The sequence below is a fragment of the Zosterops lateralis genome, assembly GCF_965231275.1.
Source record: "Zosterops lateralis genome assembly, chromosome: 3".
Lineage (NCBI taxonomy): Eukaryota > Metazoa > Chordata > Aves > Passeriformes > Zosteropidae > Zosterops > Zosterops lateralis.
Window position 1 is genome coordinate 16,660,802 of NC_139764.1, and position 71,824 is coordinate 16,732,625.

Sequence of the window (71,824 nt, forward strand, 5' to 3'; positions counted from 1 at the left end):
CCAGCTGCCCATGCAGAAAAGGCACAGTTCAGATGCACATGAACACACTCCAGACTCCTGTTAAATACAGAAATACACTGCAGGTGCACAGTCAGCCAGTCCAACAGTTCACTGTTACTCCCAGGATACTCCACACATCTTCCCCAGCCCCCTTCTGGTACTGACTGCATTGACCAAGTCACTCTACAGTCAACTAGACAAACCAGCTGAAAAAGCACCCAAGCCAAATGGAACTGTTTTAAGTGGATAAACTCATGATCTGATCCAAAGAGCAAAGCTGGAGTCAGGAGTAAGCACAAGAGTCCCTTTTCAGCACTGCCACACACCCTAGACAGTGTCAAGTGAAGCATGAAACTGAACCCTGAAGATTCACCCATCATGTTTGGCAGAGTCCATCCATCCACACCACACTCAGTTTATATTTATCCCAGTCCCTTCCAGCTCAACTGCTACTCCTTGGGTTTTCTCCATAGTTAGCTGTGTGTTAAGCACGGACAGCTCTTAATTCCACATTAACTGCATTCCTAAATTTAGAGCTTCTAGGAAGCAAGGAAGGGCTCCATAAAATGGATTGCCAGCAAGACACATACTTAAACTGTTGAGCAAAGGTATTTTAAATCAGCCAACCCACACAAGTCTCTTATTTTATCCTGTCCTCCTTGGAGCTTTGTAGTCATCATCGATATCCATTTTAAAAAACCTTCCAAACAATTGCTTTTAGTAATCAAAGTTTTAAAAGACTTCTGGAGAACTCCACAATCATGTCTGAGGGAAGGTGAATATAAGGTTCCTTATCTATAGGGAAAAAGAGATGATTTTTAAGACTGTGAAGTGGCTATGGCCTAAATTTTTTATCTATACAATAAAATATTTTCAGTACCTCCTTGACTGCTCTACTGGGTCACTGGTTCAGCTCTGACAAAAAGAAAAATCAGCTTTTTACTACACTTAGATGTCCAGTAGACTGAAGTGTTTAAGGCATTGTTATAGGCTCTTTCTAAGCTCAGCAAGACTTTTCTCTCAAAATTCACAGAATGCTGCTCTTATCTTATCTAAGATCCTTGGATCAGGAGGCTGAAGCTAAGTGCAAACCTCATTAACATGCAACCAAGCTGTCCTTAATTTTGACAGCATCACTTGGAGGCGGGCAAGCAAGAGATAAAGACTTTATCCTAAAAGCAAGTAAGATCACCAAAGAAATGCTTCCTATTTCTCAGCTGACAACCAGCAGAGCAGAGCAGCTTTCTGAAGTGCAGACCTGGGATGACTGCTGACTGAAATGCAGCAATCTGTGATTTCAATAGTGAGTCTGAGCAGCTGCTGTTTGGCAGAGTTCCTTGGAGTACAAACAACTTGGGAACTATCAGGGGTCACTAAGATAGGCTTGTTTCCTGGTGACACAAAACAGCAACTGGCTTAAAGATTCACAGGGAGAGAGGGTAACTGCAACACTATATTATATGCCTTGCAAGTAAAGCACGTAACACTCAGTGTTCCTCTGATTTAAGAAGAGGTTTTGTCTCAGTCACTTTCTCTGCTCAGGAGGTGAAAACACCAAGGCTCTGGGCAAGTCTGCTTTTGCTTAGCATCTCAGCTTGTGTCCTTGGAGGCACCTGTGTGTGTGAAGCAAGAGCAGCTCCCATAGTGCTGGACACAGAACTACAGCAGTCAAGCAGAGAGAACTACCAGTTCTTAGGCTTTACTCAACTCAGAACTGCTTTGAGAGCTGGCAGGGCTCCTAAATTCCCCCCCTCTACCCTCTATTTCCCCCCCCTGCTGTCTTGGTTTGCACAGTGCAGACACCTGAGTACACCTGCACTGCCACAAAAGGAACAGACTGTTCAGAGAAGATGCTGTTAGGAACTAAAAGGACATGTGTGTAAATATGCTGACCAAGGACACAGCAAGCACTTTAGGCAAACAGAAAGACAACAAGCCAGAAAAGAAATGAAGCTAATCCGAAGGCAAGATGCCTCCATACTGTGTTGTATGAGATCTCTCCTTCTCTATATGCATACACACACACTGAATGTCACTCAAAAGATATTTTAGGAATGCAATAAAATTTCTTCAAATCCAATAAATTCTTTCAGTTAGTTGGTGGGGTTTTTAACTAAAGTTGTGGTATCAGTAAATAAAATAATTCCTAAAAGTTTATGCTTATGTTTAAAAAAACAATTGAATTTGCTTCTAGACCTGTGCAATTCCTGTACATTTTCACAGGATTTAAGTCAAAATATATCCCCTATCGAATACAAAAACTTCAGCTATATTAAGGCATATCAATCCTTGGGTAAAATGAGGGCATATCCAAGGAAACAAAAAAGTAGGAAAGGAAGTCTAAGATTCCATGAATACCCATGATGAGTGCAACTTTGGGAATCACTTCTGAAATACATCTGAATGACCTTAGCAGGAGATTACACTCCAAATTCCAGGGGAAGGTAGAATCTGACAGCGGACATTCCTTCCCTGCCCTGCACTCAGTTCCACATTGCCTGGAGCAAGGGATCAGCCAGGAATCCAGAAATGACACTTTCTGGTATGCCTGAGCACATGTTCACAGGAATGTCAGTAGCAAGAACTTCCGAGAGTAACCGGCTACACCATCAGTGGAGAAGTCAGGTCAAATTATAGAGCCTAAGCACCAAAAACTATTGTCTTAATGCTGAACTGCACATCTTATCAGCACCCTCAGTCATCTTCATTCAATCACCACCTCCTGCTCAGCCCAACAATTTATCCAAGCTAGATGAAAGCATATCTCAATGATTAGGAACAGATCATGACGTAGATCTGCACAAGCCCTTCTTGTTGTTTGAGTTCTTAGCAGCTGTCTCAGGACCACTATGTAGCCACTGAATATTTTCTTTCTTCTGCCAGTAAGTGAAACAGATCTGAATTGTCTCCCATTATCAGTGTGCAGCTATGCATAGTAATCAAGTTACTGCTTTGTTTACTGAGAAACACTAAGGAGATTTAAGTTGGGTCCTATCTTAGAAGTGCTTTCCAAATTCTTTGTTGTGCATCTTCAAGTACAGGCACCAGAAACTGAATTCAATGCAACTGAATTCAAACAAGAATAACCTCCCTGCTTCCACTAATAGTCAAGGATCACATTCACTGCTGATAGCTCCAATAGTAGCTGTCTTTAAACTTCTCCTCACTTCTCTTAAGTATTTTAAGACATTGTTTGCAATAAAATCCCTGGTTTCTGTTTGACAAGTGTATTTCCCAGTGTATTAGGAATAAAAATACACCATGTTAGAAAACAAAACACACAGAAAAAAAAACCTCACTACAAACCCATCAAAACATAACACTGCTTACATAAAAGGAGAATTTACTAATAGGTCCAGGGCCTTTCCTGATCAGCACACACATATAACTAACCTGCAAATGAGTCAGCATGAGAAACTCTTCAAAGTTTGTTAGAAATGCAGGTATTTGTACAGCAAGCCACCTTCCTATGCAAGCTAATTTCCAATAAGCAGCAATTGCAATTTTCCTCCCCCTGCAATCTCCCACACCTAACAGGCAGATTCTCAGGCTTCAATTATTATTTGCTTGGCTTTAAAACTGATACAAGTTCTTGGAGCTCTAGAGGCCTCTCAGATCAGGTGGGCAGATGTGCTTAAAGAAGGAAGACTTTTTTCATCTGTAGTAGGGTTAATCTCACCAGCTCACAGACAATTAAGCCTCAGGCCAGAGCAAAGCTTTCCCTGGATAAGGCTGGGTTTTTGCCTGCTAGGCTTCTCATAAGTTTAGCTACGCACTCTGAACATCACATTACATAAGAGAAAAGTTTGTTTCCCCAGAGTGGAAATATCTTGTGATTTCTGAGTTGTTTTGGAAAGGCACCATCAAAGGTTTCCACCAACATATTGGTCAATAACAGCATGAAACACACATTCATTATGCAGGAAAAAAAAAATTTGTTTGACCTCTTAGTCTCTTTTTTTTTTTTTTTTCTGCATTTAAATACAGAGTTTTTTGCGGTAAAGAGAGTGATCTATGGCTTTAATGAAAAAACGCAACTGACCACAAGGAGTTCAGATCCTCAGTCTGACAGAGAGCACACACAGCAGCAGGTCAATCACCTCTTTCTGGACCATTTAACTAGATGTACTACAGGTACATGTATGCACACACAGCTGCATGTACATACACACACCCCAAAGTACAGGCATGGAACCACAAAAGTGGGTCAGAAACCACCACTTTCCTCAGTCAGCTTGAAAGCACTGGCACTTTGTGTCTCCTTCTCAAAAGGAAAATCATTTAAGAAGGATGCTGCTAAACTTTTCACCAATTTTATGTCTTCTGTTTCAACCTTGCATTCCAATTATTTTTTCTAGTTAGGATTACAGCCTGATCAAGATATGACATTTAGCATCATCACTTCTCCTTTTTTCCTTTTTTTCATAGTCTCAAGCCAAGAGGAACTACTATGGGAAAACACAGCAAAAATTTCTTCACCCTGCTATGCAAAAGAAGCCTCAGCCTACAGCAATTCATTATCATATTTTCTGTACTTGAAGAAGCAAAATCTGTAAACTCCAGTCAGCTCTAGAATGAAACCAGATTCAAGAAATAACAGCATCATGGGAATTTGCTGAGGAAATAATAAAAACTTCTGCTTCAACGGGAGGGATGTAAGAAGTGCCATCCTTCTTCCTCCTCACTCAAGTGGGTCCTGCTTTCCTGCAGAGTGATATAAGCAGAGACTATTTATGAAGACCAGGTGAAGGTCATGTTATGTGATCTACTGCCTGTGAGTCTGGATACAGTTCAGCCTTTTATACCACAAAGGAAGTGTGAAAATTATGTATGAAGCAGTGTATTTCCAAAATTATTCTGGACTCATATCTAGAATAGGCAAAATTCTATTTAAAGTTATCTTGTAACATTAACAATTAAGCTTCACAAGTTGGTCAAAGAATACATAAGTGTACAAAGTTTTGGTATAAAGGACTCCTTTTAAAAAATAAAGCTGTTAATTTGCGAGTTGTCATTCATTTTAACTTCCCTCTTAAAAGAGCAAATAAAAAAAAAAACCCAACAAAATTAAAAGCTCCAGTAACACAGATGCGTGAAAATTTAAAAATAACACAGTAATATCTTCCATATCATCTGAGAGACAGTGATTATTCCCACCTGTAAAACTCTGCCTCTTGCAAGACTCCCCAGACAGAAACCCCTCAACCACTCTTCTCCCTCTGCAGTGACAGTGACAAGTGAACTGCAATTTTTTTTAATTTCAGCTGTATGCATTAGGTAGTGCTGATGAATTGTATTAACATATATACATCAGCCAGATACTGGAACTTGCTATTAAAATGTCAGGAAAAGAATCTCTGGATATTCCTGCCAATTCCTTCACATTAAAAGATAGACACTTGGTATTACATTCATTTCTGTATAACCAGTCAAAGTGAAGTGTTTCCCCAATGTCCTGTAAACATGACATTAGAACCTATGTGTGCTTCAAAAAACATGGAAAGTACCAGCCAACAAACTCTTAGTGTCCCCTGCTATTGTAGTTTGTGGAGCCTGCCTAAACAGGTTTGTAAACAGAAGTCAGAGATCTAGTAGAAGTTCTTATAGAAAGAGCACAACTCCAAATTTGAACAGCTGCCTCTGCTGAGTCAAGTTCAAATTTAACCTAGATGATTTCAAAAGCCACAAACTGGCATCTGAGATTTTTTTAGGAGAAGGTTATAATAAAAAGTCTTCAAAAAAATTTATAAAAAAAAAGTGTCCAAGAAAAACTGCAATACCAACTGAGCACTCCTGGGACTCAAAAGCGCGAGTAGGCAGTTCTCTGCTGCTGCTGCTGGGATGGAGCCTGTCCTTGCTGCTGCTGCAGACGGACCTGCTGAGAGTATGGATCCTCCAGAGACTTCACAAAAATCGTTGTTTTAGGCCCAGTTTTCCAGACAATACCATTTGAATCTATCACAGAGGACTCCACTGTGATGTTGTGGGTGCCAAGGATCACAAAGTTGAGCAGGAACTGAGTGCTGAAGTAGTCGTTGTGCGGTTCCACCCTCTGCTCCATTTCATTGGTCATGTTGTCAATAGGAATCTGAGAACACAGATGGAAGGTTATAACACCATTTTACATAAACCTTCCAAAAATAAGCTTTCAGCTCTCCATTTGAAGGAGAGAGGAGAAAAAAGGAAAAAATCTGTCCTCAATTCTCCTAAACCAATACATGTGCATGCTTGAGACAGCTTGACAAGCTAACAAGTCATTTTCTACCTGAGGTTCTGCTTTTAAACAAAGTAATGGGAGTCTAACGTCACACACTTCCTACTCCTGTTCTTTTACAAGCCACTGACTTTCTCCTATTCCTCTTAAAAACCCCAAACAACAAAACAAACAAAAACCTGACCCCGAAATCCACCAAAACAGGCCTTCCACTAAGCATCACGTTAGCAGAACCTAAACCTCAGGCATGCAATCTTTGATAAAAGGGTTGACTTGAATTTAATGTGTCTCCTCAGATGCTATTTGATTTGGACAGTCTGTCCTCACAATTTCCACAAACAAAATAAAAGAACCTTAAAATGACTATAAAAAATTTTCAGAGACTATGTGGTAGAGAATAATCTATTCCTCTTTTTTTTTTTTTTTTTTCCCTGTGGAGTTTTGTATGACATATAGCTAGGCTGAGTTTTCCTCATCTCAGGCAGACTCCTAATGACTTGTTCTGAACATCACAAAGCCTCTTTGTTTGGAAGAAGAGCTGTTAAAAAAAGGTATTGACATATTGCAGACTTTAAAATCCCAGATCCCCTCCACACATTATGCTTGGCTCTGGCCCCCAGTGCTTGAATGTCAACTGGCAGGAGTGAAGGGATTACAGAACCACCCATTCATCTCATCCTGGAAATTCTGCTACCCAGAGTCAAACAAAAGAACAGCAAAACACAGCAAAAAAGCTTAAGACTCCTCCTGACTCTATTCTATCCACACCTTATAATCTTGTCCAGATTTGCTCTGCAGCACTGAAGAGACATTCAGACAGACGGACTGGATTTTACGGAAAAGGCCGGGTTTAGATCCATGCTGAACCACTCCTTCCACCTTGAGGGCCAACTGCTGGTTGTTCTGTACTGCTATAGGCTCTGCTGGGTTCCTTGGAGATGGGGATAGAGCAAGCTGGAACACAAGCAAATAGATCAAAATGTAATTATGAGCTTCCAGAAAAGCAAACAAAATTCAAGGATGAAAAAGGACACCTTCTTATAGAAAATTTCCAAGGAGAGGTTGGGTAAGAAAATCAGCAAATGGAAACATAGGCATTATCAGAGACTCATTACTATATTAATTAATAAACACCATCAGCAATACCAGATATTATCTTTGTATCAGTTTCATTTACTTCACTTCTTCAAAAGATGTGGAAAAAAAAATCTTCCACAGCATAGTCACAAGTAGATGGAACTGAACAAACAAGCAAAATGCAGTAAGTATTAAAAAACTTAAGGCTTTCACTTTTCCCAGAAAAAAGGAGCACTTGAGTAAAACAAAAAACCCCACAACCACAGTCATACATAGTCATTCTTAGTCAGTGAGCGGATATATATGACAATTTTCTTCCAAGATACTGAGAACATTGCTTTTTAAAGGAAAAGGACAAAAAACCAATACAAATCTATAAAAGCTGCCCTCCCAGGACCAGAATAATTCAGCTTTGCAGACTCAGAATCCACAAAAATTCCAGCTACATTTTATCTTTAAGGCTTTGCAATCAAAGAACTGAATCCCACTTGCCTAAGTGACAGTCTAGTGGTTCAGAACAATTATATATACACATTATTCAAGTTATTCCTAACAGATTAACCTAAATGCTATTTGAGTTATGTATCTTCACTAAAAATGCTGAAGCTTTGCGCCTTCAGTAGGGCTTTTCTCATGAAAGGCTCTGTAAAGAAAAATTTGAGGTCCTATTTGAGCAGTACATACCTTAATGCTTGTAGACTGCAGCTTTTGGAAAAAGTACCTTTGAAATGAAAGGGGCACCTTCAACAAGGCAATGACAGCATTGCACAGACAAGCTGTATGCTGCAAGAAACAAGAGACAAAACAACTGAGAAAAAGTATAATTCATGACAGAGGAAAAAGACATGTACTTGAGGTACTGAAACAGCAGGAATTTCCATTTTAAATCCAAGAATATATTAATACAGACATAGAATTACAGCCACTAAGACGACAGTGACTACATTCAGCCTCTCTGTTTATGTTCTGCCCCTTATTGAAGGAGGTATTCTGCCCTGGAAAAAACAAGGAGGCCAAGCAAAAGAAAAATACAAATCTTTCCAGTCCTAGTGTTAGAGTTGGCAGAGCAGGAACTGCTTAAAACACTCAAAAAAAAAAAAAAAACAAAAAAAACAAAACAAAAAAAAAAAAAAACCAACCCCACACCAAAACCAAAAACAAAACAAAACAACAACAACAACAAAAAAAACAAAAAAACCAAAAAACTCTTAAAAAAAAATTCCCCTCCAAGCAAAAAGACTAGCATCTACCACAACTTAATGCAATAATTAAGTTTTAAGTCTCTTGTCTACTCTTTCTTTCCCTGCTGCACCATGCCTCTGGCTCAGATGCCTTGGTGTGGAGCCAGCCACAACTAAGTTTACAGGGTTTACCTTTGCTGTGGTTTACATGATTTACTTTTATCCTACTTGGAATTGGTAAGGACTGTTGGATTTAGAAACAGGGCAAACAGCTGCCAGCCATGACAAACAAACTACCTTGCTCCCACTACCGTGCACTTCAGCTTTATGATGCTCATGAGCAGTGAGAGACAAACCCAGCAGCCCTGTAAAGGAGGGCGTTATCAGCTCACTGTTTGCGCCCAGCACACTCCACACTGTGCTCTCTGATGACCTGCACTGATAAGAGAAATGCTACACTCACAAAGCACAGAGTTCACCACCACTAGCTAAGGGATCAAAGCCAGGCTCCTGTGTGGGAGCGGGAGAATTCCTTCACGGCAAGAACATGAACAAAAGGAATGCGCTCCAGTGTTTGAATGTGAGTGTGGTGAGGGGTCTGACAGAGACCTGACAGTTACCTTATCAGCATCTCCTGTGCTCTTCTAAAAAGAATTTTAAAAAGATTTTTAAAGGATTATTTTAAAAGACTTTTTTTTTTAAGATTATTTTTAATCAGACCAGTGGTGAGGTCACAGACGTCCTCGCAAAATGGTTCTTGAAGTATTTTTAAACAAGTGTGTCTTTGTAGAGACCATTTGTGTCAGGAATGTTAAGTAACTGAGAATGCTTCCCAATTTCTTGCCAGCCATAGATATATGGAGTTCTGGGGTTTTGGCCCCTTTCTCTATACAATATACATTTAAAACTGCTACTTGCCAAGTAAGACACAGGAGCATACTTCCTGTTGAGGGATTCCACTTCCTCTAGCACATGATTAAATACAGACATCATTCTTCTTTCATATTCACTTTCAACATGAGCTGTTCCATTTGAACTATATTCCTGGAAACTAAAAAAAAAGAGAAACTTTTCATTATGTCTAACTCACCTTCTTCATCATAACCTGGAAGGCACGCTACAAACAGATGTGATACGACATTACAACATAAAATCCATTAAGAAATGTCTTTCAAACTGTTTACTCTGGTTTTTAAATTATTTTTCCATTATAACACTTGCCCTTTACATTTAAATCTTTCTTAACTACCACTTATTCACCACTTCTTGTCTCCACTCTCTCAGCTGAAGTAGTGGCAGGTCTAACAGACTCAGCATACTTATTTCCCCTGACTTTTACTTAACCCTGCAGTGTTTGTAACAGTCATGAAAGTCTCGCAACACAAAGCAAGAAAGCCAGTCAGAATTAAAACTAAATCTCAAAGTTTATAATCTCCTCCTTTGAATAGAATTCTATCTCACAGACACCCAGCCTCATACAAATTTGACTTAATACATGTTCTAAGCAATGCTTAATTCATAATGAGTATTACTTAAGTCACTTAGGACGTTCACTTTTATTACCAGCTATAAGATCTCTGAGAGATTTCATCCTCAGTACTTTCCATTGAATTTCAGCCTTGGAGTTTTAAACAGTGATTCAATTCATCAGTACTTCAATACTGTTTTTTAGCGGATTTAAGTTTACTTAAGAAAAAGAGCCAGAGGTGATGGCTTTACTTTAAAAATTGAACTAATTTAGTGCAGGTCTTTTCACAACTTTGGGAATAGGATAGTTTGGAAGCTAAGGTGACTTTCAAGTGCAAGCAACAGGTATGGGATCTAACACACAACGACAAATTAAAATAAGTGGCTAAAGGAGAGATTAAAAGTTCAAGTCTTTATTTAAGGTAAGTCCAGTATAGTGCTCTCAAGAGCAGAATCAGTATGAAACGAAGAACCCAAAAGAGAGTCCCCAGTCTGCCAGGTACAGCACAACAACAACAGATCCTCAAGTCTGCCCAGAATATAATTAGAAAGGTCTACTGAGAAACTTTCTGAACATTCCTTGAATTCCTAGGTTTAAAGCTTCAAGGATTTATTAATAAGAAAAGGAGTATGCAGTGAACTATCAAACCTACCTTGCAGATTCTGGATCCAAGATCAGAGCTTCTATTGCATGGGAAATCAAGAGGCAGCTCTGCTGTTGTCTGATATTAATGCTAAGGAGTTAAAAGACTTTCAAAGTTGGCACCTAAAGCAAGAAATGCAGTGTATTTAGTGGCACTTTTCCTTACTTCTGTGAAGTAATCCTGCAGTCATTACTCATTTAGCGAGCAAAGAGCAAGAACTGTGAAAATACCAAGTTATAGGCTGCTTCAATTTTTGTGTCATAACTTGTTTATCAAGTAATTCCAAACAACAATATGGTAATGATTATTTTCATATAGGTTTTAAGCAATTGGAAGCTGATTTTTATGTTATTAACTTTCAAAATTACTTTGTGACAGTCTTCACAGAAAAGAGGATTCTTATGCTTTGTGCTGTCCATATGAGAAGGAAAGTAGACAAACTCTAGGATTTTTTAAAGGATACAGTTCTACATTCCTTAGAGTGGCTGAGTCTGCATCAAAAGATGACTGGTACAGATCCCCATACCGGGTAGCCAAGTTTCGGAATTCCTCCATCGAGTGTTTCATCTGCAGAGACAATGTTACTAGGCAAAAACACAGAGCAAAGCAAACCAAACAAAACCCCACGCTTCCAGAAAACCACTACACTGTAACATACAACACTGAAGGAACAAGGTGGCATATTGGAGAAAAATTTATAAAGTTCTTGCTTCTTCACTTGGATAAAGATTATCAAAGTGACAGACTGTTATCCATGCATTAAACTGGTATTTTTCCTGCACCAACAAAATATCCTTGGGTTAAAAACAAAGTGAAAGAAAAAAATCCCCATCAACAACCTCCTCCATCCCCTACTGGTCAATCAAACTGCTCTGTCTTTCAATGACCACCCACTGGTTCCTTCTTGCAGACTACATGGATTTAGAAGCAAACCTCCTTAGTGTACCAAGGCAGTTGCCAACTCTCAGCAAAAGGAATTGCAGAATCATCCTCAGGAATATATATTCTTCCTTTGAGTACTCACAGTGACTGAGCAAGGTGTGAAAAGCAAGGTGTGAAAAGGTTTCAAAGCAAGGTGTGAAAAGCCTTGCTGCAAGTTTGAGTGTACCAAGGGACTTGCTACATGCATATCCTTGGAAGCTGTGTGCATGACTGGAGGAGAACACACACGTGGCACACACAGCTTCAAAACACAGCCTGCTACAGGCAGGTGTTTTCAGAGCTACAGGCGAAAACCAAAGTCCACAATTCAAAAAAAAAACCCCACTTCACAACTACTTTTCATTTCTTTTGTTAAATACGTTTGCTGAGAAGCAAAATTCCTGCCAGAGTCACAAACATAACTGCACAAGAGTGGAAGGGGAGCACATGCCTGGTTGGAGATGCGTCCACACCTCTGGAGATCATTTCCTGATGTCATAGCAATCGTTGTGGCAATAGCTGGGGGTGGACTTGTTTTTAGGCTGTTGCAGGTACAAATAAGTTGAGAAAAAGCTTGCAGAAGGTCAATCCTGAGTTTCACAAAACCACACTGAAAGCTCAGAGGATTAAGTGGCGTACTAGCAGCCTGAAACACAGTAACAGGAATGTTGGCAAACTAGGTCAAAAGCAGAAATTATAAAATTACACTGTAGTGTCACTGAACAGTCTCATCAGAAAACTGAATCCTTAAGTTCAATTCTAAAAGCTGTGCTTTTAAAGACTACATTTAACAGGTTTGCTCAGTTTCAACCATACTATATATACATGGCAGAGTAGTTACACAATTACTAAGTTGTATTCCAAGCATGTCACTCTTGTAACAAATATGACTTAAGCTGTTAAAATACTGTTAGGGCACCTATTTCCTCTTTTTCCGAGGCCAAGCCACTAGGCTTCAAATGACATTAGGCCAGAGAGTCTTCACCATAAGAAAAAGTACACTGAATTGGATAGCAAACAAGAAACACAAGGACTGAAAAAGTGATGCTCTGCATCAGCCAGAAGAGAAAGAATTGGCAGAGAAAGAAAGAAGTTACCCACAGTGAGGGGAAGGGGTGATTTTTTTGGAACTGTGAAATGGATGGGAACATTATGGAGGCACTGAACCTTGCATTTGATAAGGGAAAAGACACGGTCTAGAGCTAAATAAGAACAGTAAAAAACTAATTCCAGGAAGGCAGACAAGCTGCTATTGTTCAGAAAATATAGTTCTATGAAGCTTTGCTCCCTAAGAGCTTATCTGACTTGTAGAAGCATCTGTGACAGCTTAGGACACCCAGGAGGGGGTAAACTGCACTACTCAACGTTTGATACTAATTAAGCCAAAAATCCACTACTTATTTTTCTTGAACTGTTGGATTTTTAGAAGAACAAGCCCCCTCCAGAAACAAAGCATTGAGACTTTCTCTTAGAATCATGCCTATCTTCCCCAGTACTTCTTATTCCTCACCAAATCACTTCTCAAAGCAAGAAGTTATAATCTACCCCAAAACCTTGCTAAGAACCATTTCTTTGCTGGCAGAAAACCAGCTAAGTGGTTTCTCACAAAGCATCACATCATCTGAGAACTGGACCACTGTTGACTAAAGTGAGCAAACATCAGCCCATTGTAACCAGTTTAAACGGCTGAATTAGATTTCAACTGAAAAAATAAGACTATTTCATATTTAAACCATTAAGTCTCTCTTATCTCTCTGCTTTTCCTCCTCCAAGGGCACAAAAAATCCCTTTTGAACTGGAATTGTTCAGTTTATTTTGCAAGGATGGTTTCAGAAAACCCTCTGTGGAAGAGAGTACACTCCACTGTAATTACTCTACAGAAAGTACATGCTTTTAAAGAGTAAAGTACTCATATCAGAAAATCCAGACATTTTTAGTAGTACAAATTGGACTTGATTCTTGTAATGGAAATACAAACTTGTCTCATTAATAATGCAATTTACCTTATCTGCCATGGGCAATAAATGAGTTACAATTCATTTTGAAAGCGACAGAAATATTTCTTTGGCACAGCCAAGTTCTTCACACACCACCACTTGCTATCAACGTATTTGGAATTGGTGCTACTTAATCAATGGCTGTGTAAGTGCTTTGCTCAAGTTTTGTATTTTTTTGTATTTTCTTTAGATCACCAGCAGTGAAAAAAAACCCCAATTCTTCCAATGAGACACATGATCTCTGCCAGAAAGAGCAGGACCCATTTAAAACCTTTGCTAACTCTACAACCAAGCACACAGCAAGACAGATGGGGACTGGGGTCAATATGACAAGCCCCTGTTCTCTCGGAGGGAGAACCTCTTGCCCAAAAAGCAGAGGGACTTCTTTCCTTCAAGTGCACTAACTCTCATGAAAGAACACTCTGCAGTGCAAGACAGAGTTTTATGTATATCAAGGAGGAATTGAGAAATTTTCCGACAAGGCACTGTCTGAATATTTCATCGTTGCTAAACTAGGCTGGCTGAACATCTGCAAGAGATTTACTGACACTGTGTTTTCCAGCTCGAGTGGAGCAGCTACACAAGACTCATCACATGCACCACTGGTCTGTGGTACCAGCAGTGCTGAGTCATGCTCTGCACTGAAACAGCAGCAACAGGAAAGCTCAAGTCAGAGGGAAGAGAGCAAAAGCCTTCAGCAGCAAGGCTGTCACATGCATTTTATGGCACTTTACTCCCTTTGGAGAAGCTGAGCTCTAGAGACTCTAGAGAGCAGTGAGTGGCTCCTTTTACAGCTGATACACTCAAGCATGGCTGGGAAATTGTCCAGAGTGATGCAACAAGTCAGCAACAACCAGCAGTAAAACCCAATTTCCTCCCCTCTAACCTACAAAACCTGTAGTTACTCCTCTGGACCACAATCATCCATAAGGAGGGCACTGCACCCAGAAAAGCACCTCATGCAACAGGAACTGAAGTCAGCAGAGGAGATGAAGACAGGAATCCTTCAACAGAGAAAGCACCCCAAACTCCAAGGAAGGGGCAGTTAAATTACTGGATCACAGTATGACGTATTTAAGCAAGTTATTTTCCTGCCTGTATTAAATATTAACATCTAATTAGATGAGGTCCTCCTCTCAATGTCTTCTCGATGTTAGAGAAATCTTGAAGTGTTGAATTAAAAGTCTTATTCACTCAGCCAACAATTAAAGACAAACACTTCAGCAATGATGGGTCTTTCAGAGGACAAAAGTAGAAATTTATGTCCTTTCAGCATATTCAGGGACATTTTATTAATAAATAGTAATATCTGAACTTTATGTCTGAATTGTCATGACCCTAACTGTCGAGGAACTAAAACAACAAAGCAGCTTCACTGAGAAGGCATACAGAAAACTGCATGTAAAGATTTCTTCATGGAAATTAAAATATGAAAGAGAGTATTGTGTGAAGCTGGATCATCTTTGCTTAAGAAGCGACTTTACAGTAGGAACTGAAGGTCCCTGATCTTTTTTTTTTTTTTTTTTTTTTTTTTTTTTTTTTTTTATGTTCACAGACATTACACAGCTTCTTGGTATTTTTACCACTTGAGAGAAGCAGAAGGTATTTGCATAAAAGCAGGTACCAGTTGGATTTAATGAAACAGAGTTGTCTTCCCTCTTCTTACTAGCTTGCTGTTAGGATTCCATGAGATCACATTGTCAAATAGAAAGCAACATGAACTCAGCAGGAGAGAGGAAGACAATTGAATCCTTCTCTATTTTTCAAGAAGACAGCAGCCAATTTAGGCCAATTCCCAGGCTTGACTATTACAATAGCTTTTATTCAGCCAAAGCAAGGAGTGGAAAATTATAAGTATTGTCACTTTAATTAAACAAGATCTGTCACATTTCATATGATCTGATCAAGGCAGGAAATGAGGGGTGGAGGGAGAAGAAAAAGCAAAGAGAAATCTATCTAATCACACTTGGCTGAGTTACAGGATCTTTTCTCTCGAGACTCAGCGTGTTACAACTGAGATGCCTGCAGAGGAGAACCAGAGTCTGGCAGATGCCAGGCATATTTAAGAACTTCTCAGAGAGTTAAGAACAGAACCCAGAGAGCCATGCTGCAGAAACATCCCCACTAGGGCAGTGTGCTGACCGTCAGTGATGCTATCCCTTTGTGGTAGGATTTCAAGGCTTCGGCGATGCAGGAGAGCGCGGAGCTGTAGTTGTCCTCCTGCAGCCCTGTCAGGCACTGCTCTGCATGGGAGAACTCCTTCAGGCTGTTCAGCCAGAAGTAGAAGTGCTCTGAAGCCACCTGAGTCAGCAGGCTTTGGTACAGTTCTCTGGCCATGTCATGGTTGCCCTGTAATGACAAGAATGTTTCTGAAAGAAGGCTGGGGATTTCTACAAAACTTACACAAATAAGAAAACAGGAACATCTCCAGAACTACTCCCAGCTTAAAAACAGAAATAGTGAAACTTTTTCGAATTATTTGATTGTGGCAATCCCAATAATAAATAAAAAGCACAAGTGCTTACTTTAAAGAAATACCAGCCTGTAAAAAAGTATATTATTTATTTACATACGATAATTCAATAAGATGAGAAAAAACTATGGAAATTTATCTCAGCATCTCATACTAGGGTTTCTGTGTAATTCTAACCCCAACTGTGAATTGACTGAAGGGAAAAGGGGAAGAGTATATTTTTCTTCCTTTTTTCACATTGAAGAAAGAGAACCATACATCACATTCTGAAGAGCAGTCAGACAATACAGATTAGGTATGTGCTCAAGAAAGTGCCAGGACATCACTTCCTTCCTTCTCAAATACTTCAAAAGGACAAGTGAAAAAAACATTTTGATGGGATGAGTGTCCCAAATGTTATATATCTGAATCTGCATTCCAGGGAATTAGGAGAGAATCGGGAGAGAAAGTGATTTTTATTTTTTCCCCCCATTCACTTCCTCCTCCCAAGTCCTACAACTTTCTTTATTCCCTTATCCAATTCAAAGAAATCCCTGGCATTCCTTCAATCACAGCAAACCATTTTTCTCCAGGTATTTTCACTTACCATCCTGGAAGCCTGCCTGGCTATCCTGTAGGCTGTCCATCCATTGGAGGCATTCTCAAGTTGCTGTTTGATAACAGTTTTGATTTCTGTGGACAAAGCTTTCTGACTGGAAACAAATATCACTGTGGCAAGAGAAACCTAGCAGAGAGTGGAGGAGTGATGAATAAAGTTATATTTCAGTAACTAAAGAAGAAAAAAAATTCTGTTTTATTTTGGGCTGAAAACTACATAGAAGATTACATATACATATTTTAACTGCAAAACTTCTCAGTCATCTCTTTCAAATAGTTACAGCAACCCAAGTATTTCTTGTAGATAAAAGTAACTTTCATTTAAAGCAGCTCTACTCTGCCTTTTAGCTAGGATATTTCAAATGCTCCAAATAAATTAACAGAAAGCTCGTAATTTCTTTTTTAAAATTCAAATTCTTTTCCAAGTAGATGTGATGAAAGCATTTTTCTCTCTTACAGTGTATTAAGTCATTTGCCTTAGAGCACCCTATATAAATGGAGCTAGCTGCCATTTGGCCTTTAACCACTATTTAGAGATACCCCAGTAATTTCAATAGCCAGGTCTGCCTAAGCAGTGCCATCTGCTGGAAAATCTCATGAAATACACTGCATAGTACAGCTCCATCTAGGAGGTATTTCTACACTGAACATACGGAGTCAGAAGTTAAAACAAAATTGAAAATAGTGGCTACAGACTGGCACATCAACCTGGACACATAACAAATGTCTTAGCTGCCATTTAAAATGCAATCCATCCACAGCTGTTTATACAGACTTTATCCATCAAGGGAGGTCTTACCAAGAGTTCCTGCTTTTTATCTGTGGCAGATTGTCCAATTAATTTATAGAGGTCCATCAGGTCTCCCAGCATCCCATCTGCCAGGACAGGCAGCTGCATGGCAATGGCTGCCAGGCAGTGGCACATGAGGATCCTGGCATTGTCCTGGGCACTGTGCAGCTGTGCCAGCAGGGACTCCACCACGGACTGGCTCAGGTGAGGGCGGCACTTCACCAGCTTCACCATGCAAGTCAGCGTGATCTGCAACGCACACAATCCACAGCTGCAATCAACACAGTGTCTCCAAAACCAAAAAAGCCAGGCACACTCACTTAGCTGCAAGCAGCACTGCAGGAATGCAGATCTGGTATTTTCAGAACTATGCACTCTATAAAAGATGAGATTTTTCTAAGAGCCCAAGCCTTTGTCCCTGAGCTACCAGCACAAAAACACAGCACAAATTCAAGAAACATTAGCAGTCTCTCACACCACCAGCCTTTAAGGTAAATAACTAGAAAAATTACTGATAGCTTCTGAAGTGGGAAAGTAAGAATAATAATTTATTAAAATGGCGTGAAAATGTACATTACATTTCCATCTCCAAAGAGCAAAGTCTCTCTGTCCTCCAGAGACACCTCCATCCAATGTTCGTGTTTTATTACAGCTGTTCCTCTGAGAGGAATGTTCCCTGCCACCTGCAACAATCCTCTTATCCTAGAGCAGAGAGGAGTTGTACTATAGCTATGCTCAGTTTCTCTGCTGCTCTGAACTCTGATTATGGGCAAACCAGAAAAATCTCATTTTCTCTCCAGTTTGTTCTGCTTCCACCAGAAAGGATCTGGTGCACACCAGCCTCTCTGTTATACAAGCTGTCATTACAATTTACAGCTGTGAAGGGGAAGACAACAGTAATGTCACCTTTAAGGTTGCCTGAGCTCCTGGGCTGTCATCTTGACTACAGAGAACAAGAAGAGCTTCTAAGCCAAAAACTGCATCTTGCTCCAAAGGCAAAAGATCTAGAAAAAGAAAGAGAGTTAGTTTGTCCTCTCTTCTGTTCTCTGACCATAGTTGGTGTAATGCTTGCACTGCTGTTGCAGTCATGACGATCAAAAATCTTCCTAACACTTCTGCTTTGCCTTACTTTACTTTGATGAGAAACAGTTCTGCCATTCCATGTCTTGGGTAACTATTCAGCAGCCACACTGACACTTGCACAGCATGCATAAATCTTGGGACTAAGACTTCTAAATGCCCTGTTATTATTTTGCAACAGACTTTGTGCAAAGGGCTTTCAAAGGTTGACCAACAACTCACTAGTCTTACAGCAAAGGTAAAACAAGCATTCATTTAGCACAAGTTCTACTGTGCACAGTAATTTTCTGTGAATGAGACAAAGACGGAACCTTCCCAACCATTCATAAAACCATACAGAGTATTCATTACTAGATTGTAGTCCCCATTCTCCCTGACCAGCATGAGGGATCAGACAGATTTACAGCCAGGTTCACAGACAGGACGAGTTAATACGTTTTAAGTGCATAAGCCTGACTGTAAACAGAGCCACATCCATGCCCTTGCCTTCCCTTACCTTTTTCCTGGCAGGAGGCTGATATGTTGGTCAGAATCCTCACCCCATGAGCTGCAATGCCACGGTTATTATGGTAACAGCACTCCTGGGCTAGTTTTACCAAATCAAATGACCTTGCAGTTGTAGCTGCTGCTCCTAAATAGAAGCAAGGCAAATGGAACATAAAACTGCACAGCCCATAAATATACCACAGATCTTTAAGTACATTTCTGCAAAACAATTATATCAATTTAGGGGTTTTTCTTATGTTTAAACAATAGGATGAAAATATTTCTCTCTCTTCAGACAAAACCAGAGAGTCTCTCATTTTTGAACATTACATAAGTTAGACACATGAGAAAGAACATTTGGACCTAAAGGTTGATATTTCAGGACTCAGAGAACTATTGCCTTAAGAAATATTATGTCTGATTAAAAAAAGCTGGTGAGTCTATTAATTATTAAGTCATGCCAGAATGACTGAAGAGGATGTACTTTTTTTTTTTTCTTAATTTCTGCAGACCATGTATTTGAGCTCATAACACTCATTAGGGCAGTCTGGCTTTCAAGAAGGAAAAAGAGTGTGATCATAATTTTGAGAACAAGATACCTTGACTCACTTTTAAATGTCTACTCTTTTTCTACAATTTCTCCAGAATATTGTCACAAAACAGAGAGGTTCACCTGGTACTGCTGCAGGTCAAGCCCACTTGTTACACTTCCATGGGTGGAAGAGTAACATGCCAGCCCACTCTTACACCATGAAGCCCCCTTGCTACTCAAAAATTATGCAAATCCATGGTTTCAAAGCACCTTAAGCAGAATGCAGGTCAGCGATTTGAGAGGCAATATATTTCTCCACAAAATGAAGAAAACTTGAAGACCCAAAGGAAAAAGCCTTTTTCATATACCACAGTACCCACAAAACAAAACAAAACCATCATTAGTCATGACTATACAGTGTCCCATTTCAAGTTTACATATGATGAACAGTCTGACTCTCAGTGCTCTGAAGTTCAAAAATAATTTTAGAAAATGCTACAAAGTGTTTAGATGAAACTGATCATCAGCAGAAAACCAAGGTATTAAAATGCCAAAGGTCTAATCCAGTTTTCTTACCTGGAGCACTGCTGAAGTACTGTTTAATGGCAATGGTCCCTGATAATGTGGAAAGAACAGATAACATGCCCATCTTCAAACTGTCATAAGGAGTGTTAAGAGCAGATTCACAGAGTGCCTAAAAATCAGCAGGAAAAAAAACACAGAGCTAAGTCCCATGAGCTATCAGTATGAAAAATTTAATTGCACTTCTCTGAGAAGTTTTAAGAATCAAGATTTTCCCACAGAAAACACTCTACTAAAATCACAAGTCAAGTCCTCAAGTATCTGGTTTAGAGGACTGAGGATGTGGCTTGCAGAAAAGTGACAGTGGGTCCTATATGCTAGAAAACCTCAATTATAAGTCATTCATTAATTAAAAATCACTGCCAAAAATATTATCTGGTCTCATTGATCCAGAACTATAAAAGAATTTAAGACAGTTACAGGCATATTGATTGTTACAATGCAAAATAATCTGCAAGGTTTAATATAAAAATATGCCTCTGAAGAGCAAAGTTTCAGGTGTCATTTCCTTTAGCAGTATTGGTGTCCAACAGGAGTTTAAGGTTCTTGATAAATAAATTAAAGTGTTTTAACTCATTTGTAGTAGAATTCCTGTCTTACTTTTGTGCCTTTTTCCACATCCTACCACAGGCCTTATCACATCTAGGTTTAAATAACTCTTAAAATGCACATTGTTCTCAATTCCTTATGCCAACACTTGCCACAATTTAGTCATTCACTGATTTTGGATTAGTCATTCACTGATTTTTTAGTCAACAGGAGGGACAGTAATATGAGACATAAATAGAAAATACACTCTGCTTTAGAGTGTGCCAGAACTGAATGACAAAGAGCCAGTAACAGAATAAGGAAAAACAACACAATTAGTTCCACAGAACAGAAAAAAACCCAGAGTGTTCTTATCAGGTATATGTATTGTGCAAGGGCTAAATTCTAAACATATCTGTGATTTGTACCAATTAGTATTTTGCTAATCCACTGAATAGAATGGCATCAACAGACAGAGGAAGATCTAATGATTGGGGTAGATAATGAGTCTCAATGTCTCCCAAGACACTGATGTTTTACTCCAGTGCTATTGGATCAGCTCTCAGGGCATTTCTGAGACTGTAACTGTGAAGACTGCCAGGAGCACAGAGGAATTAGCAGGATGGACTGCTCTATACAGCAAGAGCTTCTGAAGCTGATGTCTAGAAATCAGTAAAGCCTCCATAGTTCAAAGACCAAACTTCACAACTGACCTACAGAGGACAGACTTAAAAAGCTGAAGAAACTAACCCATGTCTGTTGGTAAAGAGGTACAAGAGGCAGGTCTTGCCATGGGAAAAGGAGGGTCCCTTCCAGTACCTTGTTGTATAAACGTAAGTAACTATGGAGAACAACTTCCCAACTCAAAATGTCAACTTTTTATTTCAGAAGTCAGACAAACTCTTATTATTTCTGTATGCCATTCAGCAAGCAGTAGCAAGCTTCAGACAATTCATTTTGTTTTAACCTAGTCACTGGCTTAGTTCTGACATCAGTGGAACTTTTCCCCTATGCATTTCAACCATCAGGACACCCACTTTACTTCAAAACACTACATGGCAATGCAAGTCACGTTATCAATGTCTCTCACTTGTACTGAGATAACTACTAATGAAATATAATGGGATAGAGTAGTGTTTTCTCTGCAAAAAAAAAAATTCCATAAATCCATAATTCCTTAAAATTCCTAAAAGGAAGTTAATTTCTGGAGTTAACCCATTATGAAGAATAAAGCAGTTCACTAAAGGAAAAAGCTCTGCACACTCCAAATCATCATCTCCAAGAACTGGGGACAAAGCAGAACATGCTTTATTTCTCACATGATTGTTAACAAAAACTTGCACAGTTTTTCCTCCCAGCTGCCTTATGCTCCAACAGCACAGATCTAAAGTAGCTTCCAAGAGTAACAAAAGCAAAGAAAAAATGACCCAGGAAAAAGTAGAGCTGTAACCCTGTGCCATTAAGTTCTTGAAATACTTCCTTTCCCATTAATGTAAACTGAAGTTATTTTCCAGTCGTTTCTACCAGAAAAAAGAGAAAGGAGAGAAAATTCACATGCAACTGCGACTGAAAGAAGGCAGCAGTAATATTTACAATATAACTCTAGTTTCCTCAAACAGCACAGGTGCACTATGAACACCTTCTCACTGATACAACGGGAGTCACAAGGCTACTATTGCAAAAAAACCCATTAATGCTAAGGAATGAAATCAAAATACTACTTGTCCCTTCAAGTACACCTTGCTGGATGACATGTTGTGACAAACCCCAGAGGCTCTGTTTTGCACCAGAGCATTGGTGTGTACTCAGTGTGGTAAGATCCGTGAAAACATTCAGCTCCCAGGTCAGATGGAAAAGCTACTTCCTCACTGTACAAAGGCTCCCTACATGGCACATGCCTTCACTCAGAAATAATGCTTAAACTTTAGTCCTTGGGTGTCAACTTACCCAGCTGAAGACATTCCATGAACTGCTCATTAATACTTGGCCAGTAACCTAACTTAATGCTTGGCAGAGTAACCTAACTTAAGGGTATGGAGATGCATGTCACTCCTTTCTTTACCTCCCAAGTTCCTCTGGAAAGAATTCTACAACTCCTTGGGAAGTTTCATAACAAACTTTAGCTTAAAAAACATACAGACCTGAATATTTTCTCTGCTCCATGTATGTGGTGTCTTGTTGGCCAACAACTTCAAATCCTGGATTGCAAGCCTCTTCACAGCCTTCCTGGGGTCATTTTTCAAGTACTGCAACAAAAGTTGAATCTGCAAGAAAAAAAAAATTCATTGTTTAGGAGTGATGCTACTAGAAGGAAGTACTTTCAAAAGCACTGAGGAAGAAATGCTCAGCACACTGAGCCAAAACTTGAAAAAAGTACGAACATGCCAGCCATGGTTTCAGTCTCCATCCTCACCCTGGCTACATCAGTTTTATGCAGTATTGGCTGTTGTGCTGCAGAAATACAGCCTAAATATCCATGTTTACTGCTATTAAAAAAATAAAAGCAGCACTTTAAGTGTTCTAATGTTGTTTCAGTAGACTTAGATTCAGTACCATCAGAAGCATCATCTGAAATACAGAAGTGAGCCACAGCAGAGAGTTTCAGACAGATCAATGCTATTATCTAACAGTCACAGACACCAGCCTTGCACAGCTGTACAGCTGAAAGAAGGCAAATAAATTTTTGTGACTCCTTTACATGGATTTGCTGGATGAGTCTCAAGTGTCACTGTGTTCAGACCTGCTCTATAAATCACATCCACAAAGCTCATTATCAGAGCATAAAAAGCATTGTAGTTTTCCATCACTGCTTTCCCATTACTTGCTTTATAGCCCTGAATTTAAGGAACTGATTGAAATTCCTCAGAGTTCTCCAAGAAATACACTTTAAATGCATCTTATGCTACTGAAATATTCATGTGCTTGCATGAAAGAAAGACAAAGAGCACACCCACAATCCAAGACAATATACAGAAGTGCAAAGTGAAGCCTGGCTTCCACAGGCAAGTTGAAGTCTTTTTAGAAGTCTGGGTGTTTATTTTCCTGCATGCTGATCTATCCTTGTTGATTTGAATCCCTGATTTAGAAAGAGACATGTTATGAACTGTAAAAAAGGTATAGTGTGTTTGGTACAGTCACCTGGAAATGGAACCAGAAAAGGTAAAAAATATGAAAGCAGCAGCCGTTTTCAGGGTATTCTTCCTCAACAGCACACAGGAGCAACCAACCCCAGCCCAGCCATCACTGTTTATTTTGATCAGCAGGCAGGATCTGAGTGGGTTTAAAATGTGCTTTGTACTTCAAGATGAAGGCATGCCTTAGGAAGAGTTACCTGCTTGGGAATGTCAACCAAAGAAGAAGCAGCAAGCAGAGTAAAGGTGTGCAGGGTGACAATGACCATCTTGGTGGAGGGGTAGGATGTCACCAGCTGCTGCAGCAGCTGCCGGGAGCTGGAGGCCAAGCTGGCATCGTGGTGCATGTGCTGCAGAATAGGGATCAACTTCAGCTTCAAGTCCACAGGTGTGGCCAAACCTGCAACAAGGAAAGAAACACAGCCACAGTTAGTCCTTAGGCTGGCTTTCTTTTTGGCAGTTGTGAGGCACAAAGTGTGTCTGGATTGCTACCACTGCTGAAAGGAGATTGTGCAAACACCTGCAGTGGCTTCAAGTAACTCGTGTTCTAACTAGGTGTGAAATGACAGCACTATCAAGCACTTTCATGGTTGTTTGAGAAAGCTGCTCCTTGCTTCACTGCAGGTAACACAGAAATTAAGTCCTCTGAAGCAACCTATGAGATTCTATGCAAGTTTATTCATCACACTATACATGGGGTTTTATTCTGTACAAAACAGGTGCTTCAAAAACTTAAATTTTAGAAGGATTTAAGATAACCAGACAGATCATTGGTCAGCTAATTTAAAAACTGGAATCATCTAAGGGCAACAGCATTCTGATATCTAATATGTAAATATGAATAATAAAGAATTTTCAGAGAAATTAAAGCTTTTCCCCTTTATCATTCAACATACAAATGTACCTTGAATCATCTCGCTGATTTTATTACATATTCCGACAGCAAAATCCCTGGGGAGAAAAGAAAGTTACAGGTGAAATGAAAAATGAAGAAGAACTAATTAAAAATTTTAAAAAACCCAAACAATTGACTGAACGATGAAACACTGTGCTTTAACAATTAAAAGTTACATAAAGAGAGTGCCTGCCAAAGTCTTTTCAGAATCCCTACACACAGCCATGACCAAATGAGAAAATGAAAGCTTTCAAAAACTGACAAGGAGCACTTCATTTTGCTAATATAATTTCTGTAAAATAATTCACGATTAAAGCTGCTATTCCAGTCCTCAATCTCATATTTGAGCTTTCCATTTTAGGAAAAAAAATGCTGAACTTGTACTCAGATTTCCTTACAACACTATTCCACATAATTGTTTTGCTATAAAGGACAGCACAACAGAACAAAGCAAGGTTTGTGAAAGTCAGTGTTAATGGAGGTTTCCATTCTCTGTAATATGAAAAAGTGAAAAAAAATAAATAGTTCTTACTTAGATTGTGCAGAAAAGTTGGCAGCAGCAAATATAGCAGCCTCAACTTCCACGTTATCATGGGAATCCAAACTCTGGCGAATACTGTGATGTGCATTCTTCCTTTCTGGAATGATAGATGCCATGCTGCCCAACATCCTACAGAAATAAATCACAGCAAAATCAGGAAAAACGTGAAGAAATAATGAAACCGAATAAAAATGTAAAAAGACTGGTTAAAAGGGTACATTTATATAAATATGTGCTCTTTCATGACTATTACAGAAGCAAATGCTAGAAGTAAGTACATAATTAAATGTAACAGATTTTGTTGTGTGGGTTGTGTCAGTGGTTTGATAAAAATTTAATTACATTTTGATATCTTTTAGTTTGAAATTGGAACAGTGAAAAACTTAGCAAAAACTCTTTTAAAATCAAGAGTTCACTATGGCATGATTCATTCCCAATACCTTTCACTGATGAAAGATAAGATTATTAGTGAAAAAAAGTGCAACACTTTTGGTTGCACTTTAAAATTCCACAAAGTTTTGTTTAAGCAGCTCTTTCTTTCAACATGTTCTTCATTATTGACACTATTCAAGGAGGACAACAAAAAAAGTCAACAGAAGATTTTAAACTGAAATTACTGAACCAACAGTTATTTTAACATTTTATTTGATGTATCCTGTGAATTTATTAGTAATTTAAGTATTTTTGCAAACAAACAGAGGGGATTTCTGGAAATTGTAGCAGTCTGTGAAGATAACCATCAATGCCAGTCAACAACTGCAATCTTGTATTAGAACACTGAGCAGGAACTACAAAAAACCATGCAGACATATTGTATTTACAGATTTCTGAGACACTGGGACATGAAAGCATAATCTCAAATGAAATATCAAAAGAAAAAAGAAATGGAGATATGACCTAATTAATCAAAGCCCTGTTAATGCTTCCCATCTCCCAGCAGTAAAATCAGTAACAGTTCTAGATGGAGGTACAGAAAGAATACAAAGAAAGACAAGTGCTCTCTTCACATTTGAATTCACCCGCACAGGGGCTGGAAGATGCAGTTAAAAGGATCATTGGATACCATTAGAGAGACAGATTCCAAACCAGCAGTGTGACAAGAAAGACAGATTAATTTTATTTATTTTCCCACTTGATTCCCAGACGTTCAAAGCAATCAGTAAAATAGCAGCATTTCCTTAGAAGTTATTGATCAGAGATCAACTAGCAGTTCTAACTAGGACAAGGCTGAATGAAAAACAGGTGCAAGCATAACAAAGTTCTTGTAAGTTTTGGTTACAAGTTAACAAAAACTATTTTGACACAAAAGGAAGCACTTTCACTTGGTCTAAATGTATCCTAGGCAAGACATGATATATTGCATACAGCTACTGTCTGGGTTATGCATACATCAGATTCAGTTTCTTCCTCTGGTGTACACAAAATTTCAACACTGCAAATTCTGTTTTGCCTGGGACCATTCACAAAATTCTCACCATCCTAAGTGCTTAATAATCTTGTTATTGTTATCACCAATCCTTATCATTCACACCTTTTAAAGACAGATGTCTTTGCTTTAAACTTCATGAGCAATGTATAAAAAGCCTCCTTTATTTCACTCATAGAATCACAGAACGGCCTGGGTTGGAAGGGACCTTAAAGACCATCCCTTGCCATGGGCAGGGACAACTTCCACTAGACCAGGTTGCTCAAAGTCCCATCCAACCTGGCCTTGAACACTTTCATGGATGAGGCATCCATAACTTCTCTGGGCAACCTATTCCAGTGCTTCACCACACTTATAACAAAGAATTTTTTTCCCAATATCTTATCTAAACCTACGCTCTTTCAGTTTGAAGCTGTTGCCCCTTCTCCTGTCACTGCAGGCTCTTGTAAAAAGTCACTCTACATCATTCCTGTAAGATCCTTTCAAGTACTGGAAGGCCACAGTTAGGTCACCCCAAAGCCTTCTCTTCTCCAGGCTGAGCAATCCCAATTCTCTCAGCCTTTCCTCATAGGAGAGGTGCTCGGTCCTTCTGCTCATTTTTGTGGACCTGTTTCAACAGGTCCGTGTCCTTCCTGTGCTGAGAGCCCCAGAGCTGGACACAGCACTGCAGGAGGGGTCTCACCAGAGGGGAGCAGAGAGGCAGAATCCCCTTCCTTGGCCTGCAGCCCAGCCTCCTTTCGATGTAGCCCAGGACACGTTTGGCTTTGGGGGCTGACAGTGCACGTGGCTGGGTCATGTCCAGCTTTTCATCCACCAGCACCCCCAAGGTCTCCTGGGCAGGGCTGCTCTTGGTGCATCCATTGCCCAGCCTGAACTGGTACCAGGGCTTGCCCTGGCCCAGATGCAACACCTTGCACTTGGCCTTGCTGTTCCAGATGAAAACACTGAGAGTTACCTACAGGTTTGAGGTAAATCAGAATCATCCATCAGATCTGAAGCCAACCAGGACCATTCATGCCGTACCTACCGGAGTGTAATAGCCCGAGCAACTGGGTCGTTGCTGTGGATTACTGAGAAAACTCTCTTGACAAATTCATCCACATTTAGGATCTTCTCCAAGTGCTTCTCACTCTGCTGAGTAACTTTCAGCACACACAGCCTCAGGAAGTTGTTCCTGTTAAAAAATACACACGTTTCTTTGTCAGGCTGTTTTGAAACAAAAATTCAAGCACTTTAGATACTAAATTATTTAACTACAACTTTTGGGAGCAAATTAAAACAAGGAAAGGTCTATGCTTTAGAAACATTTGATATAGTAAAAATGAGACTATTAATATACTATTGCTTTATTTTCTAGTTCAGGTAGCGTCAAACTAAAGCCCAGTTCCAGGGAAATGAACCTGTTGACATCAGTGAGGAGGGGTGTAAGCAAATGTCTGTTTCATGCACACATAGGGATCCAAATCTGCTGGAAAAACACATCCAGGACTAAGACAGAGAAGTCTGACTACCACTGTCAAGTGCTGAGCAAATTTATTTTCCTTCCTGAAGACAAGAGTGAAATCCCACAACCCCAACAAACACTTTAGCAAGCTTTTACAAAGCAGCTTTGATTCCATTATATACATCACTCAGACAGCAGGTACTTGGAAAAGCTACACTTCGAGCTTTGTTGGAGATTAAATTCGCACATGTGCTCATTCATCCATTTATGAGCTACAATTTGAATGTGCTTATGGAGCAAAAATTTACACAAGTGAACTTAAACCAGTCAGGGAGAGAAATCTCACATCAGGATAGAGGGAAAGGAACTGTATCGTTGTCACTCACAGCTACTTTAGGCCCACTAAAGAAGTGGAAAACAAGTTACAATCAAGCACAACCACGACAGAGTGGGTAGCACAGCGCTGTTGTCAGGCAAGCACGACATCCCAGACTCCAGAGCAGCGACATGCCAAAGGCACAGCGCGTTCCCAGGGAGCAGGCCGGAATGGACAGACCACAGCGGTACTCACCCCACCCTGAAAACATCGGCCAGCTTCAGGAACGCCGAGTTGATGAGAATGGGGAACGGGTATTTCTGGAAGAGCCTTGGAAAACGAACGACGGCCTCGCACTGCTCCCCGAGCTTGCCGGACCTGAGGCCTAAAGGAGAGGGCAGAGTTACCGCAGGCACCGCCAGCGCCGGCTCCTTCCTCCGCCCCCCGCCGCAGATAAAGCGGTACCAAGCCGAGCCCCCACCCCGCCCCAGCTGCCCAGGCCGTCCCCAGCGCCGATCCCTCGCGGGCTCACCTTTGTCCAGCTCCATGAGGGCGGAGTTGGCGTCCAGCTCCTGCTCGCCATAGCCCGCGTCGGCCAGGAAGGACTTGGCGCTGCCCGCCATTGCTGCCGCTCGCCGCCGGCACCGCGCACGCGCGGCCGCACTCCTGACCCCGCCCACCTCGGCGCGGCCGCGGGAACCGGCGGCGGGTGCGGCCCAGAGGCCCCGCCCTCCTCCGCACCGCCCAATCAGAGGAGGCGGTTGCGGGGCGGTGCGCTGGCTGCTGACCAATGAGGGCGCGCGGCGGGCTTGGCGGGCCGGTCGTTTGGCGGGAGCTGGCGCGGCGCGCACCGGCCGTGTCCCTTTGGCCATGCTGTGCCGCGCGCTGCTCCGCCGCGCCGCCGCGCCCCACCGTGAGTACCGGCCTTTCCCTCCCCTCCGTGAGTACCGGCCTTTCCCTCCCCACCGCGAGTACCGGCCTTTCCCCGCACCCCGCCGTCCCCATCCAGCCCCAGCGCCCGAGCCTGTGGTGGCTGAGGCGCTTACGGTCCGCCTGTCCTCCCATTGTAGGTCAGTCCCCAGCGCTTCCTCTGCAGCATCTCTTGGAGGGCTACCAGTGCAGCCGAGAAGATGACCACCTGTCTTACGGGGAAACGGGAATGCCGGTCCCTCCTTTCGGCTGCGCCTTTTCTACAGGTAAAGTCACCTCCTGAAAGATTTTTTTGTGGGGTAGGGTATGGGGTCTGTTGTCAGCATTTCTTGTTTTAAAGTGAGCTGGTAGCAGTGTGCTTGCTCCTACACGTGATAAACATTGTATCGCGGTGCACCTAGATATGCTGATAGAAAGTATTCCCTCAAAAAAGCAACTGCAAAGCATTTATTTTAATGCCTCTTTGTTTCCTCTGTATCTGTTTCAAGGTATGTCCTCTTGGTGACAGTGTGAGGCTGCAGAGGTGGAAACCCGGGCTTTGTTCAAAATATATAAAAGCTATAATAGGGTGGAGAACATTAAATGGAGATCAGAGGTGGATGGATTTCACCAGGCAGTTACACGCAGCATTTCCCCATGATGGGGGAAAGGAGTAAGCAATGAAGCTCCTGGATCTTTAGGACAAAACTTTTTCATTCGTTGCACTGTAGTATTGGCATGAAATTTTACATTTCTCTAAAGTGGCTTCCTGCTTTTTCAAGTCAGATGGTGTAAATGCTAGAGCCTGTAGATGGTAGGTACTCTAGATACAGAAAACTCAAACTAGAAAATTACTATAGCTGGTGAAAGAGGCATTATCTCAGAAGTTGCTCCTGGAGCCATTTGATTGTCCATATATAGTCTTTTCTGAAGGGAACATCTGAAAAAAATGCTTGCCAATATTTCTGTGTTTTAACACTTAGTTTGCAATGTAAATACTGTGTATTTCACAGCTTTATGTTCGTTTCATTCTCTATTTAAAGCATGTGGCCTTTCACAAAGAGCATGGACGTGATTATGTATTAGCTATATAATATATTTCATTTTTTTTTCAGCCACAAATTTGGAGCACGTCCTGGCAGTAGCAAATGAAGAAGGGTTTGTTAGACTGTATGATACTGAAGCACAGACCACCAGCAAGCTCATCTTTAAAGGTAAATGCTGTGTAGAAGGTGATCTTCATTTGATGTGACAAGTGTGGGATTTGCTGGAACCAAAGAAAGCTTTTTGCAAGTACTTAAGACATAAATGGTAGGCAGTATTTTATTCTTTCCACACCCTTTGCTGAGTCTTCTTTACAAAGCAGCAGCATGAATGTGCTCCTAGAGCAGCAGTAGTAGATGAACTGTTCTGTGTTGTCTTTCATGCCTAAGGCAAACTGTTGACAAGATTTCTGATTTCAGTGTCTGATGTCATTTAGTCTTCTGCAAAATACCATGCTGCAATGCACTGAACTAATCTTGGCTTTTGTTTTCTTGTTAGAATGGCAGGCTCACTCAAATGCTGTATTTGACCTTGCCTGGGTGCCAGGGGAACACAGGATTGTAAGCAGACTTTTGCCATTTGACTATTTTTTTAATGCTTTGGCACCTGTGTAGAGAAAATGACTAAAGCTTTTTATTTTTCCCTCTGAAGGTCACTGCTTCAGGAGATCAGACAGCCAAGGTGTGGGATGTGAGAGCTGGCGAGCTTCTTGGCGTATGCAAAGGTCACCAGTGTAGCCTCAAGTCAGTTGCTTTTTCTAGATTTGAGAAAGGTAAATGTTGATATTCCCTGTTGTCTGCTTTTTCACTCTTCTTTCCCCCTCACAAAGTACTTAAAGGGCTAAAAGTGGACTTTGGAAACTGACAGGTACAAATAGCCGGGAAGGTAAAACTGTCTTGTTGGAACTTGATGGTGTCCTGATGCTAAAATCTGCACATTTCTGATCCTGGGCAAAGATAAGATATGATATCTGCTTCCATACCCAAGTGTATGAATAGGCTGGTTTCCATAAGCTGGTTTGTCTAGTGGGAGTAAGAAAAAAATAGTAGGAGTAAGGGAACAAGTCAAAAAGCATGGCAAAACAATGGTCTGAGTTTTATATTTCCAGGACTGGCATCCCAATTGTTGGGACAGAAGACCCAGAGGTACATAGATGGCATTGTACTGCGTTCAGTTTATGAAATGAATGCTTTTGGAAACTAATGACACTTTTTTTCTCTCAGCTGTTTTCTGTACTGGAGGAAGAGATGGAAACATCATGGTTTGGGATACCAGGTGCAACAAGAAAGGTAAATAAACTTTCAGAAGTTTTAAAAAATTTGGTATCTCATGTAAAAGGACTGCTCAGATGGACTTGTTGGACTGATACTTTTGATTACTTTTGATATAGGTAGCAGAGGATCCTCAGATAACTGTACTGCTTTAGGTACTGTAAGAGGATGGAATAGGTATCTCTGCTGTGTATTGTACATTTCTCCACTTTGCAGTAGTCCCAGATTTGCAGCATTAAACCAGAAGCTGGTTTGATAATTCCCTGTGTGTGGATAAGGAGGTTGTATAGAACGCATCCCTGTTAGGGCAGTGTGAAAACAGATGAGATGGGAGAGATGGCTTAGGTCAGAACCATCCAGAGGGATGAAGAAAAGCAGGAAGGGCTTCTGCCAGAGTAGGGAGGAAGTCAGAAAGTGTAGAAAAAAGAGCTTGTGAGTGCTGGCAGCAACTGAATATATTGTGGGAACACCTACTGTAAATAATGGTGTGAGCTCATTCTGCTCCTCTTTCTATTTCCTGGAGCTTTTCCTTCTCCAGCCCCTTTCCCTTATGCCTTTTCCCAGTTCCCTGCTCTGCCACAGCAGTTTCTTTGCCTGAATGTGTCTTGCTATCCATCTGTCCCAGGTTCCCTGGCTTTCCAAACAGGCAAGTGAAAGAAAAGACTGACTCCACATGGCCGAAGTGGAAGGTGTAGGAAAAAACAAAAAAACAAAAAAACAAGTAGAAAAGTTGCATTACTCTAGTAAGGCAGTACATTTCATAAAGTAACAGACAAAAGGCTAAACAGAAAATTATAAAATAGAGTGGAAAAGCACTGGAAATCTTCTGATGAGTGTAGTTCTGCTTGGGATGAGGTGGGTTGAACGCTCCAGACCAGGATGCATGTGAAAAACAGACCAAGGGGCAATGATTTCCAAAGGCAGCCTGCCTAGATCAGTTTGAGTTTCATTGTCCATGCTACACTGACCTCTGTATTTTTTTGCACTTTCTTCTCACTGGTTTTGCATGTGAGTAATTTTAGTTTTCAGAATACAGTAATGATTTTAAAGGTTAACCTAAGCCACCTTTTAGCACCAATCCCAAGCTGATACCTGTTTTATGGAAGTGATAGCAAAATTATATGTAAACTACTAACTGAGGTGTCTTTGATTTCTTTCAGATGGCTTTTACAGGCAGGTGAATCAAATCAGTGGAGCACACAATGTGGTTGACAAGCAGACTCCTTCCAAACCAAAGAAGAAGAGGCAGAGCCTGAGAGGACTTGCTCCCTTGGTGGTGGGTATCTGGGCAACAAACAAAATGTCTCTTCTGGGGACAGTGTTATTCACAGAATTCTTCCTAGGTAAATATAATGAGAAATAAGTGGCTTGTATGTGGTAAATGCTTCCATTTATCTTTGCAGAGAGACGGCTTTTTGTCATGGTTATTTGCTATGGCTAATTTTAGGCATTGTTTAATTGCCTAACAACCCACGTGCCATAAAAGCCAACTTTGGGCAAATGCTATGTTAAAATACATATTTTTTGAGGGTGGTGGTGGTTTTTTTTTTTTTTTTTTTTTTTTTTTTTTTTTTTTTTTTTTTTTTTTTTTTTTTTTTTTCCCCCAGAGAGGACAGGAATGGCCAGTGTTCCCTTTTTGAGGGGGGAGATATGGACAGTTGTAATTTTTTTCTGTCTTTTTTTCACCCTCCTAATTTGACCAGACAAATTACTGCTGTACTGGAGTAAGACCTGATCATTTTTAATCTATTAAACCTTGTGATGAAGACAGCTCTCTTATCTGTGACATGAAAGGTGTAATCTCAAACTGCTGCCCAAACACTTATTTCTCAGTGGCAATTTCACTGGTGGGGGTGTTCAAAGGATTGTTGTCTCCTAAATGGCACCTGGTGTTTCTAGGTTCTCCTTCCTGGCTAGGAGGAGGCTTTCCCTGCATTAGCATGGCCTTGAACTAAGCAGCAGGATCTTGCTGACCTTAAAAGAAAATAAAAATTCTGTTTTCTTTTCTGTTTAAGGATTTCCAGCAGAGTGTTACTGTGGTGCTGCTTCAGGACGAGCATACTCTTATCTCTGCAGGAGCTGTTGATGGGTAAGAAGGGAGGATGCCTGCTTTCCTGTCTATTCTGTATGCTTAGTGGCATAAAAAGATTGGGAGATTTTCTATTTAAGAACATTCAGTGGCCAACGAAGCTAGAGCTACTGCTAGGTGGAATCAACAGCTATGCTGCCAGCTTGCCTTGGCTTTACTTCCTTACTGGAGATTGTAGTACTGAACAAACTCTGATATGTGGTAAATGCTCATTTTAGTGTCTTAGCTATGGGGCAGAATGAGAGCAATTCTTCCCTCTCTCTCTCTCTCTCTCTTCTCATGGATCTATGAGACACACATAGACTATTGTTAGACAGCCTTTTGGGATGTGAGTGGGTGGTCAGGGCCTGGATATGTGTGGGAGTGCTTGAGAAAATGTTGCTTTGAGTTACAAACGATGCATTCTCTTAAGTGCCAGACCCCTTGCAGCATCTTGGAGCTTGAGCAAACTGCCTTATTGATTAGCATGGAAATGATACTCTTGGACTCGATTCTTTAGCAGATTCCATGTGGTCAGAGCCTTTCTGAGGCAGAAAAGATTGACTCTCCTGCCTATGGTTCATGACAGAGACCTGCTCCCAAAGAGCAAGTAAAAAAATTGGAAGACTTCGTTTTTAAAACTACAAACTAAAAACTACTTGTCAGATGTATAGAGGCATCTATTTATTTCCTTTTACTAGTTGAAGGAGGTTGGCTTCCAGGCTCTCGTTCTCTTGTGTCAGTTGCAGAAGGCAGTGCTCCCTCTCACCCATGGCCAGCAGAGCAACCGTTTGGCTTTCAGCACAGCTCTGCTCTGCTCCTGCTCAGTTCCGTCTCCTTAGCACTGGATACTCCTCAGTCATGAGCAACCTGACTTCCCGTGCTCTTAGAAGGCTTTATCAGCATGGAAAGGGAAATTTGGAAGCTGAGAACACTCGTGCTTTTCTATTGCAGGGTGATCAAGGTGTGGGACTTGCGCAGGAATTATGCTGCTTTCCGTCAGGACCCGCTGCCCGTCAGGTCCTTCTGCTACCCTGGAACCAGCACTCGCAAGCTTGGTAAGGCATGGACAGGGATTTGGCAGAGTGCAGAGTGAATTTAAGAAGTACTGTCAGTGACATTTCTTATCTATATACCCAATTGTTGATCAGACTAGCAAGCTCTGCAGGGTGTTTTGATTGCCAATACCAAATTTTCAAGTTGAAGAGTGAACATGCTTGACTTTCATATCATTGCACCAATGATAAAAACTTGCAGAAGCTTCAGCAGTGCATTTTCATAAACAGAGTTGAGGAACAGTAGAGCTCTTGAAGAGGAATTTAGCTAGGCACTTTAATACATGAGTAAAATTCAGATAGATTTAACTCCCTTTGCGTTCTATCTTGCAAAAACAACAGGCTGGACTGGGTTTTTGTATTATCACCTATTGAAACTGTTACCAAAAATGATAACGCACTTGTTTATGTTTCTTTGTTTGCTTTGTACCTTTAATGCCTTACAATGCTCTAATGCAACATAGTAATTCATGATTTGTCTGATCAACATGGTAATGATCAGTGTCAGTCCCAGGAACATGAGGGAAATCCTCAAGGAGGTAGTTGTAAAATAATTTGCCTGCAGGGAAAGATTTTTCTTGAATGTGAATCACTAGCAAATCAGAGAATGGCTTGTTCTACCAACGCATGAGCGTTTCTCTTTATTTCTGATCTTTGCTTTTACGCTTGGTTTTTCCTGTTTTCTATTTGAAATTATCTAATAAATCACTTGCCTATTCTGAAGGTTCAATTCCTTTCTAAACACCACCCTGAATCTTCATGAGAAAATGTAGATGTTATTCTAGAAATGTTTCTTTTTCAGCAAGTGCTCAAACATAGAAACTACCACGACAATCTCATACATATTACAGATCCTTTCCAAATTCCCTTCTCTAGGTGTTTCATTGAGAATGTCTCATTTCCAAATTTTTTTCTGATGAAGAACTTCTCTCCTTCTCTGTAGGGTATTCTAGCCTGGTTTTGGATTCCACTGGTGCCAATCTGTTTGCTAACTGCACTGATGACAGTATCTACATGTTCAATATGACAAGTTTAAGGACCACTCCAGGTAAGCATATGGAAATGTGGAAATACCTGCAAAAAGAACAGATGTTACAGATCATAGAAAGGCAAGTTGTCCCTCTGACAGACAGACAGGGACCAGGTTCAACACTGGAAGGAAATGTATTCCATGCTCCTGTCTTTAAAGCTGTGCAGGAGAGATCCAAATTTTGTGTTAAGCCATGCACATAAAATTAAGAGCAGATACTGTTCACCCAGACAGGGACCAATGGTAGTTTGTGTGTTAGCTGTATTTATCCAGTGAGGAATGGCTGCTATCCAGCCTGAAGCAAGTCTGAATCTTCTGCTTACTGGCAGTCACTGATTTGTCAGTCTTCTGGATATGAAAGTGATCGCCTGATAACTTCAGATATTTTAAAGCATCTTTTCTTTATTTAAATTTAACTTCTATCACAGTTTCTGGAAGAAAGGATCCGCAGCATATTTAGGTGATTCAGCCTTTTGGATTCCTTCAGCTCTGCCTCTGTGACCTTTACATGCACAAGATGGCCCTGAGCCTTTGGTGCACGAAGCTGCTTTGCCATAGGCCAGTGGCAAATCTTGTTAGATGCATTCCAGCCAGATAGATAATTTATTTTCCATTGCCTTTTCTCAGTCTCTCAATTAACTGAAATTAAATGAACAATGTGTCCTTCTGTCTGCTCTTCAGGAAGGCAGTCTGGTGGGTGGGAACGCTTCCAGAGTGGAGAAGTGCTGCGAGTAGTAAATATTAATAGCTTGGTTGTTGAGGTGAACCCTGGGGGCCACTGCAGCCCTCGGCCTCCTCATGGAGCTCTTGCCTCGTGTGTGCAGCCAAGGAGAGCAGTCTCCATTGCTCCAGCTGCAGGGAACTCCTGCCGTGTGGGGGCTGAGGGGAGCAGTCTCCATTGCTCCAGCTGCAGGGAACTCCTGCCGTGTGGGGGCTGAGGGGAGCAGTCTCCATTGCTCCAGCTGCATGGGACTCCTGCCATGGTTCCCGCAGAGGGCAGCGCTTGCCTGCCCTTGTGCCACTCTCACTGCAGCTGCTCTATCCAGTGTTGAGGCAGCTTTGGTTTGTCAGGAAATCCTCCTGTAACAGCCCTTGCTCTGCCTGTTTTAGGGAGGGATTTGCTGTCTGACGGCCACTGCGCTGGGAGAACTGTGGGCAAAAAAATTAAAGGGTATTTTGGGGTTTTTCAACTCTTCAAAGGCCACCAAAGGCAGCCACACGTCCTGTTGGTCTGTGAGTTGTTTCCTTTGTGAGAGTCACCACTAAAACAGGGCTGTAGCCCACCCTGGGGCTTCACTGGGAAGCTTGTGCTTTGTGCCCCTTGAGAGGGCAGGACATGGTGCAGCCAGGCACTCCAGATCCACACTGGTCTGTCATGCCAGCTGAAGGCTGGTGTGGTAGGGGGAATGTCAGCCATTTGGGGTGATGGTTTCAAGGCTTTAGCAAACACTACTCAGGCTTTAAATACCCAAGAGCATTACTGACAAAATGCAACTTTTATTGACAAAATAAAGCTGCTGGCAGCAGGAGAAAGGAGCAGCCAGTGCCTTTGTTGCCACTTGTGTGGAAGAAGGCTCCTGCTGTGGGACTGCCCTTGTTGATTAGCAGGACTGGTGATGGTGGCTGAGGGAGGAAGAGACAGGGAACCTGAACCAGAGTAGTGGGACAGCCCAGGTGAGGGCTGGGCCTGCTTGTGATATGGGTCAAGCTGGAGCTTTAATGAAACTGCCATTGGTTTGTTTAGGAAGCCTGAAGGACTCCAGTTGAATAATAAAAACTTCCTGCTGCCAGAGCCGCAGAGCAAGGGAGCAGTGCAACCACTTTCTCCAAAGGACATGTGGCTAGGCAGGAAAAGCCTGTAAGATCAGCCCTCCTCGCACAACCGACTCCAGGGCTATGCATTGAGTGGGGCTTTTACTTATTTTTTTATTTTATTTTCTCTTCACAGTGGCTGTTTTCAGTGGGCACCAGAATTCAACCTTTTACATCAAATCCAGCACCAGCCCAGACGACCAGTTCCTGGTCAGTGGCTCGAGTGACTGCAACGCGTACATCTGGAAGGTGAGGCAGTCGGGGGAGACCCAGGCATGCAGCCTGGAGCTCCTTTTGCTTTTCCTGTTCACATAGAGCACTCCTTGCTTCCCAATCCTACCCAAAGCAGCATGGGGCTAGCTCCTGGCGTGTTGTGCCTGGAGTGTGTATGTTGCTGTCAAGGCTTCATGTAATTGTTTAATGTAAAACAGAACTAACTTCCTGCCATACGTCTCTCATCGCTGCTGCTTATTGCAAATTGCTGTTCTTAATCTGGTTTTAATGGGCATTAAAATCCTTTTTCAGTCCTGTTGATTCAGGCAGCTATGACAAGTAGACAGACAGTTCTCAGTTCATATTTAGCAGTGGAGCACATTAGCAGAAACCTAAAAGTTTAATTGTTTTAAAGGGCGCTCTTTCCCTCCACTTCTCCCTTTTCCAGCTCCTGCTTCAGACATAGCTTTTTCTCATGCTTAATGTACAGTAGCTAAAGCCTTTGTCTTATAGCAAGGGCCCAGTCAGAGCCTTCAGCAAAATTCCAAAGCACTGTCTGACAGCTGAGGGGCTTTGTCACTTAACATCTTGCAGTGACCTGTAGGAAATGCAAATGTCACCAAGATAGTAGCAGGCAGCTCAGAATAAGGCATGCTTCAAGTTCTGTTCTTCATGTTCCTCATATGAGAACAGAGTAGACTTACTGAAGTAGAATAGACAGAAACCACAGGTGACTGCCTATTCAGATTTGGGATATTTTTTAGGGAATGTTGACTTGTGTATCCATTTGACAATGACTTTGAAAGAGGAGAGGGTTAGCCTGCTGAGGTTGTGGTTTGAGCATGCAGCCTCTTTAATTTGGAGAACACTTGGGAGCAGCTGGGTTGCTCACTCAGTGGTGGCAGGAGTGTGGTAGCAGGACTACTACTATGCCAAGTGGTGGAATTTTAACCTTTCTTGTGTTCTGTGCAAATTCAGCAGAAATGCCTGTGCAAACTTGAATTGCACATTCTGCATTCATGTGTTTTGATTCTTTCTTGGAACGCAGGCTGGGACTCAGTTGAGAGTATTCAAGGATGTCATTATATCTCAAAATTTAAGCATTTGAGCGCATTTAAAATACATTCATGTACAGAAGGCTTCTGTTGCTATCACATATGAGTGACAGATCGTATCGCATATTTATAAAATAAATCATCGGATGATTACTTTTATTTAATACCATACTCATATTAGAAAGTGGGACTTCCCGTGCATTTGTCCCTTTAATGATCTGTGGTATTCAGAGGCTTTTTAATTTAAATGTTGACAGATTTGACTGTGAAACACATGTATCTTTTCATGGCTTGAGGATTTACTATGCTGTGAAAAAACCCATGGTTAGATGTTGCATGAGTAGTTAACAGGTAGTGTTGTAAGGGACATAATGACGAGCTCTTTCTGTATCTAGAGAGCAATAAAATGCAGAGGAAGACCTTTTCCACTCAGATGATTTCTTTGAGAAACTTTTGCAGCAGTGCTAAGTTTGTGTTTGGGTGAGAAACACTGTGGATAGAAGTTATTACTGACAAGGATGCTGTTTCAGTCTGTTTTTGTACATAAGTCACTTCCAGGCAATGAGCACTTCCTTTACTGTGTTGGGTTTGGTTGGTTTCTTTTTTTAAATTAGAATTTCATCAATTAATGAACTCTCACTCTTGAACAACCATAAGATTATACAGGCTGAAGAGCAGAGAGGTTTTTCTCCATGAAGATGGTACCTATCTGAGGTACCTTCCTGGTAATAAAAGAATACCATTTGTAGACTTGTACTTCCATTGTTCTTTCAATCCTTTGATGTGGACACTCCCAGGAAACCATATGCTTTGGTGTGTCCCAGCCCTGGAATGGACGTGATTCTGCATCATATGGTGCACAAAACCATAGACACCATTTTATGCTGCATCTTGGAAATGGATGTAACAGCTGTTTCCAGTGAGGAGAGCAACTAAAAAAAGCCTCATTTCCTAGGTTTCTCTTTTTAACCTTTCCACAATAGGCCCCACTTCCCCAACAATATCCTGCCAATTCAGGCACAAAAAGCAGCCTGTGCTCTGGCTAATCCAGACTTAACATGCGCAGACTGGCTGACAGTCTCCTGCCAAGCACAGTGGACATAGCCATAACTCTGCACTCTTCTTCACTTCACAGTAATATAAATTGGGTGTATAGTTGATTTAATTTACACTGCTATAGTGTAAAACCACTGTGTCCTAGAAAGAGTAATTCCCTTCCTCTGCTTTCCTTCCAGCAATCAGTGGCTACTGGACCACTGTTTTGGCTGCTGTGAATGTATAATAGCAAGACTGCTATTAGCTGTAAGTGAAGGTGTTCTCTGCACCAAGATCTCCTGTTTATTCACTAAACAGGGATTTAGTTTCCATGGCATTGCATGTTTTGGCAGTGAAGAGAAGGCTCTGACCAAGGCATTTAAGTGGATATTTAGTCAAGTGATTGCCTCTGTCATGCCAGGGGAAAAAAAAGGGTCCTGTTAAGATGAACCTGTTTGTATCGAAACAGCTTAAGTTCTGAAGCCAAAGTTTTGCAGGCTGTTGTAGATGATCTACAAGAGAAAAATATTTGTAAAACAGAAGCCTTCCCCAAAGTCTTTCATCTTCCTTTGGAATCTACATGTAATGTCTACTCCTTTTCTCAGACAGTAAAGGGTCTGTTCATTCCCTTAGTCATTTATGCAAATCTCCTTGAAAGACCTCCCTTATTATGTCACATCAGTGATGGTGACTCACAGCTCCAGAAAGTATTGGCTGCTGAAAGCAAGCAAAACTTGGATAGAATCTGTGTGTGTTTTCATGTGTGTATGTTTTCTTCTGTGGGCCACTTAATGCTGGCTTCAGCTCTGTCAGTCACTTACAGGAGCAGAAGTCAAAGATAAGTAGCAATACTGTAGAACAGGAGAAAGATTTTTTTTTTTTTATGATGAATGTGAGAGAAATGGAGATCAGCTGAATGAATGTGAGTGATCTAGAGAGCTTTACTATGGACTCTTAAGAGGGTCTCTGGTCCAGCTGATTGGTTGGAGAAGGAGCAGGCACTTGGCAGTTGCACAAATGCCAGTTCTGAAGCCAGTGAAGGTTCATCTATGGGATGAACCTTTTGTTGGCAGTGGTTTGGTTTTTACAATAAACCATTGACCTGCAATTGGGACATTGGTAAAATAGCAGCAGAACATATTTGCCTACCCCAATTCAAAATATGACCCTCCCAACATTTAAGTTTCTTACCTAGAGGTACTTATAATGCCTATATCATGTTTTGGGCAGAATTCCTCTGTATAGCAGGAATTGAACAAGTGTTTCCATGAACTGCTGCTTAGGACTTCCTCAGTTTTTATCTCGTGATGACAGGCTGAAAGCATTTGATTTATGCGTTTCATATGGGAAAGATGGGAAGTATCCACATGCTTCACAAGTGGGACATGGGGTTTTTCTTGGAGATGTATATTAGGCTGTGTGCCTTCTGACTGTTTGCTTGTTTTTCTCTGGAATTTTTAAGGTTTCTGAGCCCAGCCTTCCTCCTCGGATACTCCTTGGTCACTCTCAGGAAGTTACCTCCATTGCTTGGTGTCCTTCAGACTTCACTAAGGTTTGCCTTCTGCAAAATGATCTTTACTGTGAAACAATAGAAGTGATGTGACAACATCTGCTTTTCAAAATGGCAGCAGCATCCGTTGTTTTGGGAGGAAATTTTTAGTCAATCAGTTCTAAAGCAGTCATTTAGGGGACAGTAATCCAACCTTGTCATATTAGCACAATTATCAGAAACTTTTTATTATTTTCAGATAATTTAGACTAATTGACAAGTCCTAAGAAATTGCAAATCAGTAAAGAGCTCTCCTGATGAGAGCTTGATACTACCTATAAGAGGCAAAACAATGAAATCATTTAATCAAGGCTTTCATGAGCAAAGGCTTTGTTTTGTTGTTCCATATTCACATCTTCCTTTCCCTCTGACCATTGATACCATCTGCTAGTCTTGTACAGAGGGCAAGGACTTTTGAATGCCCTTTAAAAAGCATAGGGACTCTTCATTGTGACCTCTTTTCAAAATCTGAGCTGTTTTTTATGACAAAAAGAGCCTCCAGTGAAAATTGGGTCAGTAGTTATGCACCAGGTGTCACTACAAGGAAAAAAACTGTAGTAGGAAGTGGGTTCAAATGTCTGGCCTAGCTCAAAACTAGAAATAACCCTGAAAAATCCTGAACAGTGTCCTAATGATAGCCAGAGTTTCTTCCACCCCAGAGTTTCTTCCATGTTAAAAAAGTCAGCTTCTTTCCCTAGCTTGCATTGCAGCACCAGGGTTTCAGAAAAGCATTACAGTGTAGGAGGGTGGGAGTCTTGCAGGGAAACATCAGGAATTGTTCTAGTTGTGTAAGATGCACAATTTCATTTTTCAGATGAAATCTGTGATATAGAAGTAGCCCACCATCCTGATCACGATGCGTTGGAAATGCAGACCAGTTCAGCCTTTAAAATTGTTCCTGACACAGGGAAGAAATAGTCAGCCCTTGTTCAGATGCCAAAGCATGAGGAAAAAGTGGAAAATAGGGAGCTAAGACAAGTCAGGAAGCTGCTTGGTGTGATTTGTGAAGCAAGGTTGCTTTCAGTAGGGACAACATTGGTGTGACAAAGGTCAGAGTAGAGACACTTTCCCCATTCAGATTGCTATGAACTTTCACCTCAGCATTTCCTTTTTCTTTCTACTGATTCCCTGTGGAGTCACCACCTAATCTGCCTAAAGATAGCCATAAAATGTGGGCTAGATGGGTGCTGCTCCTTTGGTTGGGATTCCAGAGATCTTTTTGGAGCACGTGATGCTGTGGCACGGCTCTAGAGCTGTGTTCCTGGTGGAGCTGGGTTCTCTGCCAGATAGTGCTGACATCTGACTCTGCAGAGATAGCACAGGTCATGCAACAGCCATCCAATGTCACCTTCTGGGTGTGCTGCAAATGTTTGTCCCCAAGCAGATGATGTCCTCAGCAACAGAGGCAGATTAGGATGCAGGTGCAAAAGGGATCGTGGCTGCTTTCATCTAATGATGGATTGAAATCTCAAAATGTGCCATGCCCTGAGCAGACCATGGTTGGTCTCTTACACAACCATGTGAAGCAAATGATTGGTGGTGACTGAGATTTCTGTAGCAGAAAGACATGGATGCAGCAGTCTTGCCTGCTTCAAAACAAACACTGCTGCCTGGTGCAGTAATGAAACAGAGCTGGGTTATTTTCATTGTTTAATGGTCAGTCTTGTACCCTTTCAGCCAAGCTGATCATCATATTGGCATGGTGTGCTGGATGTAGCTGTTGCAGTTCACTCAGCCAATGATGCACAGGATGTGTCCTGGTTACTCTAACACACAAATTTATACTTAGATTGCCACATGCTCTGATGACAACACTGTGAGGATTTGGCGCTTACGACGTTGTCCTGAGGAAGAGAAATCAGGATCCAGAAAAGCCAACTTGGTGGGCTGGGTCACTCAGAGGAAATCAGAAGAGCAACCTGGAGCAGGTAAGGCCCCTGAGCTATCTTGCTCTGCAACACAGCTGCTAAACTCTGTCTGTTCTCTGTACCAACAAAAGTCTTTGGCTTGTCTTATTAGCCTTCTGAGGTTTTTCTCATGTTAGGCAATTACCCATATAGGCAGACAAGCACTTCTACTTGTAAATACTTCTGCCATCAACAGTAAAAGTCTGTATGGCCAGATTGCAAAGCAGATATTCATTGACACAACGTGTTGGGCAGCCAGATCTTCAGTGGGTTTCAGTAGAGTTTGATAAATGAACAGCCAAAGGAGATGTCACTTTAGCAACAACTCACTTTTTTTTTTTTTATTTTTACCTATCAAATACTAACCGCGAGCAGTAAGATCATATGCTTTTTCCAGTTTGGTAGTTTACCCAGCAAAGAGCTGATAGCACATATAGAGCCTGGGAACTCTGAGCTGTTTTCTTCTGCCCACAGTTGAAATGTGCAGAGATTTATTTCTCAGGTGTAGTTATCAGTACTGTCTCTCTTGATTTAGCTTCACTCAGTAGTACTGACCATATACAGCAAAATGAAGACCTGCATAGTGAAACTACTTTAAAAAAAAAGCATGTAGACAATTGTGATGGTTGTAATGTCCCAGAATTAATAATCCATTTGTGTGTTAAGTGTAATGAACAAATCCAGTACCTTTCTACAAAGCCTGGGCACTCACACAAGTGGTGCAGCATGCTCTGAGCTAGCAAGCAGATGTGAGCTCTGCAGAGAAGAGTCACTAAGCAGGTAGTACCCTAGACCAGAAGAAAGGAACCCTGATCAAAATATTACTTTGATTTGTCTGTAAACCTGCATTTTGTTGCAGTAGAGTAGGTGAAAGGAGAAGTGCCCTCCCCCCAAACTGAAGTAAGATGAGCTTCTCTGTAGAGTAGCTCTGAAACTAAGAATACAATAGCTTCCCAGCAGCTGCTGCTGTGACTTCCTGCATTCCACCTATCTTTTCAAGCCACCCTCCAAATGAATTTCATGTTGGCTAACACACATAAAGGCTGAAGGTCTCCAAATCCCACTAATGGGGTAACATTACCTCTAACCTTTCACCAGTGAGTAACAAGTCTAGCAGGAAGTTTGCAGGACAATAGGAGGGAGAGTGCCAGGTCCACTTCATAGCTAGTAATTGTTTTGTGTGTGCACACACTCTTCCTCAGAGAGGGTTCAAAAATACCTGTGTGTCCTAGTTTCAGATAAACAGAAGTAAGCATAGGTTTAGACCAAAAACGTGAGATATAAAGTGTCTTATACACTAAAACTTTACAAATCAGCTTTGGCAATAATACCAGAAAAAAATGACTTATTTCTCCTTGCTCTTGCTGCATTGAAGTAACACAGGAGGGAAGAGGAAGTACACAGACACTGCAAACACAACAGCAGGCTTCCTGCTGACCTTGGCTCCTGAGCATGAAACACGTGCTGTTAAAATATAGGAGTTATCTGCAGAGACTAATTCAGAGCTGGCAAGAAGAGTACTATTTCAGACCTGCTGGGATGAAGCTAGGCAGTTCCCTACTCATTTCTGACAAATTATCAGATTGAGGTTGTGTATTGATTGTTGACCTATGAAGCGTAGCAACCAGTTTCCTTTTCTTCGGCAATTACTTTTGTGGTTTCTTTAAGTTGTGCCACTTTCTCTGGTTCTGTGTAACCAAATTTCTGGGGCAGGCCTGTGCATGGACAATTTGTGATTATTAAATCTGGAGATTGCCACAAATCTTTTAGAGTGGTATTATCAGAGAAGGTAGGAAACATCCACAGTAACCTGCTTCGGTGTGATGCAGGTTGACTGCAGGTATTTTCAGTATTGTTCTATATGCAATGGCAGCATAAATGGAAACAACTTGAAACTGGCTTGGTAGAAGCCTGAATACTGCATGCAGTCTTAGAAAAAAAAAGCCTGATCTTCATATTCTTTATCTCAAATTTGTATTTGCTTCTTGCTATGACACATGTCTGACTCCCAAGATAACTCTTTTTCCATTATCCAGTGTGTCCACAGCATAACTTTCAGACTAGTTCGGGATTCAAAGTGCTCATACCCAACTAGTCATGCAATATTTCTGCTGGATGAATTTGTAATGATCATTATGGATCAAGAGTTGCTGAGCTTGCTACTTTCTTCCCCTCTAGGAGCTTAGGTTTCTGAGTGCAACTAATTTCCCAGCTGAGTTGTTATTGTCTTGTAACTGCTCATTAAACCAAAGATTAGGAGTAGGAATCTTGGCAGTTACATTCTCATAGCCCAGACTGAAACAAGTTGTTATGAAGTAGCATATTTTATCAGGAAAGGAGCCTTTAACTCTGTTTTTTGTGTTGAAGTTACTTATAGTGGGATCCTATTCAATTTTGTTCTGATGCAGCAGGACTTGTACACTGGATACTAGTTAGATAATGTAGTTAAAGGATCAGAAGAGGCTTAGTGTGGTGTATAACCAGGCCTGTAGGTGCTCACTCAACATGTGTGTGAGACAGCCCAGCATTGTAAAGAAAATGGCAGGTTATTCACACTAGACTTCTCATTGTTCTAATGAAGAGCTTTATAGTGCAGTGCTAGTGCTGACAGTGGGGAGTTTGGATTAAACCCCTGGTATACACAAAATTTTTAGTGCTCTTGTGCCCAGCAGTGGAAGTGCACAGAGTAACTTAAGGCACTGCCCCATTTAATTGCATCACCATGAGTTAGGTGAATGAGAAAGCAAACATCTTACAAACCTACTAATGTGCTCCCTGTGGGAGGGGGCTGGAAATAAAAACCTCTGAAAAAATTAAAATAACCCTCTCTAGTATTGCTACAGACTGAGATCTTTGCTATGTATGATTCCCACTGTTGTTAGTGAGGTCCTTAGGCCACCTACCTCTGACTGGTGTTTTCTGGGTGCTCAAAATTTCTCTTTTACAAGCAGAGTCATTTATATCTTGGCTGGTGAGCTCAAGAGCCACTGTGAAATACCTGTTTGGGAATCATTTGTTGAGAGATTTTATTTCCTTTGGAAATTAAGTCCTTGTTCAGGAGGTGAAGAGTTTATCAAACTTCCCTGGGTGGGGTAAATAACTACTGTCTCCATTCTAATACAGCATTGCAGAAAGTCCTCCAGCAAAAAGGCAAGAGAATGAAAGTGTGTCTTTCACTAAAAAAAGTCTTCAAAATATAAAGCCAGTAACACCTGATAGGAGCATTATTCATGTGGTAGGACATCATAGTGTAAGGCTTCCTTGGTATTGTAATTAGCCATGGGACGTGCTTGCAGTGCCTTTGTCCCTCAGCTTGGTTATGCAGCTGTTAAAGATGCAGGGCAGGTGGGGACCAGCTTTTTTGCCAGGCAGTTGTCTGGGAAAGTAAAATGCAAAGCTCCAGCAAGGCTAGATATACTTGGAAGATTCCAGATTTGTTTTGGCTGTTTGTTTTGGCTGTAGCTCATGTAAGACCGTTCATTACCAAAGGGATAGATGTCAGACATTACACAAATGTACTGCATTAAACTTTATCACTGTGATATAGGATTTTATAATGGACTTGTACCAGTTTAACCAAAATCAGAGGGATTTATTCAACTTCTTAGTTCAAAAGGGTATATCCAATGCACAGGGTCAGGGCTGATTCATCTCCTGGTTGGAAGGAGTGTTTTTAAAAAGACTGTCCTTAATTTGCTGCTCTGTGTTCCTCATCAGACTACTTATTTCTCCCCTCTCAGGGCCAGCAGCCAGCCCACAAAGCACTCCTGCCAAGGCTCTGACAGTGGGCAGTGTGTGCACTTCCTCACCACGGCCTGCTGCCTGTGCTCCCACTCACTCTGGAGACCTTCCACTGTCCACCAACACTCCTACAGTCCCCATCAAAACCCCCACCACCACGGCCTCCACCCCAGCCAAGCCACCTGGAGCCAGCCCCTGTGCATCTCCCAGACTGCTCCCTTCCTCCAAGATGTCCATCAAACACTGGGTTACAAGGACTCCGTGCTCTTCTCCTCCAGAAGTGGAGAAAAAGGCTCCTTCTCCTAGAAAAGCCCTGGCAGAGGTCATCCAAGTCACCCAGGGTCTCCTGGAAGCTGCTTGCCCTCCTCAAGTCCCACACTCACAGTTTGAAAAGCGTGCCAAGAGAAGGCTTGACTGCAGCAAGGAGGCTGATGCTGGGCAGAAGTGTCTGCAGGCTTGTAGCTGTGTGACTGAGCTGGACCATGCAGCTAAGAAAGTCAAGCTGAATTTATGCCACTTGGTTCCAGATCAAAAAGCTTCTGAAGAAGACTCTCTCAGCCTGGCTGAATTGTGTAACGAGCCTGAAGGCTCCAGCCACAGCCCAAAAGAGCTTTCCCTTTCTGGAAGCCATATTAATCCATCAGGCATTCAAACTTCCCCTCATCTTTTCAGATCTCCACGTGGGAAAGACACTGAGTTGGTAGATAAAGAGAACAGTTCTCCTGAAAGAAAAAATTGGTTGTCTGCTCTGGGAGAGAAGCTACGGACTGGCAGAGCTGGCAGCACGTCACACAGCCCCCGATCACCCTGCAGTCCTGGGGCCAAAAGACAGGAGTCTGTGGCAGTGGCCACTTCGCCAAAAACTGTAAGTAGGGCAGCCAACAACACTGTCATGAAATAAGTTATCCCTAGCTGCCACTGTCCCCTTGTTTTTTCTCTCCCGCTCAGACAGAGAATTATCTGATCCCTTTGACTATGGACAAAAGGGATGATTTCTGGCCTTATAAGCTGGATACATTAATGCTGTTATTTGCTAATCCCTTCCACACAGGAACAGAATTTTTATGATGTGCTCTTCATTTGCAAGGGATTTAAGGCACACAGGAGCTCAGAGATCCTTGCGGCTCCCAGCTGGATATTTGAAGGATGTAGCTATCTTCTTAAATACAGCTTTACTCTGAGAAGCACAATAATGCCAACAGCTTTCCTGGCAGAGCTCCTGTTCATGTGTTCACCATCACATCTGCCTGTTTATGTTGCTGGAAAGCCACTTAAACATTGGAAAAAAGAGCTAAATTCTCTTGCAGCTCAGGTAGCAAAAGAATTTGTCACCCGTGTTAAAACTGTAAAGGCATTAAATAATGCCTTCAGTTCCTTCAATGGAAAACTAGAGGGAAAGCAAGAAGTGTTTTCTTCTAGTGCAAGAATGAGAGGACAGGATTTGATCTACATCATCCTGCTTTTGGTGTACAGAAAGCCTGGCACAGAGCTCATCCTGGGATCTGAAATAGCTGCTTATAAAGCAGCTAAAAATGTTGGCATGAGGGCTTAACTAGGAAATTACAATTACAATTTTTTTAAAACAAATCAAACTTGATTTGTCTCTAAAACTGGGCTCTCAAGTCCTCCAGTGTCTTTGACTGAGTCTTATTTCAGTAAATGTTAGCTAAATTTTCAATCATCAGATTTTAGTTGTACTCTTGAATATCTGATGCTAAAAGTTGCTGCCATCATTGAGGCTTATCTCCTTTCTTACCTGATTTCGTCCCTTCCAACACTTGTATCAGAAAGAACCAGGGCAAACCAGCACTCCTGAAGTTATTTATAGCAGCTGGACTCTTCATGTTGTGATTGGACCAAGAAATCTTGGTTATAGGAAACCTACAACTACTTGTGACTACTTGTGGCTTATGCTGTACATGTTTAAACACAAGACAGAAATTTCCCCTGGAGGGAGATTACTATAGAACAATTACCTTTCCTGTCCAGTATGCTCTGGTTCTGATTTTGGGGTGCTCCTGTGTTGTTCTCATAGCCTGAGGAGATCTCAAAATACCCAACAGCATTCATTGAATTTGCTGTATCTTGAAAATCTGCAGCTCTCTCATGTGCTGTAGGGAAGCTGAAACTGCAGCTGGAGTGTGTTTCTCATGGCAGTAGGACAACCCTAGGATTTAGACAGTGTTGCCTGTAGATAGTAGGCCTCTTATCTGTGAGACAGATTGCAGTAAAGAACCTTTCATTTAGTCTCTCAGTTGGGAAGCTGAGCAAACTGGAACAATGATGGAGGGGAGACTTTGAGATTCCTGCAGCAGATGAGCTGTTAACCTAAGTGTGTTTCATGTTGGTTTTGGTTTTATTTCCTGCTAGGCTGCAGCCACTTCAGTTTCCATGAGGAAGATCTGCACATACTTCCACAGAAAGCCACAGAATGACTGAAACAGCGTGTGGTGGTTGCACCTGAGGGATGTTGACACTGAGGTATCAAGACCAGACTTAACAATGTCAACAACGATGCACCGGGATTACACAATTTGTTGTCAGACCTTCATAGACTTGAGGTTTTAGTCTTCCTGTTTTTAAAGCTTTTAGCAGTTGAAGAGAGCTGAATGTGTAAAATCTACACAATACTTACTCACGGTCATTTTCTGACTTAGGGTATGTATTTTTTAATAAACAAAATATTTTTTATGTGGCAATTGTTCTAGTCCAAAGACAGCCACAGTTCTGCTGTGTATTGTTGACAGGCACATGTAGCTTGTCAGTTTATGTTACTAATGTGCTGTTCAGACTGCCTCTGCTTAAGAGTACTGTGTCAATCATTACACCCTCCTGAAAAGTAAGTGTAGAACATGTACAGAAATTTACTGGAGGAACATCTGAGCCTCTTCATGCCGAATGGCATTTCTACAGTTATTTTTCTAGTACTGCAATGACTGCCTGCTTCTAGCAGGGAAGTTAGCAATGTGTTAATTAGATCTGAAAACCTTTTAAATTGCCCTTGTCCATCTGATGGTGACTATGGTGTAAGAAGAGACAAAGTATAATCAAGTATGTAATTCCTGTTCTCCCCTTGCCATCCCCTTTCTTCTCCCACTCTGGAAACTACTGTATTTACCTACCTAGCTGCCTCTTGAACCATTAGCACTACAGCTCTTGAGACCAGAAGTTTTTCAGTTTTCCGAAATAAAATACTGGCAAGGTGTGTTCAAAGACTTAGTTTGATCTGTCCTAAATAGGCATCCTATGACAGCCCATTGCCAGTCAGCCCTTAGAGTTCAGCCTGTAGCAAAGGCATCAGTAACTGCTTATAACATACCCTCATAACAATTTTATAATACAATAGTTACAAAATAATACCGTGTAAATTGTAGGAGGGGCAGCTGACATTTTAGAAAGCACTTGAGAGGGTTTACATATTAATATTAAATGCTTTGCCATTTTAAGTTGTCCCTGATGCTGATAGAACAAGGTCACTGAAAGAAGATCACTGTCCTGCTGGCTAATGACACTAATTCCTCAGCCATGCTTTCCCCAGGATCTTCTAGAAGAAATGGGATCTTCGAGTAGAAGTAGGATCTTCTAGTAAAAGATCCCTATCTTGTGTTGGAGCATTACTCTGTTTTCTGGTGTATAGTTCCCTTAAACTTCAAAACCAATCAGGCCCTTGAAATCCCTATTAAATGTTTCCACTGCAGAAGAATTGAGGTGTATGAAGGGGATACGATCCCCAAAATTTATGTTGTCTATCTTAAATTTTAACACCTACTTTACAGTAACATTGGAAAGTATGGTAGCTAGAAGGGATTAGAAAGAAACATGCTGGTTTGTATTTTATGTGGTAGATTGTATTTTGCAAGGAAATAAATTACTTGAGAGAAAATGGCCTTTGTGAAAGGTCTGTTACAGCTACAAAGCAAAAGAAAATGTGTAGTGTGCTTTTTTTAAGAAAAGAACAATACTTACTATCATGTTGCATTTTTTAGCAAAAGCTCTTGGATACAAATAGGGGCGAGGACAACTTTCTCTTGTTTGCTGAATTAAGGCCATCATCCTATGAATGCTTCAGGCATATTTTTATAGTTCTTCTTAAAAAAAATTACTTTTTAAAAAGTGACTATCTGAGTAGATCTAGTATCTTAGACAAAACAGGAATATTTAAAAAGTGCTAGTTTAATTTTAACCAACTTTTGGGTATTGAAGTAGAAACAACCTAAAATAAGTATTTTTGGGATTTAATTCTGTCTTAATTTTAATTATTATAGCAATTTTGTGTGGTACAACCTGCCCTGCTTCAATCAGATTTTCATGCAGGATTCTTCCATGCAGTTTGTAAAAAACATTGCAGAGTAAAGAGATATGAACCCTATTGAAGTACATGAGAGTCATCAGACACTTCAACAACAGGATTTCGTGTTTCTCCACTCTTCTATAGTATTTTCCCCCTCCAGAAATGCTCTGCAGCCAAACCATTATGTCCTGTATCTTCTAAATGTCTACCTAGAGATGATATATACTAATGGCTTACCACTTGGATGAACAATATTCTGTGGGCATGTGAGCTTTTCTTCTTTCAGATGATACTTGTTTAGTGGAACAACTTGTTTTATGGACCACCAGGCATTTATTTTTTCATCTGGTGAAGTTGGTGTTAACCTAGTTCAGAGTATAGGAGAATTAACTGAAACGTTTTTCTGTGTCCAATTGCCTTGACCTTATTGTGATAAAATCAAAAATGCAAAAGCACAGAAAAAATGCTGCTACAAATTGTATGTCAGGTGGTTCAAGGTAACCAGTGCTGTCTTTACCTGAGAAGCTTGATAAAATAAGTATTCAGAGAACTGCTTTCAGTTGTTTTGGGTCTGTATAGTAAGCTATACCTCTGAATTTTCTTTCCTTCTAAAGGATTTACAGAAACTCTGACCTCCATGTTTTATAATCAAATTAAGCCTTTTAAGGTATTATTCCCAAATCCTATATATGTATGTAAATCCCACCTTAAGTATCTTACAGGTTTTTTCAGGCAGATCATAGTGATTCCTGATGTCTTGTCTCTGTCCTCAGTGTTTACCCTCTGACTGCAAAGTGGGATTTGGGACTGACCACAGCCATTTCTGATGGTGCTATATCCAACAGTTGCTGCTGCTGCTCTGTTGGAAGTTGTGCCTCTCCCTGCTCAGCTCCAAGCAGCCAGCCAGTTTGGATTTAGGGCAGCCTGACAGCCACTGGGGCTAACCCTGCTGGGCAAAACTGAGCAGGCACTGCCAGCATCTGTACAGATGCACGGTCAGCAAGCCTGGGCAAGCATTTCTGCTGGGAACAGCGCTCACTTAAGGGTCCCTTGGAGCAGCTAACTGCAAGGAAGACCTAAAATGTATTTGCCTTAGTTCCCTCCCCCAGCAGATAGTTGCAGACCAAAACCAAGGAGGGGACAGACATGAGTGTGTGGGGACAACATTGCCACCAAGGGGACTGTGCTGTAAAACTACCTCTTGATGTGTAGAGTTGGTTTCTAGTAGAGTTCAACTTCTTGTTGGTCAGGAAGTGTTTGAGTCTTCCTCTGGCACAGTTGTTTCTGCAGCCACTGAACATGGCTGAAATCTCCAGTATGGTCCATCTTACCTTTGAGTGTCCACCTTGTAAACTACTGAGGTGACAGAAAAATGCACCATCATGGCATTGAGAAATGTTCTAGTTGCTCTCTGCACGTGATGTATCATTTCTTAAGTTGTTTTGTTCAGAAATAAATGCTTTTCAGCCAGGGATTTGCCAAAAGCATTTGGTAGCTGGGTATTCTAGGATTTATGTGTAACTCTTTTGAAGAGGCTCCTCAAGGTCAAATACTAGAAGTTTTTCATCACCTATATTTATTTGCAGTAAATGGGAAATGGTGCTCATCTTCAGGTCCACTACAATCAAATTTCATTCTTTCCCTCCTGAAGCTGACCTAAACAGTTTTCCAAGTGGAAATTATCACTCTGTTTCTCTTCACAGAACTCAGAACCCAATGGTTCACATTTTTCCCTCTCTGATTTATGTATGGCCCAGACTACAATAAATAAAATACATCGTGCTGCTATACAGCATCCATGTGTCGTCCTCCAAAGAACAGCTTTACCCATAACCAACTGCTCTTCATTTGCATGCCACAAAATGCCAAATACAATGCAAAGAATGGGTGAGGGGAAAGCAAATGTGAAAGAGTCCATATGTCATTTCTTTTAAAATTACTTAAACATTTCATATCAATTGTTTTATAGAATAATGCATAGTTGATATGAGGACAGCATGAACCCAGAAGGGAAAAAGCAAAACTGTGATTGAAGATAACCTTTAAATTTTAAGCCTGAGTTATGTATTTTTCTAATCAGAATAACTAACTTTCCATCTTAATTTGTGCATTATGGAAAAATTCCAGAGACTAGAAGTACAGCAGGAAGACACATTACTCCAGTCTTGTGGAGCTAGACAAAGGCTCAAAGATCAGAAAGCATTGTGTATAATGAAGTCTGAATACCCCATCTTAATTTTTCAATATAGTATTTTTAACTCCACTGAATCTACAGCAGGTTTTATTTTTGAAGTTGTTCAGTCTTGATTTAAACGCTTTGCATGATTACAGGTCCATTACGGTTGTACATAAATTATTCTAGAGTTGAGATACTGTGAAAAGACTGACTTTTTAAATTTGTTTAACTTTGTCTTTTGCCTGTTAGCTCAGGTTACTCACTTTTTAGTCTGCGTTAAACATATTTATACCGCATTAGATCTTTTATCCAATTTGTAGAAAGCCCAAACATGAGACAACCACCTCTTCTCTTGTCTTTCATGAGCTAAAGAGATTCTTCATACAAAACCCAAAACAGCCAAGGAAGTTCTTGAATTCCTTCACATTAAAGAGCCACAATAGTAGTAGCTCCACTTATATTAACACCAATAAAGCCACTCTGTCTATACTTCACTCAGATTTATTATTTACTTCTTTGTCTGAAGAATGACTGAATCCTTTGGCAAAGTGTCTTCAACCACCCACTTCTGTGCCATCCCTGGATTTTTTTGTTTGGGTCATAAATTATGTAACTTCCTGGTTGCCTCCTCAAGTGTGCTCTCACGTTGTATTGTGTGTGGCAGAGGAGGAAATGGGCACAAACCCAAGCAGCAAAGACAAGACTGACCTAGGAGAGCCGATCATTCTTACATCCACTTGCCTGTAACTGTGACAAATCTGTTTTGGTTGGGGTTTTAGCCTTCTAGTTGTAACATCGTGATGATAAAAATACCGGTTTATTCTCCCGTTCCTATTCTTGCAAAAGGTGTTAAGTATCCAAAAACCAGACTAATCATAATCCATGTGACTGTAAAGCCAGCTCCAGCAACAGCAAGGTAGGCTGTGTTGACAGGAGTTTAGCAGATATTGTCAGAGTGTATTACTGAATTATTCAGTGTCACTGTTATTTTTGTTCTGCTGATTTTCATGGATTCACTGACAGAGGAAGTGACAGTTTGTACACTGAGATCAAGAGATCCCTTGGATTCTTGAAAACAACCTGTGACTGACATAACTGCAATGAGTTCTGATTTGCTTGAATGGACTGATTTGCTGCAGGTACTTGAAGGCAAGGTGCTTATGTGAAAATTGGAAATGTTACATTATAAGGAATTGGCTGTTTGTACACATCCAGTTGTTTGAAGAAGCAGGACTGGAAGAATGATAGAGAGAAAGCTGATGTTTGCACAAGTTAGTAGGGGGAAAACAATCACTGTAAGTGTGAAAGAACAAAATACCTTGCATAAGACAGGCAAATGACAGGAGAAACCAATTCTGTTGTTACATGCTTAGAAAAAAGAGTAGGGCTTGGGGGGCCCATGCTGCACCTTTGTATCAGACTCACATCTATATACTCCTATTTATTTCCTCTATGCAAGGGGACAGTTGTCCATGCTTGCCAATTCATTTGATGAAGAGAGGGTGTGAATCTGAAGGCTGTTCCTGATCCTTCTCTTTGTGGACACTCTTCTTCCACCTGTTCTGATTGAACCCAATCAACTCCTGAAAAGAAGTCAGTTTTGAGCAATATTGAGGTTAATTGGAATAAGGTTTTCTTGTTTCAAAATAAGCCTGGTTTTGCACTGGGTTGTTCAGAAACAGCTATTCTGGGAAAACAGCTATTCAAGCAGCCCTACAGTATCTCCACCATGTAGGCGAATCTTCAAGAAAGTCATGCGAGACTGCTAGGGGAGTGGTATAACATAAAAGCAAGGATACTTTCAAGGCTGAAGGCAGCAGGAAAGGAATTCTCCATGAAAATTAATTTCTTAAGTTCCTTATCTCAGCACCTCCAACCATACCAGTTAGAAAGCATGACATAGAGAAGGGCTCTGGTTTTGAGTCACACAGCCTATGCCGAGCGACAAAAAATCCCACTCGCATATGGATTTGTCCAAAGCTGTGCTGCTCTGCTCTCCTGCCACGTGCTGCCCCATTGGAATCGGGATATTCCCGTAGTGGGCACATTCCCGGCCCCAGAGGGACTCTGAGGCTGTGCCTGCATCCCTGCACCTCCAGCACTTGGAGCACAGCCCTGCACTGCAGCCTCCCCATCACCTTCTGTCTGCACCGCTGCCCCCCAGAGCCTGCAGCGGTTCCCCCACTGTGCTCACACAGCTGAAGTGCTCAGGAAAGCCTGTTCTGGCCGTGTTTTTATCGCTGTGCACCCAGCAGGGACACCACCTTGGGCCACCCTTACCACAGGGCGTGCGTGCAGCCTCCCTTTTCATTTTCTCCCTGGGAGGCGGAGAAGAGTGAGTTTTAAATACAATGCTGCGAGTTCAGCGCTGCTGAGCAGAGCCTCTCTGATTGCAGATGCAGCTGGAGCTCCTGGCTTAGTCCTGGCACAAGCAAGGACAAAAGGTCTTCGTTCCTCTTATGCAAAGAGACAATTTCTGTGGCAGCTGAGGGCAGCATTAGTATTCATGCCTTGGCTGCTCTGGCAGCAAGGCGGCTAACTTGATATTAACTGTGGCACAATGACTGGGGTTTATGGGCTGTTTCTTAATATATATCACAGGTAGCAAACCAAACGTCTCTTTATCCTATTTTCCTTGAGGTACCCGCTGTCATACCTGCTCCAACAATGGCCTTGGGTTTTTCTTGCAATAGTGGTGATTTTTTAAGAGCCACAGGCAGGTTCCCTACTTGGCTCATTTATTGTTGTGTCGTAATTTTGTGTTGGTTTATTTTCCAGCTGACCAAAGTTCCTCTTAAACTCAAGTCATCTGTGTTTACAAATATTTTATTGTGTAATATACTAAAGCTTTTTCCCAGCATTTGAACTGGACCACAGATTTGCTGCTGAGACATTTCCACATTGTATGCATTAGAAACGTGTTACCCTGAATGACTAATGGAAATTATTTCTGCTCCAGGAAGCAAAATGATGCTGAGTGAAAGAGAGAAGAGGGTTTATATGGAAACAAGAGTATATTCCCCTTTGCTTGGGCCTGCTGAAATGCTCTCTCCCCTGCCCCCTCATCGTGTATCTCACCACAGCACAAGAGTGTGCCAGAACATGTTCCCACAACCTTTCAACCCATTCCGCACAGCCTGCAACTTTCCTGGCTATTTTTGTGTACTCCACTCAATGATTAAGTGCCCAGGACTGTGATAATACATCCTTTCAGCACTGGCAACCAACAAAATGCAGTCTCAGCTGCTCACAAACAGCTTTTCCAGTTCTTCTTCCTTAAAAAAAATGGATTATCAATAGATTATCCTGATCATAAGGGTGTAAACTTGGAGACGTGTTCTTCCTGGCAAAGACTTCAGCTCTTAGTAATCAAGGATTATTCTTGTTGACAATAGGGGTTCTGCATCTAACTGAAGCCCCTTGCAGGCTGCCTTTGCCTGCTATAAACAAAGTGCCTCATCTGCAGCTGAAGATTAACCACGTCTGGGTTGAAACAGGGCAGCTATTCAATTTCACAAAGCTGTAGCACACAGTGGTTTCCTGAACACCTCTGGTTGTATAGTGGTATTTTAGCTTTGCTTCAACTTCTCAATCTATTTACCAAACAGGCTATAACCCTGCAGATGATTTATTCTCAGTAGAAAAGCCTCTTCTCTCTCTGCATCTGACAGTTTTTCCATTGCCACACTGGGGTGTTGTGAGCTCCCACTCCCACGGCAAGATTAATTCAAACTCATATTGACCAGGTGAAAGGGTTGCCATCAATTCATTGTGGTTCATCATTCTTGTCAACACCAAAACAGAATCTTGTGGTCTGGGTTGGGGTGCAGTGATACCACCCCAATAAACCATTCCAATTGCTCCTTCAGTACCAGCTGACAGAGACCAAGGCACAACACATCCATTGCAGCTGACTGACAGCTTGCTGGCAGCTCACAACCCAAATCATGCCTGCTTCACATTATACCCTGGTGAGCTAATACAAAAGAACCCAACAAAATGGGACATCTACCATTGAATGAACTAGGGGAGCATCAGCTCAATGTGGGCAGGATGTGGCAGAATCAGAAATTGGAGCTTCTGGTTCCCACCTTCCCACTCACCTTCAGAAGTGCCTGAATTCTTGAGGAGCCTTCATTGCCTGAGCTTCCAGGCTGGCTCTGCAGCAGTGTTTAAAAACAGGAGTTTGTCTTCCAAGGACCTTTGGCACAGTGAACATTTCGACATTAAAGCTTGACTCACTAAGCAGGGCAGGGGTTAAATGTAGGGAACCACATTAAGGGGCTGGCCCTGCACAAACCTGCAGAGACAGGTGGGTTTTGATGCCAAGGTCACCTGCTGGGATCAAGGTCAGGCAGAATAAGAAAGCATTCCCCTGATGGACTATCTCTGACTCTGCAAGACATATCCTCTGAGTCCCACATGGCAGCCAGAGGAAATTCTCCATCCAGAAGCAGAAATGGAGGCTGTTTTGGGACCTGCCAGCCACAGCCAATAAGAGCTATGCAGGCAAAGGGCCAGACTCCCACAGATATAAATCAGTCAGGCTCCACTGACATCACAGCTCTGCTGGTTCACACTAAGGGAAGGTGCTGCTCACTGTATTTCAGGTGTTAGATTATAATTTATATTCACTCCCTATCCCACTACAAGGTAAATCACATTCATTGGCAGGCTCTTGGCTGAAGAGGGTTGTGCATTATACCTTTGGTTTCATTCTAAATAGTAAAAGCAAAACCTTAGCTTAGCCCTTCCAAACTATGGTATGAAAATGCATACCAAAACTGTGCTGTAAAAATATTTGGAATGTTAAAAATAGATTGGCATTTGAATAGCTGTTGAAAGGGGAAGCAGTCCCAACTAAACCTGGCATGACCAAAGCTGTTTATTTTCCCTACACTTATTTCCAAGCAGGTTCAGCACAGGGGGAGATCATTTCCTCATAGGGTCTTTGTGTCCCAGGTAGCAGTGGTGGCAGTTCCCAGTGTAACTGTAGCTGGTTTCCCACTGCTGTCACCTGCCTCCCTGGCCCAGCATCCAGTCTGGGCATTGTCGTCATCAAACTGGAAACTTTGTCACCACAGGAAACTATGAAGGTTGAGTTAATGAAAACAAAAATCTCACTTAGGGAAAGACTAGCATCTTCAAATTTTAGCCTCTGAAACTCTCCTATGCTGTTTTAAAGGCAGAACCTACCGATTTATCAAATCTTCAGACAGATCAATGCATACAAACACTCTCTGCCTTCTCAGTGCCCTGTGCTGATGTGCTTGCACATTGCTCAATTTCCACACTGAAGTCAAGCTGTGCTAAATCAAACATTCATATATAAGTCTCTGCAGCATCCTATTCATGGCAAAATAATGATATCTTAGAAGCATATTTTTTCCAGCTCAACCCTTCTGTACCAATGTATTTTTATACAATCAATATTCATCTTTAAATACGAGAGACCTATAGAACTTCTTACAAATTTTTGAAGGGCTAGAGCATGGGGCAAATGTAAGGGCTGTACTATGGAGAGGGGAACTGCTACCAAGAGGAGTGAAGAAATCAATGTTTTATGAAGCCAATGAATAGACAGAAAAGCAGTAGATATATAATCACACATTATTCTTGTCCAGTTTAAGCTTCAAACCATCATTAGCAAGAAAGTGCTGCCAGCAGAATTATGAAGTTTTCTGTGCTATTCGACATGACCATATTTGTGTGTGTTTCTAAACAAAATCTCCTCTGCAGCAGACTGCAACAGTCAGTTTCACACTTTTTCAGGGCAAAAAGCTTCACCTTTGTTCTTCCTTGCCAGTATGCCTCACTTAAATTGTGCCTGGGTTTTTGATGACTGCCTGAGGTGGCTTTTCTGTGCTCTAGAAGAATAATTTCAAAAGGGTTATTTGTTCTAAAGTGCACCAGAGGAATGTGGGGAAGTGCACTGGCAAGGGAAAAGATAAACAGAGCAAACAAAAAGAGCAGTTTAATCTTGCTCAGCTGTATCTCAGCTGCAATTCTACTTTCTCTGGGCAGCTTTGACACAATCATGATGCAAGCAGATGGCAAGGAAGTGAAATTTGCAGTAGCACCCAGCCCCACCTTGAAACAAGACTGAAACACCCACGGAAAAGGAAAGCCTTGCTCACCAAGCCATAATACACAACAAAATTTTGCTCTACCATGGCTTCAATTTGTTGGTAGTCTCTTACATTGCTGTGCCTATAGTATATAGCAGGAAGCTATCAACTGCATTATCACAGATAATAGTTTTTGCTTAGCAAGCTTGCAGATGAGTCATTAGATCCACCAGCACAAGCTCTGTGTGCTGCTTCATGCCAGGCACACCCTGAGGAGCCAGGGCAGCAGGGTGGCCCAGCCACTGAGGATGCCCACAAGACAAGAGGCTGGAGCTGAACCCTGTTCTTGCCAGCAGTAAGCTCTCTGCAGGTTGTTTGACATTTTCGCATTGTTTCTCCTCCTTTGTAAAGCTATTTCTCTCTATTTCATCTGATGCTGTTGGCATCTCCCACTGCAAAGCGCTTTAAAATCATTGTACGGAAGGATGTCTATGGAGATGGACTTTACAGCTCCAGGGTAACTGGTGGAATGAGGAGAAAGCACACTGCCCCCCCAAATCCAAAGAGCTAATGTAATTACAGGCTTTCTGGCTCACAGCTGGGGAAGAAAAAAAAAAAGAAAAAAAAAAAGCTTCATGGTGAACTCTGTGTAATCTCAGTGTGGATAAGGGTGGGGAAACCCAGGAAAGGGTCACTACAGTAGGGCTGTGAAATAATATTTAAATCAACATCCTAAAGCAGTAAAAAGGGAGATGCTTTACAGGATGATTTCTTTATGGTGGACATTTTATTCTACTGGTTCAGGTTTGGTGAAGCCTCCAGAAAAAGCCATATGATCCAAATGAATAAGTACTCAATTAGTAAAAAACCCTCTCACTCTTTGCATGTTGTTGCAGTGCTGCCACAAGTCACCCATAAAAGCAGGCCTGGGCCAGGGAATCCCTCTCCACAGCCCTCATCCACAGCAAGTCCTGTCCCAGTGATCCCAGGAGGATGCCTGGCTCCAGCAGAGGGTCCCTGGGGCTGGACTGCTGTGCCTGCCCCTTGGGCTTGGCTTTAAGTCTCACTGCTATTTACCAGAACCTACCCTTGGTCCAAAGCAGGTTTCTTTCCTCCACTGAGACCACTTGGAAAAACAGGGACTTATTTCTGAGTAAGCCCCAAGAGGTGAATGATTTGAGGTGCGTCACAGCTGATTAACAAAAATCCTCAGTAAGAATAAGCCTCCCCTTTGAGCTACTTTGAAATAACCTTTAACACAAATGTCTCTCCAGGCTCAGGACAGCTGAATGCAAAGCAGACAGGTGCCAAGAGCTCAAAGAATTTTCCCCTGCACTCTTATACTTCCTCTCTATCTTTTTGCCACGATGCATTTGCATTTAAAAGTAACAAACAGATAAAAAATACACCTTGTGGGAAGTTTAGTTCTGTTCACATGATCTGCTTTCTTTTTTTAGCAGGATGCTTCCTGTATGCTCAGGGAGGTCAGTTACTGTTTCTGGTAAAGTACATTCCCAGAAGAGAAGGGAGTGCAGGATGGGCAGTTTTTGTGTAAGTAGCTAAGTAGCCCCTGACAGCACAGGGGTTTCAAAGTGAAGAATTTTATTTTCCATGCAGAAATCCCCCTCCCTTCAGGCTTCCTGAGACGCTGGGAGGGTGAGCACAGCATCTCTTGTTGCAAACCCTTGCCTCAGAGATGCAGCTGCTGAGTTCAAGCCTGAGGGTGAAAAGAAGGTCACAATCACTGTGCCCTGCCGCCTTCAACTGCAGAGAGAGGTGCTTGGGCCAGCTCTTCTCCCCCCTTTCTGGAGGCAAAGCTGGGGGCACTGCCCTCCTGCACCCAGAGGCACCCAGGGAGAGAAAAGAGAAACCCTGGGGAGCAGCAACACCCAAGGTCCTGCACAGCCCCGTGGGTTCAGCATTTGTGTTCAGTATTCCCAGATTCAGGTGGGAGAGCAGAGGACATCCCTCCTCCCTCCATCCCCCAGCACCACTGTGGGTCATTTGGCTCCTCAGTGTCCAGGACCTGGCTGGAGACCTCCTGCCCACGGTGCTGGCAGAGGCCGTGGTCATTCTTTCCATGTGATAAATATGGTAACAGAGTTTGCGCAAGGTCAGAGCTGGGAATAAATTCCATTGCTCAAATAGGAGAGAGCTAAGTTTCTGTCACTTGCCCCTGTTCCAGCTCTGTGTCAACGCTGTTTGTTAAGGGTGACCTATTACAGGTGACCTACAGGCTGCCCTGAAAACCAAACTGACTTTTTATCTCTCCTCCAAGCTGGCAGAAGCCCCTCGGTGGAGGCAGTGACCAGCACACCAGCCGTGTTTGCTCCTGGCTGGGCTGGTGGTGCTTGCCCAGGCTGCTCCTCTGGGCACACACAGCACCAGGCCAGGCACAGCATGCCTGGGAGCTGCAGGATCTCTGCCTGTGCACTCTGCCATGGAGCAAATGAGGTGGCAGAGTGCTGATCTTGGCTGCCTTTACTGCATCCAGAGGTCACCCCCTCTTGCCACTGGCACTGCTCTCCCAGGCCACGCCGCCAGCCCGGCATCTTCACATGGCCAGAGGCACATGCCCTGCTCCCAAAAGGCTCATCTTGGCTCAAATGGGAAAATCCCTTTTGTGCAGCTGGATGTTGAAAATATGCCCAACCACTTGCCAAAAACTAGCAGTTGGAAGCTGTGCTAATAGATGCACAAAGAGGCAGAATTTTGCATTACAGACAGTTAAAAAATATATATATGTATATGTATATATATCTGACACTTGAACAGCCCTGAGCACTCACTCTTGCAACTTATAAGAGGAAGCAAAAGGACACCAAATGTTCCATGTGTGATGTATATTAAATACAGCAATTGTATATTGAAGATGATTAATCTCTGCTACCTTTTTTTCCCAGATCACATAGAAAAGACTTATTTTAGAATACCTGAAATATGCAAGTGTTGCCCGGGTTAATAAATTATGGGCAAATCAACTGTCCGTGTGTATAACAACTGTTTGGAGAATATGAGAGAGGAAAAAATTCTCATCTGAACACAGCTGATGGCTTTTACAAGGTCCTGAGTAGGAAGTTACCAAACAAATACACATTTTATTTGAATGATGGATCTGCCTCACGTCTGTGCACCAGTGTTTGAGATCTGCTCAGATTCACCCTGCAGTTGAGGTTAAATTAGTATTTATACACATTTATCTCTGGTTGAACAGCCAAGAGTCATTTCAGGTAATGATGTTTGGAATAGGGGGAATACACCATGGAATAATAAAACAGCATTCTGAGCTATCAGGCAATAGATCATGTTGGATGGTGTGAATTCAAAATATTAAAACTGTGCCAAGTGAAGGTGCTTCATCCTTGTGCTGGTTTGGATACTCAAGGAAACCATTCTCTGGTTTTGCTATCAAGAAACTGGACTAAGTGAAACTTAGTGAAACTCACTCCTTCCTAAACCATTCCTGTTCATTAATTCAGTTTTGAGAATTTAGAGGAAGATGTCTTTTTTACACTTTGATATATGGATGGAGAGGGAAAATTTATCTTAGGATGGAAGGTGGTGTAATTTACATGAGGAAACTAACACTGAAAACTGATCTCTCAAATCTGATAGCTCACCACTTTACAAACCTAGAGCAACTGTAGTCTCAGTTTGCAGAAGTTTTTAGACTTCAGGAAAACAAAGCAAATTGCAGTCATTTCCAGATCTCCTACCACACATTCCTAAAATTTTAATTGTCATCCATATGTGCACCACAACCAAAGATAATTCCTGTCCTAAGGAATTATCAAATCCAGTTGACTGACAAAAGTATAATCTATTACAGGTAAGCCACTTCCATATTTTAGAAGTATCTGATTAGACTTGAAAACATGCCCGCAGAATCTGTTGGTACCTTGTATTTATACAGATACAACTCCTCTAACTGATTTAAGAGAGAATATGTATGCCCAACAGACATCAGCAACGCTCACTAATAGGTTTGCACTGTGTTCCTCCAATCTCTCTCTAGGGGTCCTTGGGCCAATCTGAAATCTGTGCACAGTTTATTTTCATTTTAGGCTTCCTCAGTGACCACATCATTTGTTCACTGACAGCACACTTGAGAGCCTCTGTCACTGGAGTTGTTTCTACTTGGAGGTGGCTGGGAATCCTTTTGGGTGCCAAGGTGATGATGATCACACAGGTCTGTAGAGCAGGCTGGCAGGGCTCACATCTGATGAAGGTGGCATGAGGGGAGAGGCTAAGGCTATCTTGAGAGAGCATAAATAAAGTTATCTCCACAAGGAGTAAACAGATCCATCTCTTGGCAGAGAAGAAGGGTGGGAATCACGTCTGAATTAACTTTCTCTGCTTGCATGGCAGAATATTGGATGTGTTTGTTTAATGAATTTAAAGAGACATCCGGATGTTTACAAATATCTTCCTTGTGTTTTCTATTCTAAATACATTCTCCTTTGAAATACTGAGCCTTAAGCCAAATGCTGAAGTCTTTAATAAGAATTTTGACTAAGTAATAAAATTCAGATTTTGGCCATGGATAAAAACAAATCTTCCTGTGATAGAGAAAAACAATCTATTGATTATTTTTAGAAGTATCTAAATGGTCACATTTAGACACAATAAATCATTTCATAAATCCCTGACCATTGATCTTTCAAATGCTTTGTAGTTTTAAACAGATACACTGCATGCTTTAGAAAGTCCTGTATTATGCACTTTTTCCAAGCCAAGTATGCAAACCTCTCATGTGATTAATACTTGTTTTTAAGACAAAGCCTTGAGAGGGAGTGACATTAGCTGGCCTATAGCGTGATGGTTCTCTCCTGGGCAGATGTGCTGGGAAAACAAAGGGCACTTGTGACACATCTGTCCAGAGGCAGCAGCAGTCTGGCTCTCCTCTCTGGCTGGTGGCACCAAAATATTCCTGTTGCATCACTGACATCAATAAATCATCCTCTCCCTCATGATGTATTAGGTGATATTGTCATGTTTACATAAAGCATAATCAATGCTGCTGACTCAAACAATTCCCAGTTTGGTGCAGCAGAGGATATTCCTACAGTCACCAGGGCCTGGCCCACACACCTACACAAACATAAGTGACAAAGAGATTTCAGCAAGAAAAAAAAATCCCAGGTAATCTGCTGAATTTGATTACTTTACTGAAAGTGATATTCCTTTCCCAAGTTGTTTTAGCATCTCTGAACTGGGCCAAAATTGCTTCTTCTGCATGGCTGGGGTAGAACATTAATGTTTCCTAAAGGTTGTGGAGTGAAATGCATCCTCAATATGCACAGTAAGAGATGAGTCCATGAATCTCCTGGATAGCTTTGTGTTTCTTACCCCAGTGCTGCATCACCTGGCCAGGAGTGTGTGTGCTCTTTCAGGAACATGAACTGATGGGAGATACAAACAGGACAAACTGGGACTGGCCAAGTCAAGCATATACTTCCCTCACCCAGATACTTGGACAGGTGTTATCAAGGAAAGGTATATAACATTTCAAGTCTAAAATCTAGTAATTTTTTCACAGTACTGAAAGAGAAGACAGATTAGAACATTTCCTTAAGCTAGGCTTGGATCAGTAAACTTGATATATTCTGAAGAATTAATTTTTAATGATCAGTACCTCCCATCTGTAAATTAGCCTGTTATCTCAATACAAGATACCTGTATCTAGCAAGTGATAGAATTCTAGTAACAAGGAATTTTTCTGACCAGCCCAGACAACCTGATTTTTAAACAAAATTAAAAGATTTTTTTTTCCCAAATGCACTGGAGGAAAAAAAAAGGTGGGTAGCTGTATTTGTGTAAAATCCTGCTCCCCCTCCCTGTATTTTGTAGAGGAACAAAGCTCTTATCTTGGATTTTTAAATTCCACAAACCCAACAACAATGGAGTGCTCATCCCTGTGACGTCTGAATTTCCTGTGTGGCTCAAACCCCTCCAAAGTGAGATATCCTTTATCACAGACCAGACACTTTTGAAGTAGCAAGAAATCCCCGTAAGATGGGACAGTTTTTTACATCACTGCTGAAATGTGTTCTAACCTCCATCCCAAGGCAAGCTGAGAGAGGTACATGTGGGCTGGCCACACCTCCCCTGGTGAGGTGCAGCATTTCGCATCTTCTGCAGCCACAGGAGTCCCTGCAGTGAACTGAAGTCTAATTCTGTTCGATGATTAAAAAAAAAAAAAACCCACCCACCCTGGTCAAGCCTTTAAAAAGAAGGATCAAAACAAAAGTGTGCATCATTTTTATTCCTGTGCTGGTGACCACAGCATTACGCAAGAGTGTAAGGAAGGAAGTGAGGAAAGTGGGTTGTTGTGCTCACTCACATCAACAACTTCTCTGGAGCTCCTCAAGTTGGTGAGAAGGGGATCTCAAATGTACTATGAGAGGTAAACAAAGCTCTGGGTGTATCAAGGATATTGAGGGCAGTATTAATCACATCTCAGGGTATCTCTTTGTCTCACCAGTTCAGACCCTATGTGTAAACATCAGACGTATCAACAAATAAAATGTTACATATCAGTGCCATGACTGTGCTTCCAAATGGGATGAAGCAGGATAGGACTTTGCCAAGTAGCTGCCCAGAGTTATGTTTGTTTTATGAGCCAGCTTTAGCTGCATACAACTTCCACTGGCCTAAGACCTACCTACTGCACACCTCAGCTAAATTAATTGCTTATCCTTATCAGCTACATAGTTTGCAGTTCTGTTTCTCCTGACCTCAGACACATTTATTGTCAGAGGGGAGTTGATGCACAAATGGCATTTCCTTCAGCAGCGTGCCTGCTCCTTGAAGGGAAGGTAATTTGTTGATTTTTCTACAAAAAAATTCTAATGATACCTTTTTATTCCACAGTAAGAGAATGCCTCTCTTTTCAGCCTTTACACACAGTCTTACGGCTCTGAAATAGGTGCCCCTTCAAAAGACTCTGCACAGCTGGACCCCAGTTGTGGGCAAGTGCCTCCCTTTCCACAGAGAGATCTAATTTCATCCTAAAAAATAATCAGGCACTGGCTTACAATTAAACATCCAAACCTCTATCTTCAGAAGTTTTCACCTTGTGCTGCAATACCCACTCTTCCTCACTGCCAACAGTGCTAGTCCCAGGACGATGCCTGGAACCTTCCTGGTGGTCCCAGAGTGGAAGAAAGAAATGGAACAAAGACTGTGAGGGTCCCCCCAGCACTGGGTGCATTTAGGCTGTTCTCATTTTAAGTTCAAAGCCTTCTACATGGCAGCTGATTGGGAGACTTTCCAAAATCTACAGGAGGCTGGGAAGGAATCCAGCATCACAAAGAGTATCCTGACAGAAACAGAAGAACTGGCAAATAAGCATATGTGAAACGTACCCCTTTTTGTCACAACCAGAGGCACTGTTTTCCCAACAAACACCCAATCCATCTGGGAAAGAACAGCCACTACCTGTCTCTCTGGATATGATCCTTGCTGCCCAGCCAAAGGGAGTTTTAAACAAGCAATCCCTCCACCCTATACATTGCTCTCTTCTTACCCTGTTATCTTTCCTGTGCTGCTACCCTTTTGTAACAGGTGATATTTTTCTGAGATCCTAGATCTACAAAATGATAGCAGTGTCATGCAAATGGGTTCATTTGCAGAGATAATAATTCATACCCCACGAGCACTGTTTTACAGGACTGAGCCCAATATTTTCCTTGAACTCTTTGCAACAATTTCTCTCCTGCCAAATCCCTTTCTGTCTAGATCCTGTTCTTACATTCAGACTCCATTTCCTGTGGCTTTGGTTTGGCTGGAGTTTATACTCTCTTTTTCTTCTTAATCCCTCAACTTTCTTTTGCTGTATTTTTTTTTTCTTCTCAAGCTCCTAATAGTGTTTCTGTAATCAGACTTCTTCTGCACAGCTTCTGAAAAGGCAACACTGCAGGTCTGTCTCAGAGCATTAGTTTGCAAGCCCTAGAAGAGGCAGGGAAAAACCCTCTGTGTTGAAATCCTGCTATTTAAACTACTATAATGGACGATGCTCGCAGAAAGTCCTTTAAATATTTTTTTTAAGGATATCTCAAATGTCATACATGCTGCAGGCACAGACTTTTTAAGTCAAGGATTTATACTGACATCGGCGTCTCCTCAATTTTCTTCATGCAGCAATGTGCCCAGCTCTTTCCTGGTATGTCCTTGCCTTTCTCCAGTGGCTGCAATAAAACCACCAGCAATTCAAAGGGGCGAGCAAGAGGCTCCTGCTTTGTGTATATCAATGAAAAGCCCAAGGACAGAGCGAGCCAGCGCTCCTGGCAGCGCAGCACATGATAATTAGCCGGCCCTGGTTACACATCCCTCGGTGCAGGAATGGCATACTTTCCTGGTGAGCTGGCAGGTAATAAAGCTTGCATGCTTACACGTCCATTATGAGCAGGCTTATGAAGAGCCTCTCCTCCCACAGGAATGCTGCAGTACACGTGGAAATGAGTCTGTGGTCACCCAGCGTTTTGCAGGTATCCAGCTGCGCACTCAGCAGACACGGAGCACGCGAAGCTGTGCCAGCCTCCCAGGCAGAATCCAAATATTCCTGCTTAGAGAAGCAAGATCCTCTTAGTTGGAGCAAAGACGAGGCCCATTTGCTTTTAGCACTGTTTGAACCATGGAAAAAAAGCCATTTCTCATTCTCTTCAAAGAAAAGATGGTTGCACATATTTCTGCAGGCCCCCAAGGATATTTCGTCTCCATCTAAAATCCTCCAGATTACTTCACAAGTTTCTTAGCCAATATCTCATTGATTACTGTTGCTATAACTCTTCCTACACAGGTAAAATATTTCAACTGCTTCAGAGAAATGTCCCCTCTCTGCACTGGTGTGTGTAGAAATGCCTCTCATAACTTCTGAATCTGGCTCATCTTCCCCAAGGGCCGAGGCATAACAATCCTTTGCTATTCCTCTTCCTGGTGTTTAGAATTGTGCTTTTGCCTTTGGCAAAGGATGAGGGAGGTCAGAATCTTCCCCCATACAGTATTTGAGACAGATTATTACTGTTAATATTACTAATTGTTTTAGAACATATTTTTATTGCCTTATAATATTTATGAACTTTATTGTGAATGCTACTACTCCCTTCAGGCAGACTTCGTTTGAAGCAGCAGGTACAGGGTAAATGCTTCAAAACTCAGGAGCTGCTAGGGTTTAGAATGCATGTGATAACAATTAATATTTCCTTCAGGAACTTTGTGTTTCTGAGATACTCTTAGCATTGGACTCTTGCATCTCTCAGACACTCAAACCTCCCAGGGGACCTAGGGAAGTTGCAGTCCAGCCAAGTCTACTTATTCCCACAGTTCGCTTTCCACACCTCATTAAAAAAGTGATTCAGGATTTCTCTTCAAAGCTTCAGCAACCCTGCACATTAAAAAAGAAACTCTTCAGAAACAAACCAGCATATGCTGTTAAAAACATATGGTACTCTCAGTGGGATTATATGGCAATAGGGAAGTATTTTTGGATAAAACACCGAAACAAACAAACAAAAAAAATTAAAACCAATGCAATACAAATGAGGCCGGCAGCTCCACATGGCTCCAAACAACATTCCAAGGTCTTCAAGGATTCATCTATGCTTACCAGTTCTGCTACTTTAATTATGGTGACACAGAGCAGAATAATGCCTTTCTGGCACAGGGGCAACTATACTGGTACAGTTTAGTCCAGTTACACACATTGAGAATGCATACTTTTTTATAGCTTTGTATGCAGAGTGCAGATTTTACTGGCTATATGTTCATCTATCTATCTCAAAAGAAAAATCATATGCTTGTTAATAAAACCTCTGTGTCAATTAGGTATAAGTCCCAACTATATTCACCTTTACTTGAACTTGCTCTATCAGTTCTTCGGAGGTTTTCTTTGGAGATCTCTTGATCATGACCCCCTTTGCGTTCCCTGCTGAACTTTTCTCTTTGCTTCTTCAGCAGCTGCCAAACCTCTTCCCAGGTTTGATTCCAGGCTTGACTCCTCCCAGTCCTCTTGCAACATTTTCGGATCAAACCTACGTGTATGATCATCTAAATTCCACTTTTCCTGACAACATTCACTTTCTCTTCTTTCCTGTGAGCTGGGTTAACAAACCAGCTGGAGCAGAAGGCTAGCATGAGCCTGGTTATTCCAGCAGGACAGGTGGATGTTAAGCAATACTGTTACCTGCTTATTCCTGCATTTTCATATAGAAAGGTAGGGAACGAATACAATTCGAGAGAGCTAGTTTTCTTCTTACCATCAGCCTATTTTCCATTGCAAAGAGGTTTCCCTAAGTACAGATCCTGTTTTTCCCCATGTTGGTTCTCTCTGAGGCTCTTGCACATTCAGATTTATCAGACATTTGAATCAGAAATTAACAGCCACCCCACAAATGTGGGTAAGGTACCTACATGTGTACATCTATCTTCCCTACTTCTCTGGTAACAGTGACATAATTGCTCCTGACAACAGGAGATCACTACTGGAGTAACTCCTCCACGCCACCTGAAGGGAGTCAGCATCCCCTCAAGCCCCTGTGCACACATCAACTTGTCCTTCTTTGAGGCAGTCACAAGCTGGAGGCAAAAAGGGAGAGAATCTTCCATCTGAAGCAAAGACGGTCACCACCCCTGAACATGTTTTCTTGCCACAGCTGGCACTGGCCATTTGATGAGAAGTCTGAGAATTCAGGCTCATCTATTAGAAATTAGTATGGAGAACTGTCTGTTTATGTTAACCACAGCCTGACTGTCCAGGGAGAAGTCCTCCAACTCTTTGGACTTGTAAACTTATGGATGATGTTTCTGCTGGTTGTGTTACTTCATGTCAGTCATTTAAACAACCTAGAGAAAAAACAAGGAAAGGACCTCACTGATGTGACTATTAAAGAATAAAAAAGGCCAGGTTCAAAATCTGATTTCCTTCATATTTACTCCAGCTGAGTGAGAACAGTCACACTGCAAAACACAGTGTTAGGAGTAGGAAACTGAAGCCCCATGTTGACTCAAACATCAGCCTGAATCCTTCGATGACCCAGATCACAAAGATTAAAAGCAGCACAATCCCTGAAGTAATGGAGCAAGTAAGTGGATAGGACTTAAAGACAGTGTGATACTTGGGTTTGTGTGCATTTTGCTGTAAAGAGGAACTCTTTGGATAACTGATGAATTTACTTGTTCCCCTTTATCTCAGCCTCTCTGGAACCAGTACTCACACTCTCAGAGAGCCTTGATCCTGCCAACAATTCTGAGAGGGACGCTAAATGTCAGAAACACAGTAGTACAGAAATGGCTTTACTTTCCCCAATCAGCAGCTATTTTTAAATTTTTTTTATTTACACTGTAAGCTGTTTAACTGGGGCAGGGGCAACTTATTTTTACGGATTTGGAAATGGGATTCAAACCAAAGCTCTTATATTTCAATGGAGCCCTCATAGGTGCTTCCATAAAAGAAGAAAAGTGAAAAATCCTACAGGGATGTGCAGTGAGAAAGTCTAATGGTTGCTGAAAAGGGCAGTAATCCAAGGATAAGTGACATCTAGTACAGCTCTGTGGCAGTGACAGAGACAGCAAATAAGGCACTAACAGCACTTGTTAGCAAAGGAGCAATTACAGCACCAGCAGCTGTGGGTGAATGTGAAATCCCTGTAGAAAGGCCTCTACCATACTTGTCTGATGGTGAAAGCAAATGTGATCTGAACTCCCCTATTGCTGCACAAAGAAGGACGATGGTACAAGCAAGTCAGACATTGTTGTGGGTCACTTCAAACTGCAGAGAGCCCCAAAATACACCACACTTCTTCAACCCATGTCTAGGCAAGCAGCAGCAGTTAGAGCTTGTGGCAATGGTGTTTGAGGTGTTCAGGCACCACAACAGCGGCTGCACCAGGCGTACTCAGGCTCAGGAAGTGTTTCACAGAGAGCTGCCACTGCCAAACTCTTGTTCCATTTTCATGTGAGTGGGACTAGCCTGCAAGATATGTCATGCAGTGAGAGAGACTCCATGTCAAAATTAGAGCCATAAAGGACCAGAAAAGTGGATTTTTTTCCCCCCACTTTTGTTTAGGAAGAGATAAATCACACTAAGCAATGCATCGCAGCAGAGTCATCTAACCCTTGGGAGACAAAAGGGCAGTTTTGAAGCACTTTTGTGGACAAATTCTGGCATCTCTGAGCCCCATGAGTGTAGCAGGTGGCAGGGCTCGGGGTCCATCCAGGCACAAGGGCACTGCAAGGCCTTGAGCTATGGCTTTGTATCTGGATATCCCTGTATGACTGTC

At 41.7% G+C, this 71,824-nt stretch overlaps 2 protein-coding genes across 2 annotated transcripts; one reads left to right on the forward strand and one right to left on the reverse strand.

The window, feature by feature from the left end:
• Positions 1-3,679: 3,679 nt before the first annotated feature.
• INTS7 (integrator complex subunit 7) lies at positions 3,680-28,951 on the reverse strand. The gene is made up of 20 exons (XM_083856356.1): positions 28,855-28,951; positions 28,578-28,707; positions 27,590-27,736; positions 25,128-25,265; positions 24,605-24,651; positions 23,901-24,100; positions 22,711-22,833; positions 20,036-20,153; positions 18,938-19,072; positions 18,268-18,365; positions 17,371-17,610; positions 16,561-16,698; positions 15,644-15,850; positions 11,956-12,150; positions 11,047-11,150; positions 10,593-10,661; positions 9,391-9,523; positions 7,976-8,074; positions 6,983-7,168; positions 3,680-6,088 (listed from the first exon to the last, which is right to left on the reverse strand). Exons 1-20 carry the CDS (start codon positions 28,943-28,945, stop codon positions 5,801-5,803), a joined length of 2,886 nt encoding a protein of 961 aa, XP_083712482.1. The 5' UTR covers positions 28,946-28,951; the 3' UTR covers positions 3,680-5,800.
• A 241-nt stretch (positions 28,952-29,192) lies between these two features.
• Positions 29,193-49,450, forward strand: DTL (denticleless E3 ubiquitin protein ligase homolog; the record flags this gene model as incomplete). Its single annotated transcript, XM_083858255.1, has 15 exons — positions 29,193-29,235; positions 29,393-29,518; positions 30,347-30,445; positions 30,774-30,835; positions 30,927-31,047; positions 31,499-31,564; positions 32,707-32,822; positions 33,562-33,635; positions 34,569-34,672; positions 35,613-35,717; positions 37,648-37,760; positions 41,277-41,366; positions 43,153-43,291; positions 47,011-47,876; positions 49,382-49,450. 15 exons carry the CDS (start codon positions 29,193-29,195, stop codon positions 49,448-49,450), a joined length of 2,193 nt encoding a protein of 730 aa, XP_083714381.1.
• Between the last annotated feature and the right edge of the window lie 22,374 nt (positions 49,451-71,824).

What these genes read in the sequence shown, in the direction of transcription:
- INTS7 (XM_083856356.1), bottom strand. Translation starts at nt 28,945, where the DNA reads ATGGCGGGCAGCGCCAAGTCCTTCCTGGCCGACGCGGGCTATGGCGAG. An exon ending in TGGTTGACATTCCCAAGCAG is followed by an intron (nt 22,834 to 23,900) that starts GTAACTCTTCCT and finishes TTTTTCTTGCAG; the next exon opens with ATTCAACTTTTGTTGCAGTA. An exon ending in AGCCTCCTGCCAGGAAAAAG is followed by an intron (nt 18,366 to 18,937) that starts GTAAGGGAAGGC and finishes TTCTTTTTCTAG; the next exon opens with ATCTTTTGCCTTTGGAGCAA.